This window comes from Rutidosis leptorrhynchoides, chromosome 3, assembly GCF_046630445.1.
Source record: "Rutidosis leptorrhynchoides isolate AG116_Rl617_1_P2 chromosome 3, CSIRO_AGI_Rlap_v1, whole genome shotgun sequence".
NCBI lineage: Eukaryota > Viridiplantae > Streptophyta > Magnoliopsida > Asterales > Asteraceae > Rutidosis > Rutidosis leptorrhynchoides.
The window spans coordinates 412301073-412373161 of record NC_092335.1 but is presented as its reverse complement, the minus strand read 5'-3'; the positions used below and the strand labels follow the sequence as shown (position 1 = coordinate 412373161).

Sequence of the window (72089 nt, the reverse complement as noted above, 5' to 3'; positions counted from 1 at the left end):
TTCTTTTCGCTGCGGATTTTGATTTTCCTTTACCAAATTGTAACTTATTATCTTCGCATCTGGATCCTTTTCTAACTCCGTCCATTCTTTCTCTGATTACTGATACTAATTCACTCGGTAGTATGTCATTATTTCTTTTAGTGATCAAAGCGTGTAGCATTAGACCATGGTTTAATTCACAGGCAGTCTTCATTTTGTAAAAACCTAAAAAAAATAAAAATTCAGAATGGGGGGAGAAGACTAGTTCTTTAGGGTCTGCTAGGGAAAGACCATACGTGTTCCATTTTCGAGAACTACACGAAAACAGACAATCTAACTCTAACAGAAATACATATTATCTTTTAAAGACTTGATTCTCCCCACACTTAGTTAGCTGTGGTGTCGAAATTGTGATTAACTTCGTTGTCGACTTCCATCGGACCATGTATGTAATGTTTAACTCTGTGACCATTAACTTTAAATTCAATCCCATTTGAATTTATTAATTCTATCGTTCCGTATGGGAAAACTCTTTTGACTATGAATGGTCCAGACCATCTTGATTTCAATTTTCCAGGAAATAGCTTGAATCGTGAATTGAAAAGAAGAACTCTGTCTCCTTCTTTGAATTCTTTTGAACTTCTGATTCTTTTATCATGCCATTTCTTCGTTCTTTCTTTATAGATTAACGAATTTTCGTATGCTTCATGTCTTAATTCTTCTAATTCGTTTAGTTGACTTAATCGTAGACGTCCGGCTTCATGTAAATCAAGATTACATGTCTTCAAAGCCCAAAATGCTTTGTGTTCAATTTCTACTGGAAGATGACATGCTTTTCCATACACAAGTCTAAAAGGTGTGGTCCCAATTGGAGTTTTGTAGGCTGTTCTAAAAGCCCAGAGTGCATCCTCCAATTTAATGGACCATTCCTTTGGATTTGATCCTACGGTTTTCTCTAGAATACGTTTTAAAGCTCGGTTGGTATTTTCAACTTGTCCACTTGTTTGTGGATGATATGCGGTAGAGATTTTATGAGTTACTCCATATCTTTTAAGAACTTTCTCAAGTTGATTATTACAAAAATGAGTACCCCGATCACTTATTAAAGCTTTCGGTGTTCCAAACCTTGCAAAAAGACGTTTTAAAAAGTTTACTACAACTCGTGCATCGTTAGTTGGGAGAGCTTGTGCTTCCGCCCATTTAGATACATAATCAATGGCTACGAGTATATATAGATTATTATGAGATTTTGGAAATGGACCCATAAAGTCAATACCCCAAATGTCAAATACTTCACATACTTGGATGACATTTTGTGGCATTTCATCACGTTGACTTATTTTTCCGGCCCTTTGACATGCATCACAGGATTTGCAAAGAAGGTGTGAGTCTTTGTAAATTGTAGGCCAATAGAATCCAGCTTCATAAACTTTTCTTGCTGTTAGTTGAGGCCCATAATGCCCTCCTGTTGGTCCTGTGTGACAATGGTTTAAAATTTTACTAGCTTCATCTCCAAATACACATCGGCGTATTATTCCATCGGGACAACTTTTAAACAGATGTGGATCTTCCCAGAAATAGTGTTTTATATCACTGAAGAATTTCTTTCGTCTTTGGTACGATAATCCTTTTTCAAGGAATCCACAAACTAAGTAGTTTGCATAGTCTGCAAACCATGGGATTTCTTTATAATCTATCTTCAATAGATATTCATCAGGAAAGTTGTCTTGTATGGCCGATTCATTCAGAACTTCTAATTCGGGATTTTCAAGACGAGAAAGATGATCAGCGGCGAGATTTTCTGCTCCTTTTTTATCTCGGATTTCAATATCAAACTCTTGTAAGAGTAAGATCCAACGGATTAATCTTGGTTTAGCATCTTGTTTTGAAAATAGGTATCTAAGAGCAGAATGGTCGGTATAGACCACCGTTTTTGCTAGAACGAGATATGATCGAAATTTGTCAAAAGCAAAGACAATAGCAAGGAGTTCTTTTTCAGTAGTTGTATAGTTCGTTTGTGCTCCTTGTAATGTCTTACTAGCATAATATATAGGTTGAAATCGTTTTTCAATCCTTTGTCCTAAAACGGCTCCCATTGCAAAATCACTTGCATCGCACATTAGTTCAAATGGTAGATTCCAATTTGGTGTTATCATGATTGGTGCATTAGTGAGTTTTTCTTTAAGAATATTAAAAGATTTGATACACTCATCTGAAAAGATGAATGGAGCATCCTTTTCTAGGAGTTTATTCATAGGAGTGGCAATTTTAGAAAAATCTTTTATGAAACGTCGGTAAAAACCGGCATGCCCTAGAAAACTCCTAACTCCTCTAACATTTGTGGGATGTGGAAGTTTAGCAATTACATCTACTTTAGCTCTATCCACTTCAATTCCTTCTTTTGAAATTTTATGTCCAAGAACGATGCCTTCTTTAACCATGAAATGGCATTTCTCCCAATTAAGTACTAGATTTGATTTTTCGCATCTAATTAGCATTCGTTCCAGATTAACTAGACATGATTTAAATGTATCACCGAAGACTGAAAAGTCATCCATGAATACTTCCATGCATTCTTCTATCATGTCATGAAAAATCGCCATCATACACCTTTGAAAGGTTGCAGGGGCGTTGCAAAGTCCAAATGGCATGCGTTTGTAAGCAAAAGTACCATAAGGGCACGTGAATGTGGTTTTCTCTTGATCTTCGGGTGCTATTGGAATTTGAAAATATCCGGAAAATCCATCTAGAAAACAATAGTAACTATTTCCGGCTAATCTTTCCAACATTTGATCTATGAAAGGTAAGGGAAAGTGATCTTTTCTGGTGGCGTCATTTAATTTTCTATAATCAATACATACACGCCATCCTGTTACAGTCCTAGTAGGAATAAGCTCATTTTTCTCATTTGTAATAACAGTCATGCCACCCTTCTTAGGCACGCATTGAACTGGGCTTACCCATGGACTATCAGAGATTGGATAAATTAAACCTGCATCTAGCAGCTTAATAATTTCTTTCTTAACTACATCTTGCATATTAGGATTTAGTCTTCGTTGGCGTTGCACATACGTTTTATGACCTTCTTCCATAAGGATTTTATGTGTGCAATACGAAGGACTTATTCCTTTAATATCATGAATCTTCCATGCAATGGCTGGTTTATGAGCTTTCAACACAGAAATGAGCTGTGATTTCTCATTTTCAGTAAGAGAAGACGATATTATTACAGGTAATTCAGATTCACCATGTAAATAAGCGTATTCCAAATGGTTTGGAAGTGGCTTTAACTCTAATTTCGGAGGTTCTTCTATCGATGATTTATATCGATATCTGTCTTCTTCTTTTAGCATTTGAATTTCTTCTGTTGTTGGTTCATATCCATTAGCTATAAGTGTAGCTAACATTTCAGCTTCATCAATTGGTTCATTACTTTCTCCTAAAGAACATTCTCCTGTTCCTTGCAATTCTGGAAATTCTTCTAACAATTCTGCATGTGCATCTATAGTTTGAATATAATAACATGTATCATCTGCAGATTGTGGTTGTTGCATTGCTCTATCAACTGAAAAGGTAACACTCTCATCCTCTATACTTAGGGTCAGTTTCTTACCGAACACGTCTATCATTGCTTTAGCCGTGTTTAAGAATGGTCTTCCTAATATGAGAGGAACTTGAGAATCTTCTTCCATGTCTAAAACAACAAAATCTACTGGGAATACTAAAGTACCAACTTTAACTAGCATGTTCTCCATTATCCCTCTAGGATATTTTATTGATCTATCGGCTAGTTGTATGCTTATTCTGGTTGGTTTCAATTCTCCAAGGTCTAGTTTAGCGTATAGTGAATACGGCATTAGATTTATACTAGCACCTAAATCTGCTAATGCTTCTATTGAACTAAGACTACCCAGAAAACATGGAATTGTGAAACTTCCTGGATCAGATAGTTTTTCTGGTATCTTATTCAACAGCACTGCTGAACAATTAGCATTCATAGTAACAGCCGAGAGTTCTTCCATTTTCTTTCTATTCGTGATCAGATCTTTCAAGAATTTAGCATATCTTGGCATTCCTGAAATCACATCAATGAAAGGAAGATATACATTTATCTGTTTAAACATATCCAAAAATTTGGATTGCTCGGCTTCAAGTTTTTCTTTCTTCATTTTACTCGGATAAGGAAGAGGTGGTTGGTATGGTTTAACATAAGGTTTATCCTTAACTGTGTTATCTTCATTAACCTTTTCAACTACCGGTTCTTTTTCCTTATCAGGTTGTGGTTCTTGTGGAGTAGGAATAGTTTCATCAGAAGTTACAGGTATTTCAGGTGGTTTAAGTGTTGTACCACTTCTTGTGGTAATAGCTTTAGCTGTTTCATTCCGGGGGTTAGCATTTGTATCACTAGGTAGACTTCCCGGTTTTCTTTCACCTATTAACCTTGCTAGGTTACTTACTTCTTGTTCCAGATTTTGAATAGAAGCTTGTTGATTTCTAAATGCTTGAGCATTTTGTTCATTGGTTTGTTTTTGAGATGTGAAAAACTGCGTTTGAGTTTCAACTAGCTTCGTCATCATTTCTTCTAAATTCGGCTTTTTATCATCGGTTTGTTGTGGTGGTTTGTTTTGAAAATTCGGTCTTTGCTGATTATAAGTATTATTGGATACTTGTTGATTGCTAGGACCTTGTTGGTTGTTGTATGGAATATTTCGGTTATAATTCTGGTTTTGATTGTAAATCGGTCTTGGCGGTTGATAATTATTCTGATAATTATTTCCAGGCCTTTGGTTTATGTATGAAATATTCTCTCTTTGTTCCATTGTTAATTCAATACTGAGACAATCTTTTGTCAAATGTGGTCCTCCACACTGCTCACAACTAATTCGTATAGCATGAATATCCTTAGTCATCTTTTCCATTCGTCTCTCGAAAGCATCTATCTTTGCGGAAATGGAATCTAAGTCATGGCTAGAATTAGCTCTAGCTGCTTTAGATGATCTAATGATATCTTTTTCTTGGTGCCACTCATGTGAGTGGGAAGCAGTATTATCAATAATTTTGTAAGCATCGGTTTCGGTTTTCTTCATAATAGAACCACCAGCTGCTATATCTATGTCTTTTCTTGTAGTGATGTCGCATCCTTGGTAGAATATTTGTACTATTTGACAGGTGTCTAAACCATGTTGCGGACATCCTCGTAATAACTTTCCATATCTTGTCCACGCCTCATATAGAGTTTCATTTGGCTTCTGTGTGAACGTAACAATTTCTGCTTGAAGTCTTACGGCTTTAGATGCAGGAAAGAATTGTTTAAGAAATTTATCAATTAAAACGTCCCATGTATCAATCGCCCCTTCAGGTAACGATTCCAACCAATCTTTGGCTTCTCCCTTTAAAGTCCAGGGAAATAACATGAGATATATCTGTTCATCCTCCACTTCTCGTATTTTAAATAGTGTGCAGATCCTATTAAAGGTACGTAGATGTTCATTTGGATCTTCCTTCGGCGCACCACTAAATTGGCATTGATTAGTCACCATGTGTAGAATTTGTCCTTTGATTTCATAATCTGGCGCATTAATGTCTGGATGAGTAATTGCGTGACCTTGGCCAGTGCGTTTAGCTCTCATTCGGTCTTCCATACTTAAAGGTTCCAGATTCTCCATAATTGAATTTGTTGAATCAGTATCACTAGATGATTCTGATTTAATAGTTCGTTCCTCAACAATCTCTGTTTGAATGATTGGTGGTTCCGGAGGAAAGTTTAATGGTTCAGGATCTATGAACCGTTCCTGAATATTTTCTGGATTCTCAATTGTGAGGTTTGTTTCAAAAACTGGATTATCGGAAATTTGAACTGAAGTACTTGGTCGACTGGATGACGATTCTAAAGAAAAATCAACGGCGGTTATATTTGTTAAACGATGTCTTGATCGAGTTACAGGTGGTGAACGTACAAAAGGTGGTGAATGTCTTGCTCGGTGCATTCACTGAATATCCTATTAGTTTTTAAAAGGAAAGAAAAATTATAATAAGTTATCCAATCAATAGACTTTTCTGATTTTGCCCACGTTTCGAATAGCCAAAAGATGCAGCAGAGGGGCAGGATTCGTTTGGTCTCAATATAATTGAGGACTGTTTGGCTCCAATAACCCGGTCTACGTACAAATCCAACTATTACTACGAACCAGAAAATTTTGATGTCTATCAATTTAACCACTTAAAATAAATTTTCGTAATTTTAAGAAATTTAGATAAGAAGTAGAAAAAAAAATTCTAAGTCCTAAAACTAGAATAGCGAGAATTAAGAAAGACAAAGAGTTCGTCGCAAAAGGTCGAAAAAGAAAAAAAAATATGGTTGAAAAATAAAAGGTGACGGAAAAATAAAAGAAACTTATAAAAACTTAAAAATACTTAACTAATTTAACCTTATTACTATAACTAACTTAAAATTATAATCGCAAATTGAAATTACTAATTGGAATGATAATTGATACATAGTAAAAGGTCTCTAAAAATATTAAAGCTTACAGGAAAAACTAAATCCCAAATGGAAATAACTTAAAAAGAAACTAAAACTAAAAAGGCGTCGCAAAATTCTAAAGCACCTAAATCTTAGTCTAAAGAAAAAGCACTTAAGGAATACTACGGCAAAGCCTAAAAATATAGGAGTAAAAATAACTATAGCTAAAACTAAGTTTAAAATTAAATATGAGCTAAAAAATACAAATATTACGCTACAACGATTAAAAAGGTACAAAATATAAAAATATACAAAAAGTTGTAAAAAGTACAATTTTTATAAAAATATTATTTTTATATTATTTATTTAATAAAAACTACTAATTTTACAATTTTAATAAAACTAATTAAACAAAATACATAAATATAAAGTAAAAAGTAAAAATAAAACTAAAATTAATAATAATAATAATAATTAAGTTAAATAATAATAATAATAATTAAAACCCCGTAATTAATGCAACTTTAGGGTTTTGTCCGTGTGTCAGAAGATCTCCGCGAGTCGCGGCTAATAAAGAGGAAAACCCCGCGAGTCGCGGGGTTCAGGAATTCAGTTGACAGGTTTTACTTTTTACGCGTTTTTCTTTAATTTTTTTTTTTTTATTTTCTTTTTTCTGTTTTTAGTTTAAATAAACGATTTTTAATAAAATTTATATTTTTATAAATTAAAATAAAGATAAAGAAACTTATAAAACTTAAATATTTAACAAAATCCTAAAAATACTTATATTTTTGTTTTTCTTTTTATATTTTTGAATAATTAAAACGTAATTTTTACAAAAACGACTTTTAATAAAAGTAGATAAAAATCCTTTTTTTTTTTTTTTTATATTAGCGTTGCGCTTCAGGTTTTTAAGATGATTCCCCGGCAGCGGCGCCAAAAATACTTGATGTCGAACGAGGTGTATATAAAATAGCTTATATTTTACGCAGAAAATACTATTAAATACGATACAATTTTACACAAGATATTTATTTATTTATAGAATGGATATACTTAAACCTTGCTACAACACTTATAGGCAGTGTACCTAATCGTACAGTAGTGTAGTTTTTAGTAAGTCCGGTTCGTTCCACAGGGAAATCTTTAAACAAAGCTCAACGCTATATTAGTTTACTTTTATAAAAATACAAATATATATATAAGTGATATTATTATTATAAAGGGGGGTTTTTACCGTTTAATGACCGGTTTGTCGATTTTAAAACTTTAGTCGCAGTTAAAACCTAATGTAAAATATAAAATAAATACAAGACTTTAAATTAAAGCGTAAAGTAAATAACGATAATGAAATTGCGAATAATAAAAATGCGATAAAATTAAATTGCGATAATTAAAAGTACGATAATTAAAAGTGCGATTAAATAAAATAACAATAAATAAAAGTGCGATAATTAGAAGTGCAATTAAATATAAAATAAAGGAAATTAAATATAAAATAAAAGAATTATGCTTATTTAAACTTCCGTAATCATGATGTTTGACGTGTTGATTTTAGTTTTATGCCCATGGGTTAATTGTCCTTTGTCCTGGATTATTCAATATGTCCGTCTGGTTTTTGTCCATAACAGTCCATCAGTCATAAATATAAATTGCAAGTGTCCTTGTCAAATTATTATTATACCCGAAGATAAATATTCCAACTAATTGGGGATTCGAATTGTAACAAGGTTTTAATACTTTGTTTAATGAATACACCAGGTTATCGACTGCGTGTAAACCAAGGTTTTACTACTTTGTTAACAATTACACCAATTACCCTTGAATGTAATTTCACCCCTGTTTTAATTATTCTAGTGGCTATTAATCCATTCCCGTGTCCGGTTAAATGAACGATTATTCGTACATATAAATACCCCGCCCATCGTGTCCGATCGAGTGTATATGGTAATTTATAGGGACGCCCAATTGTAAATCTTTATATTAACATTAACAAACTTTCATTTAGTTTAACAAATATAAAGCCCATTAATAGCCCATAGTCTAGTTTCTACAAGTGTCGTTCTTTTGTCCAAACCCCAATTATGGTACAAAGCCCAATTACCCAATTTTAGTAATTAGCCCAACATCATGATTACTTCGTTTTAAACAAGCATAATAATAACTTAGCTACGAGACATTAATATAAAAAGGTTGAACATAACTTACAATGATTAAAAATAGCGTAGCGTTACACGGACAGAATTTCGACTTACACCCTTACAACATTCGCTAACATACCCTTATTATTAGAATTATAATTAAAATTAAAATATAAATTATAAATATAAATATATATTACTCGTATATATTGAGAGAGATTGAGAAAAAAGATGATAAATTCGATCAGAATTCGGTTGGCTTTATAGCCAGAAGTGAAATTTGGGGCTCCGCGACTCGCGGCAAAATGGCCTTAAAACTCCGCGAGTCGCGGAGAGGTATTTTCATTTCACACCCTTGGAGTTTCTGGCTGCCGACGGTTTTAATAATATATATATATAATATATATATATAATTAATATAATTAATTATATATTATATTATATTTATATACATAGTTAACTTGTAATTTTTAGTCCGTTGCGTCGAGCGTTAAGAGTTGACTCTAGTCCCGGTTCCGGTTTTTCGAACGTCCTCGCGTACAATTTAATATCTTGTACTTTGCGTTTTGAATCTTGTACTCTTGTGATTTCGAGACGTTTCTTATCAATAATTGGAACCTTTTTGATTGTCTTTTGTTCTTTTGAGCTTTTTGGTCGTTTGCGTCTTCAAATCGTCGAATCTGTCTTTTGTCTTCACCTTTTATTATTTAAACGAATATCACTTGTAAATAGAACAATTGCAACTAAAAGCTTGTCTTTCTTGAGGAATAATGCTATGAAATATATGTTCGTTTTTAGCATTATCAGTAATTATATTTATTTATTTTAGTAATTATGATATAAAATTTGATCATTAATTATTAAATAAAAATTACACCAACTGTCCCTCTTGATTCTGGGTAAAATATAAAAAGTGTTAAAACTTAACAAATAGTTCATAAATACATTTTTTAATAAGCCTAAAATTTATATTACTCATTTTCAGATCACCGTTTATTTTAAAATCACCTAAATTTGAACTTAACTTATTTAAATAACCATCGAATGATAAACGAGTGCTTCTATCGTTTACTAAATAAATTCGGAACTATATAAATATACATTCAATATACCTTACATATATATATAGATCTATTTTAATATCATATATTATTTTATTTACATAATTAATTAACTCATATAATATTTTAATTTATAATAATTAATATATATATATATATATATATATATATATACATATACACATAATGGTTCGTGAATCGTCGGAAATAGTCGAATGGTAATTGATTACATGAACACAGTTCAAAGTTTTTGAAACATCAACATTACATACTTTGCTTATCGTGTCGGAAACATTAAATCATATAAAGATTAAGTTTAAATTTGGTCGGAAATTTCCGGGTCGTCACATTGTTGACAATTCCAACACACCACGTTCTTGCTCCTTGACGGACTTCTTGACCTAGCTCTTCCCCGACTAACACTTGGAACCGAACCCGAACTTCCATTCGAATCTTTCCTACGAAGACCTTCGCTAAGAATCAAATCCCGAATTCCTTCAAAAGTTAACTTAGTAGTTCCGGTTGAACCACTAACCGCCGTAACCGTACCGGCCCAACTCTCGGGCAATGAAGATAGCAAAAACAACGCCTCAAGCTCATCATCGAATTTAATATTCACCGATTTCAACCGTGTTAAAATCGAATTAAATTCGTTAACATGATCCGCCGCCGAGGAACCCTCCATCATCCTAGCATTCACCAATTGCCGAATCAAGAAAACTTTATTCAAAGCGGATAGCTTTTCATACATGTTAGATAAAGCCGCAAGCAATCCCGTCGTTGTGGTTTCACCCACGATGTTGTAAGCAACGTTCTTGGCCAAAGAAAGTCGAACAACTCCTAGGGCTTGCCTATCCAACAATTCCCACTCGCCTTGAGTTATCTCTTCCGGTTTAACACCATTCAACGGTTGTTAAAGCTTCTTTTGATAGAGCACATCTTCAATTTGTATCTTCCAAAAGCTAAAATCATTCCCATCAAACTTGTCAATCTTCACATCACTCTTTTCCGCCATTGTTCCCGTAAAACCTAACCGAAGCTCTGATACCACTTGTTAGGAATGAAGCACGTGAGCCCTAACAAGACTTGATAACCCTAGGTTATTAAACCCACTTACAATAAACGAAAATAGTTGATGTATACGAAGAAACTAGCAAAAACGATAAAGACAAGAGAATTTAACGAGGTACTCGACCACCAAAGAGAGTTCTTTTATTGATAATTTTCGTGGATACATGTATGTGTTACAATAAGATGCTTAAATAGGCAAAACTAAACAAAGAAATAGCTTTGGGAACAAGAAAACTCGATTTTGAAAACTTCCTCGCAGACGAAGCCGCGCCGCGCCATCTGAGGCCGCGTCGCGCCTCAAAGGCTAATCTCCGGACAGTCGTTTTCCAAAACCGATGCTCTGTTTCGTGCACTAGGTCGCGTCGCGCCTTCCAAGGCCACGGCGCGCCTCTCCTGTTCTTCCGAATCCTTTTGTTTAACTCGCTTCGCACTCCAACACTGATACTACCTCCTTCATGTACCAATGTAATGTTTAACTTGGCAAAATTATTATTCAATATATACAGAGTCTCATCCAATAATGTAAATAACGTATGCTTTTATGACACCTATTATCACTAATTCAATATTACTTCTAATATTGTTTTGGTTTCTAAACAATTTAACAAATACAAAACTATATAAAATCTTATTACTAGGCAATTCGATATCTAATTTGTCCCTTAAAAAACCACACGAATTCGCGGGTCTTAAACAAGTTTTCATTGTAACATACAATAATTACGGTCATTTTTCACAACAATTGCTACATCATAATAAGTAGCGTTTTATAAGTAGTTCACATCGCTTCGAAGTCATTTTTAAGAATAACTACATTCGTCTTCTACAACAATTGCTACATCGTAATATCCTAAACTCAAACGTTAACATCACATTACACGGATTTAATTTAGTGGACACTTTACTTAAAAACTTGCATTATTTCTCTCTATTAAAAGAAAGAATTTATAAACAATAACGGTATGCAAATGATAATGCATGTACTACAATTGTAATACCGAATGGCTTTTGGTCTAGCGGTATCGAGAGTCCTTCTGACCTTGATGTCATGAGTTCGAGTTCTATTTAGAACATTATTCGTGTAAATTATATAGGGTGTTTAGACGGTAATTTTTTTTTTCAATTGTTCTCCCTCATTTCAATTGTTCTCCACCTACACTCCGTTTTCTCTATCATCAAAAATATCTTCATTTTCTCTATCATCAAAAATATCTTCAGAACGGTATCTCATTGCGCGATTTTGTATATGGTGAATTTGGTCCCCGCGATGGTAGCCTAGTGGTAGCATACCGCGGTGGTCATGGATTCAATCCCTGTCACATGTTCCTTTAATGATGGGTTACACGATTTTCCTCTCACATGTTAGTCGTGGGACCGGTCGGTGTGGGTCTCCAGAGGGTCGGTTTACCTTTTTTTTTATATGGTGAATTTGTATATTTATGGAATCATTTATTAAACCTATAAAATACCCGTTGTTAATAATTAAGTCAACAAAGAAAAAGAATCCAATTTGCCGGTTAGATCCGAGAACCTCACAGATCCACCGTCCACATTTTAATCATGAAATCTCAGCCATCCATAACACTCCAGTACCCCACACTTGTAATTCTCCGTATGTTGTGTATGACATGGCATTTAACTGCTTTTCAAATCCGTGTTTCAAGTCCGAGAATAAATCACAAAAATAAAGTTTTCCCCCTTTTATATCGGCTCGTAAATAAATAATTGAACTCAGTTCCTCTACATAAACCCCAATTTAGCCCTAATTTCTGTAAGTTTTCCGTAATTTTACTTCTTTAAGTGATTGTTACTGCAACTGTACATAATTCATGCTTTAATTAACTACATATGAATCTCGTAATAGTAATTAGGTTTTTGTGTTTTATGTGATAAGAAAGTCAACGAATTTTTAGTCTGAAGTGTAAAAAATTTCTCTTTTGTACGTTATAAGTGTATATGTAGGTCTTGCTAATGTTTGCTGCTGATATATGACTTGTGTGTAATTCCAGCTCAAGTGAATGCGAATATATTTTACGCAAGGTTTTGTTGTTCTTGTTGTTGCTTCTGCTGGTTGTGTTGTGTAATGTCAATGAATTAGCTAAAAGTTATATGTTAATTGAAATTTGTACAATTTGTAATCTTGTTACCTATTGAGTATTGACTTATTATATCTTTTTACTTAATTGTTTGCAACTAAATGTTTAGCTATGGGGGAGGAAGATACAACAACTGATGTTGCGGAAACGGTGAACACCGCGACTGACTCTGCTGATAAAGTGGTTAAAGATGTGAGTGAGAAAAAAGAGGAGGTTAAAAAGATGGAAGAAGATGAGGTTGAAAAGGACAAGAATGCTGATGTAAGCGAGGATGCAAAAGAAGAAGAGGAGGAGGTAAAGGATATAAAGGAAGGAGATGAAGAGAAAATGAATGAAGAACCTAAGACTGAAGAACATAAGACAGAGGAACCTAAGACGGAAGAACCTAAGACGGAAGAACCTAAGACAGAGGAACCTAAGACAGAAGAACCTACAACTGAGGCGATGGAAGTGGATGAACAGGAAGAGATTGAAGAGGAAAAGGTTTCAAAATCCCAGTCAAGAAAGAAGAGTGGTGGAGAAAAACCCTACAGCAAGACAAAGGCATCTGGAGAGAAAAAAGGGAATGAGAAAAAGGAAAAGGGACCCACAACTCCTGTGGGTCCTACAATTGAGCGACCTGTAAGGGAGCGGAAATCTGTAGAACGGTTGGTTGCCGTCATCGAACAAGATACTGCCAAGGAATTTCATATCGCGAAGGTTAATGAATTTTAAATTTATATTTCATGACCTTGCTTGTCGTTTATGCCTTAAATCTTCCTATTTTGACTGGTATTTATTTATTGTTATTATTATTATATGAAATGCAGGGGTGTGGTACTGAACTGAAAGATATTCCAAATGGTAACGTCTTAAGTTTTTCTTTTCTATGTTTGTTTCATTCTTGCACTAGATTAGATGTCCGTTATTTGGCATAATATTTATATTGATTTTGAATGGCATAGTTCGATCGGAGATATATACTTCTTATAGCTTAATCTGAATGTAGATTATTTGGTAGACACAAATCGCTTAATGAATTTGAAATTTAACGTGAATTTCGGCATCACAATTCACTTGATCGTGAAATTATATAACTCACACCAGCTATATTTTGTATCTTAGGGTGTGTTTGTTTGCCTCTTAATGGAATGGTTCAGCGTTGAATGCTGAACCATTCAGCATTCAGCGTGTTTGTTTCTGACCTCTGAATGATATATGGTGCTGAATGGTTCAGAATTCAGTGCTGAACCATTCAGAGCTGAAATGTTCTCTTAACCATTAAGAGCCTAAATTTTCTGTAATATTTTCCTCAAATCATATTCCGAACACTTAACCAACAAGTATATTGAATTTTTTTATTCATGTTACACGTTAATAAGTTAATTATACTCGGTTAATATCGTTCATTCCAAATGATTATCAAACAGCTCTTTTTCATTCAGAACAAACATTATTCAGAGGCTTTGAATCATTCAGATTCAGAACCATTCAGCGCTTGTAGTAACCCGAACTAATCCTCCCGGACGGAGTCTTCAACAGTTGGTTCCATTGCGATGATCGACTCCAAGTAAGATCCTTAATATGAGCTATTGCACAGCGGAAGACTTAATTTGTACCTGAGAATAACATCTTTAAAAGGTCAACATAAAGTTGGTGAGATATATAGGTTTGATGCTAGCAGCGTTATAACTATGGACCACAAGATTTCATATTCATAAACATAATACACTCGCAAGTGTATGAAAAGCATTCCAAGCAGTGGGCACTCGGTAACTAGCCTTAACAAGAGTGTGTACCCCTGAGTTATAATAATATGTGCACCGAATCAAGTGCGTTCCGTTAACCTCGAAGTACTAAACACCCGTTCTTCTAGTTTAGTAGTGACTAGAACAACATCTGGGTGGGGGTGTAAAACCCGATAGATCTATCTTTAGGATTCGCGCCTACCAGTTCATAAACCAATAGTTAAAGTTACCAAGCTAGGGGATTTTTGATTCAAACCCATGTAGAACGTAATTTTTAGTCACTTGTGTCCATAACGTAAATCATTTATAAAAATAGCGCATGTATTCTCAGCCCAAAAATATTTAAAGTTTAAAAGGGAACTATATACTCACCATACTGTATTTTGTAGTAAAAATACATATAACACCATTTAACACGTATAAAGTTGGCCTCGGATTCACGAACCTATATCATTTATATAAATATTAACACATATAATGATAATCGAACAAGTTTATATATAACTTTATTATATCATTTTTATATTAGTAACCTATATGTTTCATGTATTTATTTTATATATTTTAAAAATATAAATTTTGTTATGTTATATGTATTAAATATATTTATTTATATATATAAATATATATATCATTTGTTTGCTAGTTATTATAATATTACTAAAATGATATTTGTAGTGATAATAGTAATAACGAAAATAATATTAGTTATAAATAGATTAATAATACTAATATTTATAAAATGATACTTGTTTTACTATTAATGAAAATGATAATAACTTTTATTAAATTTATAAGGATAATAATAATAATAAACCTAATCATAATTATAGTAATAGTACACATGCTAGTAGTCATAATAAAATTTAAGGATACTTGTAATAACAACACTTATTAATAATAATAATAATAGAGAAAAAAAATATAGTTATACCCTTTAATAAGCTCTCTAAAAAGAATTGGCCACAACGAGACTCGAACCCGCAACCTCCCGCTCGCCTGATACCACACTAATCCACTGAACTATTTCGGTTTTTCTATTATTTTACGGATCCACTATTTATTTATCCCATAAATCCGACCTCCACAGAAAAAGATGTCGACCCAAAATTTACAACCCAGTTCTCGGCCCACAGTTTATCTAAGCCCAACTAATAGTTAGTGGCCCAAAGGAAACTCAATATAAACAAACCCTTAGGTTATCTGGCGTTCGAATGTTATCGGGCAGAAACACATGGTACGCATTCATCATTAATATAATAGCATCGACATTATCAGTACAATCTCCCACATACCGAACCCCACTAGTTTACTTTATCGATTAATAAATCCCAAAAGATCCCTCAATAGTCCGATACTGAAAATAAAAATAATTGATCCAAGTTGCAGTATTTTATAAATTAAAAAGAAAAAGGTTCGGTGCTTCTTCTTGTTCCCTGGTCTTCGACAGCCATACCCACCAAAAAGAGAAAAAAAATTTGCAGGTTACCAATCATAATCTCTCTATCGTTCTCTTTAAATGTATTCATCATACATCATTCGTTACTCTTCTGTTATCACCGCCGTTCCCGTCCCATTATCATCATAGATGTGGGTGATGTTTGGTGGTTTTGGATTGGGACTCGATTGCATCAGAAAAAGAAAACAACGCAACTGCTGTTCTTGGTTTTATTTTGATTTAATCCAGTTAGTTTAATGGCTGTAAATGATATTTGTGAGTTGTATTTGATATTGTAAAGTCTTATGTATCTAATAACAGCTGGAAAGAATTTTCTTATAGCAAAACAGAATTCGAGAATTTATAAATCAAAAAGAGAAAAGGGGAAAAAAATAGTTGAAAGCGATACAGGTTTTGTATTTCGATTGGTTTTAACTCGTAATATCCCAGACCGAAAATCACAAGGAGCACAGTTTAAAACAGATCCTGATAGTGATGCGATTAATTTTGTATTTAACCTATTATACAATTAATTTATGATAAAAACATATTAGTAAATATAATACCAATACTAATGATAAAAATTAAAATTATAATAATGATAATATTAAAAATGATAATAATAATCACTAATACCCATAATAATTATATTAATAATAATAATAATTAATAATGATACTAATAATAATCAATGATAATAATATAATATTATTAGTGTTAATAATAATAAGATATATTATTTTCTAATAATAATAATGATTATAATCGTAAAAAAAAATACTAATACAAATAGTAATAGAATTAATTATATCATTAATAATAACAATATCAAATAACACAGTGTAATAGAAATTATTAATAATAAAGAAAATGAACATTTTAAATTTACAGATAAGTCTAATAATCTTTAATAATAACGACAAGCATAATGATAGTAATAATATTATCAATGATACCCATATTAATGCTAATTAGAATAGTATTAATGTTATTAGTAATAATCATAAGTTTTACATATCAAATTTTATATCTATATGTTATATATAATATTATTATTATTATTGATTCTCCTATCAATATTTAATTTAATAAAAGTAATAACATTAATAGTATGTTAACTTGCAGTTATAATTAACACTACATATGATATGAGTAATGATTATAATATTAATAATAATAATAACAGTATAATAAAATAATTGTATAAATTTTCATAACTATTTATATTTAAATATATATATATATTTATTTACAAATAGTCGTTCGTGAATCGTCGGGAACAGTCGAAAGGTCAATTAATTATCCAAATATAGATTTCAAACTTTCTAGACTCAACATTAAAAGTTTTGCTTATCGTGACGGAAACATGTAGAGATTAGAGTTTAAATTTGGTCGGAAATTTCCGGGTCGTTACAGTACCCACCCGTTAAAGAAATTTCGTCCCCGAAATTTGGTAGAGGTTGTCATAAATAACAGTAGAGATGTTTTCATGACGAATATGAGGTAATAGCGGAGTTTTATCATTATGGATATATATAGATAAAACATTTCGATCATGTGAAGCGTACGAGCGAAGCTATCACAAAAGAGTGAAATGAGTAAATATGATATCGTTTTAACTGATGACATGATTAGAATTGATTTCTGGAATTTATGGAATTAAAGAAAATCTTACGTAATAAGATTGGGTTCTTCGGCGATTTAGAAAACAGGATCTCCTTTGATTTAATGCGGTAATTTGTTTCGATTTCTTTGTCGGATATTTCACTATAAAACTACTCCCTTCGTTTTCCTTCTTCCCGTCCTTGAGCCAAGCGAGCAATGGTCCGAAATTTGAAGGTGTGGAATTCAGAATAAACATAGCTAATGCTCTCAGAAAGGAATGGTAATGGCATGATTTTGATTTGTCAAATTACCAGAATATCTTGGAAAAGATATAACTATCAAGATGATATGTTCCTAATATGTTTGGAGATTGGATAGAATGTAAGAGCCGTGTAACCTGGCATATGATGATGGTACTGTGAATCATCACATTCCATTAGAAACTTAACATGACTTACTGTAATATAATGAAGTTGATCAAGTTTCATTATATTATACTAAATCATGCATCAGTTCCCAACACTGCTTCAAAACATTCATATTTTAAACTTGAAGATTTCAGAATTTAGAAACTAACACAGTTTCTTTTATGTTGTAACGCAGATATTACGGGGAGATAGATGATTGCAGATAGGAATAGTTGTGAAAATATCTTTAGAAATATGGAGAATATGTATAGCGGAAAATATGAAGATATCTTATAATATCTAAGATAAGATGATGATGAATAATATTATCTGAAAAAGTTTAGAATAAGGAGTAGGGTTCATACTGACGGTTTCAACAGACACTGAATCATTTGCATTATTTGAAGGCAGGTTCATTCCTTGTATTTGTTCTTTGTTTCCTTCACGGTTAGCTCAATCCATTTTTCAGCACTAAATTTTCTATCGAGCGTTCCTAACATTCCCTTCTTTATCATCAAACTTTTGGCCATTTAGGCCATCTTAAATTTTACTGTTTCCTCTGCATTTAATGCAGTCATATCTGAATCGTCGATTATCAATCCGAGGTGTTTTTGGGCGAATTGTGTTTTTAGATGATTAAATGCTGATGATAAAATGGCGGAGTATGAAAGGTTTCCCGGTAACGATGAGGAAAACCAATCGTATATATCAAAGTTATAATAAGACTTTTTCGAATGAAAGGTCGAAGTTGTTCTGCTGAAGCTGTGACAAAATTGGCTACTTTGAAAAGGAATCGTAAGGTTGTTTTTGCTAATAAATGCTAAAGAATTAGTCGCGGTACGTGTTAAACTATGACTTTGGGTTCAAGAGTTTTTCATGTGTATAGATCTTTTCTTCTGTAGATGAAGTGCGGTCGGTTCAACTTCTCGATTGAGGTATTTTCAAGAATCCTGATAGGTTTGTACGCGGATTGTAAACGTTGAGATACAAATGAGGTTTAAGATAGAATCAAGTGGCAAACTTGAAGATTAGTTTAGTTTCATATGTTATAATCAATATTTTAATTCATTTTACTTGTCCATAGTTAGCAGTCTATCAGTCCAATTGTCCAATGGTCCAATAGTTCAACCGTTCAATGTATTCATATATAATTTAATATATATAATTAATACGTATCGTGACCCGTGTACCGGTCTCAGTGTCGATCACAACTCAAAGTATATATATATTTTGGAATCAACCTCAACCCTGTATAGCCAACTCCAACATTCACATATAGAGTGTCTATGGTTGTTCCGAAATATATATATAGATGGGTCGATATGATAGGTCGAAACCTTGTGTACGTGTCCCGTTATTTAAAGTGCGTAAAATAAAGTGCATAAAAGTAAATAACAGAAATTAAATGACGATAAATAAAATTGCGAGAATGTAAATTGCAATAAATAAAATGTAATACGGAATTAATAGTTAGCTGGGAACAGTTAGCTAGGAACAGTTAGCGTGGAATCTTAACAATATTTCAATTAATTAGCGCATTTGTTTCTAACAAATTTTTATCATATCCAATGTTTTCTTCATTATGCCACTTGTTGGATTCTGATAGATAAAAATTCAAATATGAAATTTGAATAAAAATGGTTATTCTGTGGTGAACGGATACGTATATCGGTAGTTGTAAGTAGGATAGTAAATGATCGTTGAATCAGATTCGAAGAATGTACAGTGTAACTTATTAATGTGAATTCTAAATATTCCTCGGGTACTACCCACCCGTTAAAATATTTTCATCATTAACAGTTTGTACAAAAGAATTTTTAATTACAATATTTATGAAAATATACTTGTATATATATTTTCATCGGATATAATCATGGATTTAATGAGTCAATAAGATATTAAACTCATCTGATTTATCGTTAATACTGGATTACATGATCTCTAAAACATTAGAGATTACATAATTGCCATGTCGAACAAAGGTAAACGAGGTAGAACAATACGTAGAACGAAATTAATCGATGTAGGACGATATGTAGAACGAAGATCATACTCGAAATACAGATGGTAATATTGAGGCGTGTGATGTTGATATTCGAGGTACAAATTGTGATGTTGAGAGTTACGGCGCGGTTATGGTTTAGGGATGATAAGGGTACTGTCGACGTCGATGATGGTGGTACTGATTATGCTGCTGGTGCTGCTGCTGGTGTTCGTAACCTTCGCACCATATTCTCCAAAGCCGTCACGCGAGCGCGAAGTTCGTTAACTTCTGCTAGTACACCGGGATGATTGGTGGTTGGAGTGAGCGAATGAACAAGATCTGAAATATGGGATAGTATATAATCGTTACGAGATACTCTAGAAATGAGAGAGAAAATGGTTTCTCGAACAGGTTCGCCGGTAAGTGCTTCAGGTTCATCGCCAAGAGGACAATTTGGTGGATGGAAGGGATCACCCTCTTCATGTCTCCAGTGACTTAGTATATTACGAACCCACCCCCAATTCATCCAGAATAGATGATGGGAGATTGGTTGATCCATTCCGGTGATGCTGCCTTCGGAGCTTGAATGAAAATCCATATCGGCATAGCCGTCATAATCTGAGGAATTCGAACTAGATGCGGAATCCATCTTGTATAATCGGAAAAATGAATTTTTAGTATGAAATAGATTATAGAAGTTAGATTTGATATTCTTCTATACATACTTTACATATGTATATATAATACCAAAATCCCGTAAATTACGGAGAATCTTTGAAAAGATGTCAACTAAAGTCCAATGTAACAGATATGCTAAGATATGAATTTTGTCTATACACTATCGATGCACTAGATGCAGTAAGACGTGTCTAGACTTATGAATAATAAGCAGGCAATTCCCTAAGGATAATAAGCAAATAATTTACGACTAGAAATGATAAGCAAAACTTTTTGACAGGTAGACACGGTCAAAGTCCAGACTCACTAATGTATCCTAACAGCTACTAGTTAGACACACTAATGCAAGGCCTGGTTCGCTAAGACCAACGCTCTGATACCAACTGTAGTAACCCGAACTAATCCTCCCGGACGGAGTCTTCAACAGTTGGTTCCATTGCGATGATCGACTCCAAGTAAGATCCTTAATATGAGCTATTGCACAGCGGAAGACTTAATTTGTACCTGAGAATAACATCTTTAAAAGGTCAACATAAAGTTGGTGAGATATATAGGTTTGATGCTAGCAGCGTTATAACTATGGACCACAAGATTTCATATTCATAAACATAATACACTCGCAAGTGTATGAAAAGCATTCCAAGCAGTGGGCACTCGGTAACTAGCCTTAACAAGAGTGTGTACCCCTGAGTTATAATAATATGTGCACCGAATCAAGTGCGTTCCGTTAACCTCGAAGTACTAAACACCCGTTCTTCTAGTTTAGTAGTGACTAGAACAACATCTGGGTGGGGGTGTAAAACCCGATAGATCTATCTTTAGGATTCGCGCCTACCAGTTCATAAACCAATAGTTAAAGTTACCAAGCTAGGGGATTTTTGATTCAAACCCATGTAGAACGTAATTTTTAGTCACTTGTGTCCATAACGTAAATCATTTATAAAAATAGCGCATGTATTCTCAGCCCAAAAATATTTAAAGTTTAAAAGGGAACTATATACTCACCATACTGTATTTTGTAGTAAAAATACATATAACACCATTTAACACGTATAAAGTTGGCCTCGGATTCACGAACCTATATCATTTATATAAATATTAACACATATAATGATAATCGAACAAGTTTATATATAACTTTATTATATCATTTTTATATTAGTAACCTATATGTTTCATGTATTTATTTTATATATTTTAAAAATATAAATTTTGTTATGTTATATGTATTAAATATATTTATTTATATATATAAATATATATATCATTTGTTTGCTAGTTATTATAATATTACTAAAATGATATTTGTAGTGATAATAGTAATAACGAAAATAATATTAGTTATAAATAGATTAATAATACTAATATTTATAAAATGATACTTGTTTTACTATTAATGAAAATGATAATAACTTTTATTAAATTTATAAGGATAATAATAATAATAAACCTAATCATAATTATAGTAATAGTACACATGCTAGTAGTCATAATAAAATTTAAGGATACTTGTAATAACAACACTTATTAATAATAATAATAATAGAGAAAAAAAATATAGTTATACCCTTTAATAAGCTCTCTAAAAAGAATTGGCCACAACGAGACTCGAACCCGCAACCTCCCGCTCGCCTGATACCACACTAATCCACTGAACTATTTCGGTTTTTCTATTATTTTACGGATCCACTATTTATTTATCCCATAAATCCGACCTCCACAGAAAAAGATGTCGACCCAAAATTTACAACCCAGTTCTCGGCCCACAGTTTATCTAAGCCCAACTAATAGTTAGTGGCCCAAAGGAAACTCAATATAAACAAACCCTTAGGTTATCTGGCGTTCGAATGTTATCGGGCAGAAACACATGGTACGCATTCATCATTAATATAATAGCATCGACATTATCAGTACAATCTCCCACATACCGAACCCCACTAGTTTACTTTATCGATTAATAAATCCCAAAAGATCCCTCAATAGTCCGATACTGAAAATAAAAATAATTGATCCAAGTTGCAGTATTTTATAAATTAAAAAGAAAAAGGTTCGGTGCTTCTTCTTGTTCCCTGGTCTTCGACAGCCATACCCACCAAAAAGAGAAAAAAAATTTGCAGGTTACCAATCATAATCTCTCTATCGTTCTCTTTAAATGTATTCATCATACATCATTCGTTACTCTTCTGTTATCACCGCCGTTCCCGTCCCATTATCATCATAGATGTGGGTGATGTTTGGTGGTTTTGGATTGGGACTCGATTGCATCAGAAAAAGAAAACAACGCAACTGCTGTTCTTGGTTTTATTTTGATTTAATCCAGTTAGTTTAATGGCTGTAAATGATATTTGTGAGTTGTATTTGATATTGTAAAGTCTTATGTATCTAATAACAGCTGGAAAGAATTTTCTTATAGCAAAACAGAATTCGAGAATTTATAAATCAAAAAGAGAAAAGGGGAAAAAAATAGTTGAAAGCGATACAGGTTTTGTATTTCGATTGGTTTTAACTCGTAATATCCCAGACCGAAAATCACAAGGAGCACAGTTTAAAACAGATCCTGATAGTGATGCGATTAATTTTGTATTTAACCTATTATACAATTAATTTATGATAAAAACATATTAGTAAATATAATACCAATACTAATGATAAAAATTAAAATTATAATAATGATAATATTAAAAATGATAATAATAATCACTAATACCCATAATAATTATATTAATAATAATAATAATTAATAATGATACTAATAATAATCAATGATAATAATATAATATTATTAGTGTTAATAATAATAAGATATATTATTTTCTAATAATGATAATGATTATAATCGTAAAAAAAATACTAATACAAATAGTAATAGAATTAATTATATCATTAATAATAACAATATCAAATAACACAGTGTAATAGAAATTATTAATAATAAAGAAAATGAACATTTTAAATTTACAGATAAGTCTAATAATCTTTAATAATAACGACAAGCATAATGATAGTAATAATATTATCAATGATACCCATATTAATGCTAATTAGAATAGTATTAATGTTATTAGTAATAATCATAAGTTTTACATATCAAATTTTATATCTATATGTTATATATAATATTATTATTATTATTGATTCTCCTATCAATATTTAATTTAATAAAAGTAATAACATTAATAGTATGTTAACTTGCAGTTATAATTAACACTACATATGATATGAGTAATGATTATAATATTAATAATAATAATAACAGTATAATAAAATAATTGTATAAATTTTCATAACTATTTATATTTAAATATATATATATATTTATTTACAAATAGTCGTTCGTGAATCGTCGGGAACAGTCGAAAGGTCAATTAATTATCCAAATATAGATTTCAAACTTTCTAGACTCAACATTAAAAGTTTTGCTTATCGTGACGGAAACATATAGAGATTAGAGTTTAAATTTGGTCGGAAATTTCCGGGTCGTTACAGCGCTGAATCATTCAGTTTTATTAAACGCACCCTTAGTCTTAATTTATACTATATAGATACACGAATCGGTCAATGAAGTTAGATATGGACATGATTTAGTCATTTGTTAGGGCGTTACATATGAGTTATAATACTATGTGTAGTGAGGTTAATTGAAACATTGGTTGTGTTTTTGGAGATCAAACTAAATATGTCTGTATTCCATGTACTCAAACATGTATTACGTATCTCTGTATATACTTAGTATCTAATATGTTTCTACATCTGTAATTGTGTTTATTTTGGATGCTTTCCAAATTTGTTTTTGGCATGCTTGAACTGTTTACACTTTAGTAATTCATACTAGGAATTTGTAGCTTAATTGTTTTCACATGCTTCATTTATTTCGTCTTTGTTAAAGGGAATTTTGGACTCGTGATTAATGGTCATATAAGTTGCTTAAACGTTTTTATTCAGTCAAAAGTTTCATTTTCTTTTTCGGGTCTGAGCGAGTAGACAAGATAAAAGGAGAAACTATCTGATTCAACATGCAATAAGGCAAACTTTGAAAGGCTAAATTTAATTACCTGAGCACATATCCCCGTTCCCTTCCTTTCGCAGTTGCCTAAATTTTATAATCTGTTGCTTATTTTTACAGTTGCATACAAGTTGTCAAAGAGGAAGCTAAATGATGAAACTCTCAAACTGCTCCATACCATATTATATGGAAGGAGAGGAAAGGTAATTGAACTTTTAACCCATGAATGTATATGGTATATGGATCAATGAGTTCTTTTAAGTTCTCATGAAAAAATATTTGTTTATGCTTAAAGTTCTCATGACAAAGTAGATAACTCTTATGAAGTCAAAATATATTATAACTGCCTAAGATTAGTGGTGAGAATTATTCAAACAAATAGTAGTTGATAATATTTATACAAACTCCATTTTTGGGCCATTTGATTCATATCTATAGTAAACTACAGTATATAATGTAGGAACTAGTAATATTCGAAGTCAAGTAATCTTCTAAGCCTCATATTGCCAATTTTAGAAGATTTTTAAATGTATAAGTATTTATGGTAAGACATTATAGTTCTCTAATTTAGAATCTGAGGTTGCATATGGATATAAAACTGCTAATACAGAAATATTCTGTTATTGACTTGTTCAAACAGACATGAAGTATTTGTTTCATAAGTATTATTTCCATTAACATAGGGTGATGTATTCAAAATGCAGGCTTTTCAAATCAAGAGTAACATCTTGCGTTTTTCTGGCTTTGTCTGGCCTGAAAATGAGGTAAAGTACAGTTTAACTATAAAAGAATGTGTATAGCACTTTGACTTTGACCGACTAAGACCCGACTCAATCTGACTCAGCCCGATTTTTTTAGGGCTGGTCCCCAAACCGATGCATTGACTGACTCAACCGACTTTTACAACAGTGGTTCAGATATATTAACATGTATATAGCACTGTAGCTCTCTGTAATACAATAATATGCTTACGTGTATTGTGTATGGATAAAAATGATGTTATTATAAAATGAGTTTTCGACTAATAGGTTACTTATTAACACAGCAGGAGAAGCAAAAATTGAAAGTGAGAGAAAAACTTGACAAGTGTAACAAAGACAAGCTCACAGAGTTCTGCGACCTGTTTGACTTACAAGTCACCAGATCTACCAGCAAAAAGGTTCGTTTGCCTTTTGTATGGTTCTTGTATATGGTTGATGTGTTTAGCTATTATAAAGTTCAATAGTTTTTTTTTTTTTTAAAAGAATAATACTTTTGAGGTAATTCACACTAGAGGTAGAACCTTTTTTAACGTATACGCTTTCATGGCTTATTTGTCACTTTTAGTTTGTTAATGCTTGATGTCTGTAATAAAATATAGTATTGTTTTTGGCAATATCTATGATAATTTGATATCTTTTATTTTTTTAACATTGATGATTTCTTATTGAGTACATTCCTTTAATTTACGATGTTGTGTATTTATTGCAAATAGGAAGACATTGTGGTGAAGCTTATAGATTTTATGTTGACTCCTCATGCCACAACTAGCGAGTTGCTTTCAGAGAAAGACCAGGTTTGCATTTCCAATTCAGTCATGATCTTTATATTTCTCGATTTTAACACTTACCACTTATATATTATGTTATATACAGTCAAGCAAAAAGCGTAAGAGCGCAAGCAAGAAAAGCACATCCACATCTGTGACTACACCTTCAAAAAGCTCATCTAAGGTACTTATTCTTGGTTTATAATATCAGGCTACTAAAGTTTATAAACGGTATCAAATAGAAATTATAGTAAAGTAACGAACGAGATTAAACTGGGTCTTAATATGGTAATTATATCATAGTTTTTCAATCTAAAGGCTTTCATTTGGTTTTTTACGGTTTCTTTTTACAGAAGAAGAAAAGTAAAAGTACTTCTGAAGATGATAACAAGAAGATTGCACCTAAAACAGACGAGTCAGAAGAAGAACAAGAAGAAGAGGATGAAGAAGAAGAAAAAGAAAGTGAAGAACATGAAAATGTTAACGGTGCAACAGACAAATCTGAGGATGAAAAATCCGAGGATACTGCAAGTGAAGAACGTGTGTCTGAACCTGAACTTGAAGAAGAAAACAGCAAGAAGCGCAAAAGAGTTTCAGATAAATCATCTTCGAAAAAGGAATCGGCTGCGAAACCTAAAGCCAAGAAAGTTGCTACTCCTAAAAAGACTAGCTCACCTCAAAAAAAGGCGCCAAACAAATCTTCTACTAGTGGTTCAAAAGTTAAAGGACAAAGTGAATCGGGTCCAAAGACGTTCGCAAGGAAGAAAAAAATAGATGCAATTGAAGAGAAGCCTGTAACTCCAAAAGAAAAAAGTGGTAAGATTCTATTTCCTTTTTACCAAATAATTGGAGGTTGTAAATTGGGTGGGTCGGGTAGATCATATAATGGGTTTGGGTCAAGATTGGATTTTTTTTGTACAGCTTGGACAGATGGTGCCAGGCCTTTCCAAACACTGTCCTGTTCTTTCCTTTTTGAATCTTACATCTTTTATGGTTTAAAATACAATAATCTATCTATGTTATGAATACAATAATCTTATGTTTGAATTTAGAGAACTTTTAGGCATTTTATATTCACGTTGATTGATTTTTTTACCAGTTCCCATTATATGTCTGAAAATAAAATCAACTTTATCCATTTTATCTACTTATGATAAGAGCATACCCAGATACACACATTTGTGACCAAATGAGTTGAGATTCCACCTCTAAAATCGTAGTAATAATACTTTCTTTCTCTATTTGAGGGTTTTTTTTTTCTTCTCAATCCTGCATTTCTTACAAAGGAAAAAAGGCTGTGAAAGCGAAAGAGAAAACTAAAGCGGAAAAGCAAAAGTTAAGTGATGATGAGCTCAAGGATGCTATAAGTGAGATCCTTAAGGAAGTAGACTTCAATACGGTCAGAATCTGTTACCATTTATATTTTGTTGTTGCAACTAAAAATGATTCGTCACATTAATATTTTTAATGTCATCTAATGACTGTTCAGTCTCCAAATTTGTTAGTGCAATCTATAACAATTAATTTCCTTTCCTCTGTTTTTAATGTGGTGTAAACTCATTTCGACACTTGATAACTTTCTATGTTTTGCAGGCAACTTTTACTGATATTCTCAAGCAACTCGGTAAGCATCCTGTATTGCCCATTAGTTATTATTAGTAGGTGTCAGTCTTGACCTGTTTACAAAGTTAGGGTTGACCTAAAGTTAGGGTGGATTCAGGCAATGTTTTTTATTTTTTACATGTAAAGTTAAATTTTAAAAAATGGTGAATAAGATGTTCAAACAGGTCAAACCGTCAAGCCGGTTGTAATCTTCATGCATTAAAATTTCTAAATCATCTTATTAAGAAAAGCTTGCTTTACTATTGACAAACTGATTTTATTTTTTGAAGGTTTAGGGTAGAATGTGTTTCAGGTCAACCCTACCCCGAAATTACTCAGTTTGTTGCTACCAAAGTCTCCCATTTTGCCACCCATAGTCATTGGTATATTTAGTTTGACAACATTCTTCTTGTGTAACCTTTTTTCAGCTAAGCGATTCGATACAGATCTGACACCAAGAAAGGCATCCATAAAACTTATGATCCAGGAAGAGCTTACTAAACTTGCTGATGAAGCAGATGATGATGAGGAATAAGAGGAACCCGAGAAAAGTGGAAAACAAGCATCTGGAGTGAAAGCATGAGCATCGCACAAACTATATATCTTTTCATTTCGTTAACTTATTGTTTTGTTGTTGGTTCGAGTGTAAGCATGTAACATAAGATTAGCTATTGCTTTTAGGTATCTAGTCTAGATGTAGAGTAAGAGTAGATGTGCAGTGGTAATGACTGCTTGTTAATTTGTTATGCTACATACATGACATGCGAGGCGAGGGTATAAATTATAGGGAAAATTGTATATTTTGAATAATCTGACCCATTCTTGATATCTATATTTAGACTCACAGTCACATGCATGGGTGTTTTTTTTTATTAAATGGCACTAAGATATATATTTGAAAAAAGAAGGAATTGAGTTTTGTTGTTGTCATCTTGCTAGAAGATAAACTAGTAGGTTTTAACAAGCTAAGAATTTCAACGAGTGACACTTCTGTCTATATATTTTGAATCACGAAAAAATAAAAAGTTAATTACACTGATGTCCCTGTGATTTTGGTTAAATTTCCCTAACTTTTAAAAATTATATGCTTCGTCCCTGTGGTTTTAAGTCCAAACGGTGGTAGTCCTTGTGGTCTTGGTTAAATTACGTCGCTAGTCCCTAACTCTTGAAAATTATATGCTTCGTCCCTGTGGTTTTAAGTTCAAACGGCGACGGTCCCTGTGGTCTATAATTTTTAAGAGTTAGAGACTAGCGATGTAATTAACCAAGACCACAGGGACCATCAGTGTAATTAACTCAAATAAAAATTACGAATAAAATATTGTTTTTTCATCGGCTTGTCACTGAAAATTATGCTGTTAATCCCGTTGTTCCTATGCTTCCATAGCACCTGCTGACCCGCATACTAGCTGCAAATATAACATATAATCTGCTCTTGGTACCTTCGTAAGGCTTCATTTGCATCCCAATCGTCCAAACTCAACCACTCAGAAACCGAACCAACAGTCGGTAAACAAATATCAACCCACACTCCCACTTTAGCCCACACAGCCCGAGCCAGGTTGCAATCAACGAAATAATGGTTGCTCGATTCGATCCCAACTTAAAGGACAAATTCTATCATTTATTTTAAAAACTCGAATCGAAAGGTTTATTCCAAACGGGAGCCGGTCAATCGACAACCTCCACACGAACATGTCTACATTTCGGGAAATGACATTCTATCACCTCGTAGCCGGAGACATTGAGGGCAACAGAGCATTATCTATATATGATCTCGCTTTTACTGAAAAGAGACCATCAATTACCAGGTGTTGTGCCACGTCCATTGATCCGGAGTTTGGTTCAGGGACTGATCTCGAAACTCTTACTCAACCAACAAAGAAGTTAAGCGTTTTTCATTTCTTGTACCAACTTGTACACCTTTTCCAGCTCCACTCCCACAAGTTATTTGACCAGCGGTCAGCACTTTACAATATGTGTTTGTTTGTCTCATCAAGCCAAACGCTTATTTTTTTTATCCATTGTTGTAGTGATATGATCAGTTGATCACCAACAAAGGCTTATTTTGAATTTTTAATTCAATATAGTATTTGTTTGTATATGCGAATATGACATTCTTTCCCATTTCAATTTTCAGTAGACATATTAAGCGAAACTGTAGAAGACCGATATAAGCAACAAACAAAACCATGGTTCAACTTTTAATGACAAAATCAATGATTGTTAAAGTCATTTCATAAATTCATACATTTCACGTCATACTGTACATTTATCTAAACGCCTACCATTTCACTGAATTTTTACAACAGCACAATCACATATCATCTTAAACAAGATCATGAACACAAAACATTTTAAGCCTAGACCAAGAAGCACAATCAGTGAAATTCCAACGTCGGTATCTATTGATTCAAGTGGTTAGTACATCCTAATAATTATTCTCTACCAACGAGCCACAGCCGGCAACATAAACACATATATACAACATACATGTACCAGAAAAAGAAGAAAATAAAAGAAAAATATACATAAAAAACAACTAAAGAAAATGGGAGGTTAATCCTCCAAACATGGTGCAAAAATCCTAATACATCATCTCACATTCAAACACAGTAATAGTAAAGTCTATGTTAATGAGCACAGAAACATCAGCCACAACATGGTTTCGAGTACATAATGATTCCAAACAAACTCTAATAATAACTAAGATGAAACAACCATCCACTTGTAAATCAGCAAGCTCAAATCATCATCGTGTAAATCCGTAGCCCAAGCCCCACAACTCATTGCATCTCAAGAACAAACACTCAACTCTGAACAGCTGCAGTTTCCTATCAAACCTACAAATGCAGAAAGGCATGTGAAGAGCACCCAAAAAAAAAAAAAAAAAAAAAAATTGGTTCACGCAGGTCGTAATTGCATAATTACAAGCAGAAAGTTTGTTCCATCTAACTTCTTGTTTACATGCTACAAAATCTTCAAAATGTAAAACTATAATTGAAGTAATGTGTGTTCATTTCCTCCCATGTATTATCATTTTCTATGTGTTAAGCAAAAGTACTTGTACAACCATAAAGAAAATGCCACTTACAAAAATTTAGGAATTTTTTATACAAAATGATGCAAAAAAAGATATTAAGATTTACATTCGATACTCTTTTCTCTCTCTTAATTATCCTATTAACATCATTCCAAAGAACCCATCCAAAAAAACTAAAACAAATGGCTTCTTACTAGAGGTATTTTAAAGATTTGATGACGAACGGGTCCTAATTAGATAGCCCCATCACAAGTCAAATATGTCAATAGACGTAATTAAACTTGTTTCTCATCAATTGGACAGAAGGATTGTACAAAACAGCCAGAGAAATCATATACAACGTAACTATTGGTGGTGGGGATTGGAATATTCAAAAAACTACAAATAACAGGGTATGTAATAACTAATAATATAAAAAATAGTTGCAGGCTCAAACCAATGTGTGGAAGATGGCGCAAAGCATTTACCAAGTGAAAGTAAAATAAAGAGTAAAGTATAAACCCATCATCAAGTTCATTTTACTAGCAGTAAAAAAGTCAGATTTTTATCATACCTTCTTAGAGAAGGCGAGTTTTATCAACTTGATAAGAATAACCATCAGTAACTTTCAAAGAGAGACAGCCCGAGTGCAACAAAACCATAACTATATAAGGCTCGAGTTTCGCGATTTCTCGATGCGAATTCTCGATGTCATTCTGCAGTAACACGCCGCCTTTTCCCATAATCAGCATCCCTAGATTTAGACCTATTATGATGATCATCCTCATAAGACACTCTCGATTTTCCATGTGTTCGAGACGATCGACCCCCCCGGTCCCACTCATCATCATATCCCGGTTCAACCTCCCTATGCCTATGATGATCACCATACTTATCCCGTTCATCCTTATAACGATCCCGTCCACGCTCCCTATCACGAGAACGTTCACGTTCCCGATCATGGTCCCTAGAACGTTCACGGTCCCTTTCTCGATCCCTATCCTCACGATGCCTTCTTTCGGCCCACTCGTTTTCATGAACAACAACATCTTTTTCTCTTAACATGTCTTTTTCATACCCTTGTTCTCTATCATCTTTACCTCTTCTATCTGATGTACCCGACCAATCCCGTTCTTTTTCTTTGTTTGCATTCGGCCAGTTTCCACGTTCGTGACTACCTTCCCCGTATTGTTGATCCGACACAGCTTCTTCGTTATAGCTAGACTCGCCTACTCGACCACCTTGTTCATCACCGGCCCACCCGCCCATATTCGGGTCCGACCACATACCCATATTGGGTCCATCCACACCACCCGTTGGCATCATACCCATCCCGTTCATTGGCATAGCCCGCCCAAAAAACGCTGGGTTAACATGAGGTGCTAACCCAGGTAATCCTACATTACCAACAGGTGGGAATGAAGGCATCATACCTGAAAACGGAGGGGTGGGACCACCTGGAAATCCTCCATAATTACCCATTCGACCCATACCCATAGGTCCTCCAAAAGAAGGATCAAAGCCCTGACCCATCATCGGTTGAGGATGCATCATAGGTGGTGGTCCAAACCCATTTCCACCGTTCCCCATCATACCACGCCCACCCATTCCACCACGGCCCCCTATTCCGCCACGTCCACCGGGCCCACGCCCACCCATCCCTTGCCCATTTCCTCTACCCCAATTCCCCCTTCCAAACCCTCTATTATTGTTATCACCACCACCTTGATAGTTCCCACCACCACCTTGATAGTTTCCACCGCCACCTTGAAAGTTCCCGCCGCCACCTTGAAAGTTCCCGCCCGTTTTAGCAGGCACATCTCCCGGGCCTCTCTTAGGTTGACCTGCAGCATTAGACTGTGACATCTGCTGGCTCCTATTCACTTGCGCTTCTCCCATTCGTTTAACACTAAAAGGTGATGCATATGCAACAACACAAGGCCTACCATTGAACACATGCCCATTCATTCCCTCCTTACAAGCTGTAGCAGCAGACGGATCATAAAACTCGACTTGACAATACCCTTTCGATTTCCCACTAGCTTTCTCATCAAAAAACTTCACCTCCTTCACATGTCCATACTTACAAAGCTCTGATTCCAGCTCAGCATCAGTCGTCCACCAATGCAAATCACCCACAAAAAGAATCGTCCCACCACCTCCTCCACCACCACCACCCGCATAACTACCACCGCCGTTCCCATAAGCATTACCTCCAGAACCATTAAAATTCCCACCACCTTGCCTAACAAAACCATCACCACCCGTAGTCTCAACACTGTGAATCTCCTGTTTTACAGTCCCTGGGACGTTCCGTACACCATCATTATCAACCGTCTGTGTTTCTTCTTCCTCTAATTTAACCGAGCCCTGCGCTAATTCAACTTTAAGTCCACCAGACCCTCTGCCTACCCCTTCAGTTCCTCTAAACACATCACTGGAATTAGCATCATTAGTCTCAAACTTCTTCTCACCACCACTATCATCCACAGGTTGTGGATGCCTCACCGGTGGCTCAGGGACAGGCTCAACTTTCTTCTCACTTTGTTCCTCATTTTTGAACCCTAAATCATCATTCTTTTTTAAAGACTGAAGAAAACCGTCACCGACATTAACATCATTATACAGATCTTCGTAATCATCATCGTCTTCACCTAAAAACCCCTCATCGACAACGGCGGAGATTGCTTCGTTCCGATGGAATTGCTCGTTTGCATCTCCACCGCCGCCGTTGGCGTCGTTTTGATCCATATTTCTCAAATTCCTAATTTCTAGGGTTTCTTTTGTTCTTCTAACTTAAAACGAAATTATCATAAATGAGAATAAGATAAGATGATTCGAGATGATAAATTTGAAGATAAAGAGTGTGAGAAGTTACCAGAAATTTGAAGAAAGATGCCACATGATTGATACGAGAGAAATGTGATTCTAATTTGAGTTTGACGGTAAAACCCTAGAATATTTTAATTTCTAAAATAAAGCCATTTTGCGGAAGAGATTTATTACGCCTGAAATATTACCCGTCTCGTTTAAAATTTAAATTTAAAAATAAATTAAATAAATTACCGAATTAATTTTTTTTTTCTCGAAAAACAAGGCATTGATAGTAAGGACCCGACCTATCAAAAGGATGAATCGAGCTAAACATCGTATAGTTTTTAATTTGAGTACATGGCCCCTAAATATTCTAAACGTATCGTTTTTTAAGTTTTTGAATGAGACCGGTGGAATTACGGGTTTGTAAAAGAAAACTAGAAAAATGAGCCCGCGCGATGACGCGGGGCCTTTGGGTTGCGTATTTATAGTTAACGGAGGGTGTTATAGGTGTGTATATGTATTGAATATAGTCCGAGGCATTGAACGTTTTTTTTTTAGTGTCCGTTTCGCGTATAGTTAGTCCCGTTGTGTTCGTAGGATTTTTTTGAGTTGAACGGTGGGCTCGGAAAAATTTAACCCGCATCGAGCGAAAAGATAGGGCCCGTTAAAAATTCGGGTGGAGTTAGTTTTTTTTATTTTAATAAAATTGTGTATTTACACTTTTTACCCCCAAGAAAAAGTAAGTTTGAGGGGTCCTTGTGTAAATTGAGGCAAAGATGAGGGACCGGATGTAGTGTGAACGCAAACGTAAAACTACATTACAAATACATTGAAACTACAGGAATTTGGGTGGCTATTAGTATATGTAGGTAATTATTGTATGATACGTTATAGCTGAACGAATGTTATTTTTATAGTTTAAAAATAGAGAAAATTGGGCCGTTGGTCCCTGTGGTTTACATGAAATGGGGTGTTTGGTCCCTGAACTTTATTTTCGGGGTTCTTGTGGTTTACAAAATGAGGACGGGTGGTCCCTGTTAGTAACAGCCGTTAAAAAATTCGTTAAATCATGACATGTGCAACACACGTGAGGGGTATTTCTGTCTTTTGTCTATTTTCTGTACCAGTTCATTTTTCCCCACTTCATCTCCTCCCCCCCTCTACCTATTTACTTCCTTAAACCCCCTATCTCTCATCTTCTTTCCCAATCATTTTCTTTCAAAACCCATTTGTTTCAACATACCCGGTTTCTATATCACCTCCTTCTTCCTTTATGACAAATCTGTACAATCTTTTCTATTTTAATTCAAAATCCTAACTAAAATCAAAACCAAATCTATATCCACAAAATCCATGAAAACTACCAAAATCAAATCTATCTAAAAAAACCCAACTATCAAGATTAAAACTCTAGTATGTTAAATCGACAACACAAACATCAACAAAATAATATCCGGTTGTGATTGTTTCGACGGTGACGGCGTTGGAAATGATACTTCTGGCATTGTTCAGATCTATTGTTCGAGATTTGAAGCCACCATCGTTCAGGTGAAACCATCATTCAGCCGACAATTAAAACATCGAGATTTGAAGCATCGTCGGAGCAAATCGAAGTTAAAGGCTTCGTCGGAGAAAATTGGAGATGAAGGTATCGCCGGAGTTCGGGGTCATTCATGTTTAAGTGATTGAAATTGGATGAAAATTATTATTCTGCGGTGAACGAATACGTATATCGGTGGTTGTAAGTAGGATAGTAAATGACTGTTGAATCAGATTCGAAGAATGTACAATGTAACTTATTAATGTGAAATCTAAATATTCTTCAGGTATTACCTACCCGTTAAAATATTTTCACCATTAACAGTTTGTACGAAAGAATTTTTAATTACAATCTTTATGAAAAAAATATATATATATACCTATATATTTTCTTCGGATGTAATCATGGATTTAATGAGTCAATATGATATTAAACTCATTTGATTTACCGTTAGAACAAGAATATATAATCTCTAAAACATTAGAGATTACATAATCGCTATGTCGAATGAAAATAAATGATGTAGAACGTCATGTAGAACGATGATTATACTCGAGGTACAGAATGAGATGTCGAGGCTGGTGACGCGGATGTTGTTGTTGGTGGTACTAGTGCTGTTGGTGCTGAGGCTGGTGATGTTACTGGTGTTGGTGATACTGCAGGTGCTTGCAAATTGTGTACCGTGCTCTCTAAAGTTAACACTCGAGCTCCGAGTTCTTTAACTTCTTCTACTAACCCTGGTTGGTTATCGGTGTGAGGTAAAGGTCGGATATCTTCTCTAGTTCCATTAATAGTAGTCTCAAGAAGAAAAATTCTTGCAAAAAGGGTATAAACGGTGTTGCGAACGGGTTCGCCGGTTAGCAGGTCAAGTACTCCAAGGTTAGGTGGTAGATTTGGTTCATGATATGGAGTACCTTCTTCCCTTCTCCATAGGGTGAGTATGTCGTGAACCCACCCCCATTTTCTCCAGTAATCACGGTAGTTGATTGGTTGGTGTGCTCCTGTCACGCTGTCTTCGGAGTCAGAGGAACTTGGTCGATTCGTAGAGGCCATCTTAAGCGATCACAGAAAAGATTTTTGGTATGAAGAGTTTAGTGACAGAAATTGATAGTTAGATGGTATTCTCAATGCATAATGTGCATAGATATATATAGTACCAGGATCCCTTAAATTACGGAGAAATTTACGAGAGATATCAGGCAAGGTCTACAGTAACAGATATGCTAAGATATGAATTTTGTCTGTACACTTATTCATGCAATCAATGCAGTAAAAGGTGTCTAGACTAAGAATAATGAGCAGGTAATTTCCTAAAGATGATAAGCAGATGATTTCCGACAAAAATGATAAGCAAAACTTTTGACATGCAGACACGGTCGAAGTCCAGACTCACTAATGCATCCTAACGACTATCAGTTAGACACACTAATGCAGACCTGGTTCGCTAAGACCACCGCTCTGATAACAACTGAAAGGACTCGTTCATATACATTATAAACGATTCACAATAGTTGATTACATCGCGAGGTATTTGACCTCTATATGATATATTTTACAAACATTGCATTCGTTTTTAAAAGACAAACTTTCTTTACAACGAAAATTGACGGTATGTACACCATTTCATAATACATCCAACTATAATTGACTTAATAATAATCTTGATGAACTCAATGACTTGAATGCAACGTCTTTCAAAATATGTCATGAATGACTCCAAGTAATATCCTTAAAATGAGCTAATGCACAGCGGAAGATTTCTTTAATACCTGAGAATAAACATGCTTTAAAGTGTCAACCAAAAGGTTGGTGAGTTCATTGGTTTATCATAACAATCATTTCAATATATTAATAGACCACAAGATTTCCGTTTATAAATATATGTACACTCGCAAGTGTATAAAAGTATTCTATAAGTTGTAGGCACCCGGTAACAAGCCTTAACGTTCATGTTTTACCCTCTGAAGTACACCAGATCAGGTGTGTTTAAAATAACCTCGAAGTACTAAAGCATCCCATAGTCAGGATGGGGTTTGTCAGGCCCAATAGATCTATCTTTAGGATTCGCGCCTACCGTACATAGACAAGTAGTTTAATGTTACCAAGCTAAGGGTATATTTCTGGTTTAAACCCACATAGAATTAGTTTTAGTACTTGTGCCTATTTCGTAAAACATTTATAAAACAGCGCATGTATTCTCAGCCCAAAAATATATATAAAAAGGGAGTAATGAAACTCACAATACTGTATTTTGTAGTAAAAATACATATGACGTCATTGTACAAGTGCAATGTTGGCCTTGGATTCACGAACGTATCAATATTGAGATTCAATATTGCAGGAAAAGTACGTAGACGCAACGGAGATGATAAACACTAGTTTGACTCACGAGCAATACTCCCGAACCATACTCATAACCTCCATAGCTTTAACCCATAATTTCCTTAGCTCTATCCCGCTCGAAAAACAATTTCGAAATCACTCGGACAGCACTCCGTCGTAATATTTTATGTATACTGATAATATCTTGAAATAATACGGAGTACATATATATATGTAAATCGATTGAGAGAGTTTAGAGAAAATATTTTCAAGTTTCTATCAAATAATGAAACCTATTGAATTCTATTTATAATAGATTTTTGAATTATTAAAGTGAATTATTAAAGTATGAATTATTAAAGTGAATTATTAAAGTATGAATTATTAAAGTGAATTATTAAAGTATGAATTATTAAAGTGAATTATTAAAGTATGAATTATTAAAGTTAAGGTAAAGTAAAAATAAAGTAAAGGTAAAGTTTAAGTATAGTAAAAGTATAAAACTATGTACGTATAATACGCGTATAAATATATATAATATTAATTTAAATCGTTATATATATTTAATAAAATAAAATATAAATATCGTTATCTTTATCATACTGGTTAAGTAATGAGTTGTTAAAAGTGGTTCTAGATATTTATAAAAGTTATATACGTTTTAATAATAAAGTTCTTTTTAAACTGAAAACGTTTTTGTACGTTTGAAACTAAATCAAATAAATATGATAATTTTGTTTTCCAAAACTAAATATATTTAAGAAGCATTTTGTTTAAAGGTTAAAATAATGGAAATCGTTATATCATAAAACGTTTTAGAAAAGTAAAATCATATATTTTCATAATAGGTTTCAAGTTTTTAAATTACAGTCTGTTGGTGAAGCATGCGATAAAGTTCAAAGGTTAAATAAACGTATGAAATAATCTTAATGAAAAATGTCGAGTTACTTAACTTGTCGATATCCAACATCTAAGTTATTTACACTCCACGTTCTTACTTATAAATCACTTTACCATTTTCCGAATGTCGTCAAAAAGAATAGATTTCTTAAATCACAGTGGACCTTATAACATAGACCCGTAATCATATCACAATGTATCTGATAAATCAATCATTTAATATTATCTTCTAATTCCATCGATAAACATATTGAAACAAATACGTTCATGTAAAGTATTATACGTTTAATACTTTATTAATATTTTTAAGTTATAATATATATATATATACATATATATACATATTTATTTATATATAACGGTTCGTGAATCGTCGGAATTTGGTCGAGGTTATAATGAATGTATGAACACAATTTAAAATTCTTGAGATTTAACTTAACAAACTTTGCTTATCGTGTCGGAATAATATAAAGATAAAGTTTAAATTAGGTCAGAAATTTCCGGATCGTCACAGTTTCTACCCGTTAAAGAAATTTCGTCCCGAAATTTGAGTAAGGTCGTCATGGTTAACCATAAAACTGTTTTCATGACGAATATGAGTTGATAAATAGAGTTTCATCATTACTGAGTAATGTAGATAAAACGATTCGATTATGTGAAGCGTACGAGGGTAGCTGTCACAACAGTTTGAGATAGAAATTTAACTTTTGACGTAGTCACGGTGGATTTCTGGAATTCAAGGGATTTAAAGAAATCTTTAAAATTTGAATAAAAATTGATTCTTCGGAGATTAAGGAATATGATCTTCTTTGGTTAAATGCGATAATCTGTTTTTATTGCTCTGTCGGATATTTCATTATAAATCCACCCTCTTTATTTCCTTTATATTTTGGAGTTCCATCCTTTTGTTTTCTCTTCTCGACTTTAAGTCAGCGAATAATGGTTCAGAATTTGTAAGTATGGAGTTTCGAATGAACATGACTAATGTTCTAAGGAAGAAATTGTAATAGCACGATCTTGATTGGTTAAATTACCAGAATTCAAGAGAAAAGACAGAATTATCAAGAAGTTATGTTCTTGATATGTTTAGAGATTAGATAGAATGTAAGAGTCGCGTAACATGGCACATGATGACGTTATGGTCTGTGAATCATCATGTTTCATTAGAAACTCGGCATGACTTACTGTAATATAATCACGTTGATCAAGTGTCATTATATTATACTAACTCATGCTTCAGTTCCCAACACTACTTCGAAAACATTCATACTTCAAACTTAAAGATTTCAGATTTTAGAAACTAAACAGTTTCCTTTATGATATAACACTGATATCGCGAAGAGATAAATGATTTCGGACAAGAATACTTATGAAAATATCCTCAGAAATATCGAAGATATTTATGATGATATTTTTGGAATTTCTAAGATCGAAGGTTGATGAAGAAAGATTTTCCGCAAGATTTTAACATGACTTCGAAGCAGGATATTCTCTAAAGATTTCATCGGATCCAGAATTACCTGGATTCTTTGAATATAGGGTTTGGTCCTTGTATTTGTCCTTGGTCTCCTTCATGGTTAGCTCAATCTGTTTTTCAGTACCAAATTTTCTATCGAGCGTTCCCAACATTCCATTCTTTATTATCAAACTTTTGGCCGTTTAGACCCTCTACGATTTTGCTGTTTCCTCTGCATTTAATGCTACCATATCTGGGTCATCGGTTATCAATCCGAGGTGGTTTCAAGAGAATTGTGTTATTAGATGATTAAACGTTGATGGTAATATGGTGGAATATAAAAGGTTCCCCGGTAACAATAAAGAGCACGCATATATATCAAAATTATGATATGGTTGTTTCGAATGAAAATTCGAAGTTGATTTGCTGGAGCTGTGACAAAATTTGCTACTTTGAAAAGGAATTGCAAAGTGATTTTCGGTAATAACAACGCCCAGGGAGCTAGCACAGATACGTGTTAAACGTTTACTCAGGTTCCGAGTGTTTTCAGGTGCATAACTATATGCATCGATCTTTTCTTCCGTAGATGAAGTGCGGTTGGTTTATCCTCTCGATTGAGGTATTTTCAAGAATCATGAAAGATTTGAATGCAGATTGTAATCTTCAAGATACAAATGAAGTTTAGGATGAAATCAAGTGGCAAACTTGAAGAATTGTTTAGTTTCATATGTTATAATCAATTTTTTTAATTCATTTTAATTGTCCAATGTTATTAGTCCACAGTCGATAGTCCACAATTAACAGTTCAATAATTCATATATAGTTTAATATATAATATTCGAATTAATTAATACGTATCGTGACCCGTATACATGTCTCAGACTTGATCACAACTCAAAGTATATATATTATTGTAGAATCAACCTCAACCCTGTATAGCTAACTCCAGCATTACTGCATATAGAGTGTCTATGGTTATTCCAAATAATATATATATATATATATATATATATATATATATATATATATATATATATATATATATATATATATATATATATATGCGTCGATATGATATGTCAAAACCTTGTATACGTGTCTCGATATTTAAAGTGCGTAAAAATAAATTGCAAGAATATAAATTGCGATAAATAAATTGCGATAAATAAAATGTAATCAGTTAGCTAGGAACAGTTAGCTAGGAACAGTTAGCGTGGATTCTTAACAAAATTTCTCATAGTTAATTTGTTTGTTTCTAACAAATTATATTTTGTCCAATGTTTTCTTCATTATGCCACTTGTTGGATTCTGATAGGTCAAAATCCAAATATAAAATTGGATGAAAATTATTATTCTGCGGTGAACGAATACGTATATCGGTGGTTGTAAGTAGGATAGTAAATGACTGTTGAATCAGATTCGAAGAATGTACAATGTAACTTATTAATGTGAAATCTAAATATTCTTCAGGTATTACCTACCCGTTAAAATATTTTCACCATTAACAGTTTGTACGAAAGAATTTTTAATTACAATCTTTATGGAAAAAAAATATATATATACCTATATATTTTCTTCGGATGTAATCATGGATTTAATGAGTCAATATGATATTAAACTCATTTGATTTACCGTTAGAACAAGAATATATAATCTCTAAAACATTAGAGATTACATAATCGCTATGTCGAATGAAAATAAATGATGTAGAACGTCATGTAGAACGATGATTATACTCGAGGTACAGAATGAGATGTCGAGGCTGGTGACGCGGATGTTGTTGTTGGTGGTACTAGTGCTGTTGGTGCTGAGGCTGGTGATGTTACTGGTGTTGGTGATACTGCAGGTGCTTGCAAATTGTGTACCGTGCTCTCTAAAGTTAACACTCGAGCTCCGAGTTCTTTAACTTCTTCTACTAACCCTGGTTGGTTATCGGTGTGAGGTAAAGGTCGAATATCTTCTCTAGTTCCATTAATAGTAGTCTCAAGACGAAAAATTCTTGCAAAAAGGGTATAAACGGTGTTGCGAACGGGTTCGCCGGTTAGCAGGTCAAGTACTCCAAGGTTAGGTGGTAGATTTGGTTCATGATATGGAGTACCTACTTCCCTTCTCCATAGGGTGAGTATGTCGTGAACCCACCTCCATTTTCTCCAGTAATCACGGTAGTTGATTGGTTGGTGTGCTCCTGTCACGCTGTCTTCGGAGTCAGAGGAACTTGGTCGATTCGTAGAGGCCATCTTAAGCGATCACAGAAAAGATTTTTTGTATGAAGAGTTTAGTGACAGAAATTGATAGTTAGATGGTATTCTCAATGCATAATGTGCATAGATATATATAGTACCAGGATCCCTTAAATTACGGAGAAATTTACGAGAGATATCAGGCAAGGTCTACAGTAACAGATATGCTAAGATATGAATTTTGTCTGTACACTTATTCATGCAATCAATGCAGTAAAAGGTGTCTAGACTAAGAATAATGAGCAGGTAATTTCCTAAAGATGATAAGCAGATGATTCCGACAAAAATGATAAGCGAAACTTTTGACATGCAGACACGGTCGAAGTCCAGACTCACTAATGCATCCTAACGACTATCAGTTAGACACACTAATGCAGACCTGGTTCGCTAAGACCACCGCTCTGATAACAACTGAAAGGACTCGTTCATATACATTATAAACGATTCACAATAGTTGATTACATCGCGAGGTATTTGACCTCTATATGATACATTTTACAAACATTGCATTCGTTTTTAAAAGACAAACTTTCTTTACAACGAAAATTGACGGTATGTACACCATTTCATAATACATCCAACTATAATTGACTTAATAATAATCTTGATGAACTCAATGACTTGAATGCAACGTCTTTCAAAATATGTCATGAATGACTCCAAGTAATATCCTTAAAATGAGCTAATGCACAGCGGAAGATTTCTTTAATACCTGAGAATAAACATGCTTTAAAGTGTCAACCAAAAGGTTGGTGAGTTCATAGGTTTATCATAACAATCATTTCAATATATTAATAGACCACAAGATTTCCGTTTATAAATATATGTACACTCGCAAGTGTATAAAAGTATTCTATAAGTTGTAGGCACCCGGTAACAAGCCTTAACGTTCATGTTTTACCCTCTGAAGTACACCAGATCAGGTGTGTTTAAAATAACCTCGAAGTACTAAAGCATCCCATAGTCAGGATGGGGTTTGTCAGGCCCAATAGATCTATCTTTAGGATTCGCGCCTACCGTACATAGACAAGTAGTTTAATGTTACCAAGCTAAGGGTATATTTCTGGTTTAAACCCACATAGAATTAGTTTTAGTACTTGTGCCTATTTCGTAAAACATTTATAAAACAGCGCATGTATTCTCAGCCCAAAAATATATATAAAAAGGGAGTAATGAAACTCACAATACTGTATTTTGTAGTAAAAATACATATGACGTCATTGTACAAGTGCAATGTTGGCCTTGGATTCACGAACGTATCAATATTGAGATTCAATATTGCAGGAAAAGTACGTAGACGCAACGGAGATGATAAACACTAGTTTGACTCACGAGCAATACTCCCGAACCATACTCATAACCTCCATAGCTTTAACCCATAATTTCCTTAGCTCTATCCCGCTCGAAAAACAATTTCGAAATCACTCGGACAGCACTCCGTCGTAATATTTTATGTATACTGATAATATCTTGAAATAATACGGAGTACATATATATATGTAAATCGATTGAGAGAGTTTAGAGAAAATATTTTTAAGTTTCTATCAAATAATGAAACCTATTGAATTCTATTTATAATAGATTTTTGAATTATTAAAGTGAATTATTAAAGTATGAATTATTAAAGTGAATTATTAAAGTATGAATTATTAAAGTGAATTATTAAAGTATGAATTATTAAAGTGAATTATTAAAGTATGAATTATTAAAGTGAATTATTAAAGTATGAATTATTAAAGTTAAGGTAAAGTAAAAATAAAGTAAAGGTAAAGTTTAAGTATAGTAAAAGTATAAAACTATGTACGTATAATACGCGTATAAATATATATAATATTAATTTAAATTGTTATATATATTTAATAAAATAAAATATAAATATCGTTATCTTTATCATACTGGTTAAGTAATGAGTTGTTAAAAGTGGTTCTAGATATTTATAAAAGTTATATACGTTTTAATAATAAAGTTCTTTTTAAACTGAAAACGTTTTTGTACGTTTGAAACTAAATCAAATAAATATGATAATTTTGTTTTCCAAAACTAAATATATTTAAGAAGCATTTTGTTTAAAGGTTAAAATAATGGAAATCGTTATATCATAAAACGTTTTAGAAAAGTAAAATCATATATTTTCATAATAGGTTTCAAGTTTTTAAATTACAGTCTGTTGGTGAAGCATGCGATAAAGTTCAAAGGTTAAATAAACGTATGAAATAATCTTAATGAAAAATGTCGAGTTACTTAACTTGTCGATATCCAACATCTAAGTTATTTACACTCCACGTTCTTACTTATAAATCACTTTACCATTTTCCGAATGTCGTCAAAAAGAATAGATTTCTTAAATCACAGTGGACCTTATAACATAGACCCGTAATCATATCACAATGTATCTGATAAATCAATCATTTGATATTATCTTCTAATTCCATCGATAAACATATTGAAACAAATACGTTCATGTAAAGTATTATACGTTTAATACTTTATTAATATTTTTAAGTTATAATATATATATATATACATATATATACATATTTATTTATATATAACGGTTCGTGAATCGTCGGAATTTGGTCGAGGTTATAATGAATGTATGAACACAATTTAAAATTCTTGAGATTTAACTTAACAAACTTTGCTTATCGTGTCGGAATAATATAAAGATAAAGTTTAAATTAGGTCAGAAATTTCCGGATCGTCACAGAACCATTCCATTAAGAGGTAAACAAACGCACCCTACTCTCAATTCTTTAGGTCGATTGTAATGCATTTACCTTCAACAACATTTTCCTTTTGATAGTATTCCAAATCTCCACAATACAAAATAAAACCACTCACATCTAATAAACAAACTTAGACTGTGAAATTAGTATTAGAATGAATTTAATAGTTCGCAAGTATCTCAATATATAGTTCATAAATCTAATGAAATCCTTGCTCAATAATCAACTATACATAACATTTATCACTTTCTTTGCTTTACAAATTACAAACTCAAATAAACTTTTTTTATTAAATAGAATAACATACCATTCAAAAATTGGTTTAACTCTCCACCATTATAGTTGACATAAGAACTTCCATTGTCAACCTATTGGCCTACCCGCTCATTTTGTCACCTATAAATAAATTTTGAAAATGTACCTGCACGAAGACACCATTGCAGTAAATATCACCAACACAACGATCATAACGATCTTCATTAAAGATCAAAACTCTTAACGATTTCCCTGCAACTAATTTACTTAACTCCTCCGTTGCTTCTTTCCCTTAAGGCATTGCGCTTTCTGGTGCATCGAATTCCCCTATTTCATTTATATATAAAAAAAATAATTACTCATACCATACATACACAATACTCCATTGCTTATGAAGTAATTTGATAATGAAGTGCATCTACCTTAGTATAGTTCTTGTGGGCCCGTGGTTTAGCCCGTTCTGCTACTGCGACTTGTACGTCATGTGGAATACATGCTGCCTCTCAATGATTTAACGTACTAACATAAACAATTACCGTATCTCCATCTGCTACAACTTTTTCATCCACCCCTGCTTATTGTTTAACCATACATTTTGCATCACATTTATTAGAAAGTGAAATTAAAACTATAAATTGAGGATTAAGAGTAATAGTTTATAGCTTCTTACTGGGAGCGTGTTTAGTAAAAGTTTTAGTCCACGTGGAACTTGTGGAGCTTGACTCGTAGTGACTTCAACAGGTGATTGAGCAACATTGGATCGAGGAAAACGAAAACCGTAAAATGATAACAGACCCTACACAAAGATTACATAAAATATACTATATTCATAGTTAATATCTTAACTATATCTGCATAAGCTTTTATGAAGACAATGATCCAAACAAATTTTTCTAAATGGATCATTTCAAAACCCATTCAACCCCTTTTATCATCCAGTCAAGTTTCTAGCTTTTTTTTTTGTCAACAATAAACTACAACTCAAATTGAACTATATTTATATAAATTTTGTCTAAAATATACAAACAGAGTTCAAAAGTACTTCGACATCGGCCTTTTTGTGTCTCTTCAAGGTGTTAACAATGAATGTGGAAATTTTTTCAGGTGATCTTGGTGGTGGTTTTTGTTGAAATGTTGAATGGTTGGTGGGTATATGTGGTCAAATACCACATGTTTATTGAGGATACACTATTCAAATGAAGACTTCTGCATTTTTTAGACTTACCAACCCTTTATTCATTTACTATAAATAGAGGCAGTAGATAGCTTATTAATTCATCCCAAATTCAAGAGTGTATCTTGTATACTAAAAGTCTAATAGAGAGTTTGTGAGTGTTAGTCTCCTAATTACAAGAGATATAAAGATTAGTACTTATCCTTGTAATTAGAAAGAAGTGTAATTCCTATTATTCTTATTAGTGAAGCATTTCTTTTCTTGCCTGTGGTTTTTACCCTATTGGGGTTTTCCACGTTAAATCTCGGTGTCTCTTTACTGTCGTTATTTCAATTATTACTAGCGGTTTGCTATAATTCAGTGTCACTTTTCTTAACAAGTTGTATCAGAGCTAAGGTCTAATATCTTGTGTGTATTAATCTACTTATCGTATGCTCTGTGGTTGCCACAGGAGTGGATCGTCCACATCAGAAAATAAGTAAGATTATTTTCACTCGGTAAAAGTCCTTGGGTGTTATTTCAAGAAAAATAGTATTGTCGAAAAGAAGATTGTAATTATAGCAATGTCTACGAAATTTGAAATTGAAAAGTTCAACGGGAGTAACTTCTCATTATGGAAACTAAAGATGAAAGCTATCATGAGAAAGGATAAGTGTTTGGCTGCCATCAGTGGACGTTCCGCCGAAGTCACTGATGAAAAATGGGAAGAGTTAGACGGCCAGGCTATCGCAAATCTTCATCAGGCACTAGCAGATGATGTTTTGTCTAGCATAGAAGAAAAGAAGACGGCAAAAGAGATTTGGGATCACCTCGTAAAATTGTACGAGACCAAATCACTCCATAACAAGATATTCCTTAAGAGGAAACTTTATGCTCTACGCATGAATGAATCTACTTCAGTTAATGAGCACATTAATTCTTTGAATACTCTATTTTCTCAACTCGCTTCATTAAGTTGCAATATAGAGCCAAAAGAACGTGCTGAACTTTTACTTCAGAGTCTACCTGACTCGTATGATCAACTCATTATTAACTTAACCAATAATGTTCTCTCGGAGTATCTAGTCTATGATGAAGTTGCGGCTGCTATTCTAGAAGAAGAAAATTGGCACAATAACAAGGAGGACAAACAGGCTGGTTCACGATAAGTGGAGGCCTTGGTAGTATCAGGAGGGAGATCAACGGAACGTGGCCCAAGTGGGAGTCACAATCATGGTAAACCGAAGTCTAAAAAGAAGAAGACCTATACATGCTACAATTATGGCAAGAAAGGTCACCTGAAGAAGGATTGTCGAAGTTTAAATAACTCAAATCCTCAAGGAAATATTGCAAGCACTTCAGATGATGGGACTACTTTGGTTAGTGAGGCAGTGGTAGCAAATGAAGGCAGAAAGACATTTGTTAATGTCTGGTTATTTGACTCGGGAGCTACTTTTCACATGACCCCTAGAAGAGAATGGTTCAAAAAATATGAACGTATCTTAGGAGGATCTGTATACAGTTGTAATGATCATGAACTAAAGATCATTGGAATTGGAGATATCATTATGAAGATGCACGATGGTACAGTTCGTACTATTCAAGGTGTATGACACGTGGAGGGTTTAAAGAAGAACTTATTGTCTTTAGGACAATTGGATGATCTTGGTTGTAAGATGGTGATACATGAGAATATCATGATAATCAAGAAAGGCGCGGTTGTACTTATGAAAGGAGAAAAGGTGGGTGCTAATTTATACATTCTGAAAGGCGAGACGGTACAGGAATCGGAAGCATCTGTTGCTTCGAATAGTTCAAGTGATAAAGTTGCTATGACATGGCATCAAAAGCTTGGACACATGTCTGAACAAGGTATAAAGATTCTTGTGGAAAGAAATCTTATTCCTGGTCTTACAAAGGTATCACTACCTTTTTGTGAGCATTGTGTAATCAGTAAGCAGCATCGTCTGAAGTTTAACACATCAAATTCTAGAAGTAAATTGGTTCTAGAATTGGTTCACTCTGATGTGTGGGAAGCACCAGTTCAATCCCTAGGAGGAGCAAAGTATTTTGTATCATTTATTGATGATTACACTGTGATGACCCAAAAATTTTCGATCAAATTTAAACTTGATCTTTATATAATTCCGACACGATAAGCAAAGTCTGTAATGTGGAAGTCTCAAAAACTTGGAAACTATGTTCATGTATTCAATTGACCCTCGACTATCTCCGACGATTCATGAACAATTATTTGTAAATAGATATGTATATATAAATATATGTATATATATGCTAATTTGAAAAAAACATTATTAATACATATTATACAAGTAATGTAATATGGAATTTAATATATATATATATATATATACAAAACATTTTTGAATATAATTAACACTTTATCATATTAAATAAATATTAAATATTACTCTACTATTTGGTGATTGGTCATCGAGTATTGAATCCAGTAAATGTTTTTCTATATATTTTTTTTAGTAAACTTGATAATTGAAGTGAAAGAAAATATAATATACTGGGTAGTAAGGAGTGTCGGTTATGTAAAACAACCGGGCAAAGTCAAGAATGATAATAGAACGTTTATATATATATATATATATATATATATATATATATATATATATATATATATATATATATATATATATATATATACAAGTCGTGATTGATTGTGTTATATATATATATATTTGTTTTTGTTCGACACACGGGACACCAGGATTGTAGTTGCATTATTTTGTGTTTAACTCTCCACACACATACATGCATCAAATCCATATATTATTCATCTACTATTCGTTCACCTTTATTTGATCACCATTCCACTCAAATACAACTTTTGTTGACTAACCACTTCATTTCACATTTAAAATTGCACAAATAATCATCTCTTTAATGCATTATTTACGCATGAGGCAATTATGTGAATATACATATATATTTTCTGTCAAAACACAAGAAAGATAACAATTATTTTTCTTACTACCTACACTCTTCGTAAACTATTGTTTCTGGTTCCAAACGAAATTCCATATAACCATACATACACAAACCCACCTCAAGAACCCTTGTTGCTACTGCCATTACCTACTGTTTTTTTTAAACAGGAAAGACGATGATGTCCTACCACCTGTTTTCCAGTCGAGAAACACCACCTTGCACGTTATCTCTCTTTCTTCATCTCCCTGCATAGGATAACCATCATTCAAAACCTATTGTTACTTGCTACGGTTTCAATTAAACACCACCACTTTTGTTATCTTCATCAAACCCAATGATCAATCATCACCATCATAAATTCATCGCCACTACCATACCCTTGTATCTATTTTTTCTCTTGTTGATTGATAGTGCTCCAAATGAACATATATTTAGTAGCAATATCCTCCTAATATGTAAATTATTTAGTTGTAATTGTCCTATTTTAAGTTGTAATCGTTTATATTAAATAAGTGCGAAGACAAAAGGCGAAAACGACGATTTGAAGACGCAAATGACCAAAAAGCTCAAATGTACAAGATACAATCCAAGTGGTTCAAATTATTGATGAAGAACGTCTAAAAAAGATAAGAGTACAAGTTACAAAACGCAAAGTACAAGATATTAAATTGTACGCAAGGACGTTCGAAAATCCGGAACCAGGACATGAGTCAACTATTAACGCCCGACGCAACGGACTAAAAATTACAAGTCTACTATGCACAAGAATATAATATAATATATAAATAATTATATTAATTATTTATATTTTATATTTATATATATAAAACGTCGGCAAAGAAGATCCAAAGGGGTGTGAGCTGTATTCCATATCCCCGCGACTCGCGGAGTTCTCAGGCACAAAGTGCCGCGACTCGCGGAGCACATAAATTTCAGAATCCCTATAAAAGGTCGCGAATTCTGCCGAGTTTTATAACATAATAATAATAATACTCCATAAGATAATAAATAAATATATATATATATATAGTATAGATTAGTGTTATATTAGATTAGTTCGGGTTATGTAAAGGTTATTTTACGGGTTTTTGAAGTCGAAATTCTGTCCGTGTAACACTACGCGATAAATACTCAATGTAAGTTATGTTCTCCTTTTTAAATTAATGTCTCGCAACTAAGTTATTATTATGCTTATTTAAAACGAAGTAATCATGATGTTGGGCTAATTACTAAAATTGGGTAATTGGGTTTTGTACCATAATTGGGGTTTGGACAAAAGAACGACACTTGTGGAAATTAGACTATGAGCTATTAATGGGCTTTATATTTGTTTAACTAAATGATAGTTTGTTAATGTTAATATAAAGATTTACAATTGGGCGTCCCTATAAATTACCATATACACTCGATCGGACACGATGGGCGGGGTATTTATATGTACGAATAATCGTTCATTTAACCGGATACGGGAATGGATTAATAGCCACTAGAATAATTAAAACAGGGGTGAAATTATGTACAAAGGACACTTGGTATAATTGATAACAAAATATTAAAACCTTGGGTTACACTCAGTCGACATCCTGGTGTAATTATTAAACAAAGTATTAAAATCTTGTTACAGTTTAAATCCCCAATTAGTTGGAATATTTAACTTCGGGTATAAGGATAATTTGACGAGGGCACTCGCATTTTATATTTATGACCGATGGACTGTTATGGACAAAAACCAGACGGACATATTAAATAATCCAGGACAAAGGACAATTAACCCATGGGCATAAAACTAAAATCAACACGTCAACCATCATGGTTACGGAAGTTTAAATAAGCATAATATCTTTTATTTCATTTTTTTCTCGTACTTTTATTTATTGTCATTTTAATTATTGTTATTTATTTTATTGTTATTTAAATATCATCATTTACTATACGCTTCGCTTAAAATATAAATCGACAAACCGGTCATTAAACGGTAAACCCCCTTTTATATATTATTATATATAATTATATATATTTTGTACAAATATAGTTGTTTAAAAATATAGTGTGCAATAAGCCCGCTCCCTGTGGAACGAACCGGACTTACTAAAAACTATACTACTCTACGATTAGGTACACTGCCTATAGTGTTGTAGCAAGGTTTAGGTATATCCATTTTGTAAATAAATAATTAAAACTTGTGTAATTTGTAACGTATTTCGTAGTAAAATATAGTACTATCACGTACCCCTCCGCTACCACATCAAGTTTTTGGCGCCGCTGCCGGGGACTCGGCAAAACTCTATATTTTTAATTCATTTTTGTATAAATATATATTATTTTTAGAAAAACAATATAAAATTTAAAAAAAAAAAAAAAACGTCGAATTTCAAACTGTACCAGAGTTGAATTCTGGAACCCCGCGACTCGCGGGGTTTGCAGCTTCGGGAACCGCGACTCGCGGAGCCGTCTGACACGAACCTGGTCCAGCAATTAATACGATTTAGGTTTTAATTATTTATTATTATTATTATTAAACCTAATTAGGTTTTATATATAATATTATTTAGTTTAAGTTTTTAATTAATTTGTAATATTAAGTTTTAATTAGTTTTATTTATATATAAAAATTAATACTATTATAAAAAAATAATATTTTTATAAAAATTGTATTTTTTACAACTTTTTGTATATTTTTATATTTTGTCCCTTTTTATTTGTTTTTAGCGTAATATTTGTATGTTTTTCGCTCGTATTTAGTTTTAAGACATAGTTTTTGCCGTAGCTTATTTTTATTTCTAGATTTTTAGGCTTTGCCGTAAAATCCCTTAAGTGCTTTTTCTTTAGACTAAGATTTAGGTGCTTTAGAATTTTGCGACGCCATTTTTCGCTTTAGTTTTAAATAGATTTTAGTGCCTTTAATTAATTGCCGTTTTCTGAATAAAATTGCATTTACCTTTAGACCTTTAGGCGCAACTTTTTAGATATAATTTTTAGACTTTTAAGTTACGACGCGCTATTTTCTTATTTTTATTTTTCGACGCGCATTCTTTTTCTTCCTTATTTCTCGACGCTTTAGTTTTTAGGACTTAGAAATTTTCTCTATTTCTTATCTAATATCTCAAACAGAAAGAAAAATTATTTAAGTGGTTAAATTAATGGACGTTGACAATTTTCTGCTTCGTAGTAATAGTTGGATTTGTTAGTGGCTGAGTTGTGAGCTTCCGATTTAAAGGGTTCTGGCTCCCTGCTGCATCTTTTGGCTATTCGAAACGTGGGCAAAAGCAGAAAAGTCTATTAATTGGACAACTTATATAAGTTTTTCTATTTTTATAACTAATAGGATAATTAGTAAATGCACCACATTGTAGCTAAAATTTGGTCATTGCAATAAAATGGAAAATTTTAAAAACAAGGCTATGGAAACTCTTTTTGATATCCAAAATCAATTAAATCAATACTCTCAAACGGATGTTGATGACAATTCGTTCGGTCAATCTTGGATCACGAATGACGAAACAATAACTGGTTGTGAAATCTGTGGAGATTATCACTCAACATGGGAATGTTATTATTATGTTCTTATAGAAAATTACGCACCCACGGAACCTGAATGGAATGATTATGAAGAATACAATTCAAATTGGGATTATTCCCAAGAATATATCCAAACTCAACAACCAGTAGACGAGGAAAATTACGTGTCTGAAAATTTATTAGACAATATGAAAATCAAACTCAAAGAACTCAATGCTCAAAATGAACAAATGAGAGAGTTTGTAAACCGGCAAGCTGAAACTCTATCAGACTACACACCTGTTGATCTGAGGAGTATTGTGCAAGAAAATCTCATATCATCAAATTTTGATGAATTCGAGAGCTCCGAAATCACCAATTATCCCGATGATACTTTTTATTCAGTTTTACCAATTTCACAACATATCGACACATTAGCCTCTACCGACAAAATCATCGATCCATCAATGGATAAAAAAGAAGTAAGGGTAACAAATTGGTACTCTTGAGAATACGATAACGTTGAAAATTTTACCCCCAAGGCCAAACCGAACTTCACCATTCCACAACCTTCCAACCCAATATTCTCAATAGACGAGTCATCCACCGGAAATGAACTACGAGCTGTAATAGATAATGACACCTCGAATTTCACCCAATTGGGTAATAGAGGTGAAAACTTTGACGTCGAGAATAAAAGGAAGGAAACGTTAGAAATTGTCCACCCTATAATATGTATGTCGGTGTATATCGATCCATTTGACCAAGAACCAGAAAAGAGACATATCCATTTACTAAAAGCTACACTTAAAAAAGAATTAAGTAGTGACAATCGGGCGAGTCTAAACTTTAAACCCATTGATATATTATACACCACCCGAGATGTAAATAACTGGCTCACTACTCTAATTCGTGGAACTTATTCTACCGACTTCACATGTCGTCAGCTAAGTGTGGGGAAGTTTAACCCCACTTAATATTAAATTAGGGGTTCGGGTTAGTGCATAACTCGTTAACAAAAATGCATGATAAGTTAGGATAAAAGACGTTTTTTTCAAATATTAGTAAACAGTTCAGAAAAGCAACCGTTTTTGAAGAAAAACATGTGTGATAAAACAAGAAGGAATGAACGATGAGGTGCACCATCTATCATCCTGCAATTTTATGGTATCTTTAACTACTTTCTACACTAATCACCCTCATGAATTTATAATTAGAGTCTGATTTCATGCAAATGAGGGCATTGCATGATCTTAAGTGTGGGAAAGGTTATAAATTCTCTCGGATCTATTCTTGGCTTATTTTCTAAATTTTGTGAAAATTTAAAAAAAAAAAAAAAAAAAAAAAAATTTCAACTAAATGAATTCAAAATCATGTTTATACATATTTATGAACGGTGAAAACTAGGTGTTAATACCGAAATTATCGTTACCTCGGAAAGGACATAAATTGAGAAACACCCTTAAACGATTGAATTCATTTAAAATGGAATAAAGGAGAATAAAAAGGCAAAGAAAAAAACTAAGTGTGGGGAGAATGTACCAAGTTATTCAATTAAAAACTATATATCACATGTTTCTGTAAAGTTTATTGCAAGTGCTTTTGTTTTGGACTAAATTAACTGTTTTACCCGATTTACTGTAATGAAAGATGGATCTACACGATGAATCAATTCCATCATTTAAAGGAAGTAAAGTCTTCCGAAAAAGAAACGCGCTTCTTGATTTAGGTCAAGAAGTTGTCGTTCAGACCAGCTGTAGGTTGACGAAAAATCTAGAAAAGTCAACACTAAAATCAGCAGGAAATCCACGGACCTCAGCATAAAACAGGGTCGCCAGGTGGTCAGATTTATCCTAACCATGAGAAGGATTTATCTCGTACAATGGGGGGCACCGTGCAAATTAGCTTGATAAGACTAATGAATCAGATCCCCAGAAAGGATAATCTCCTTAAAGATTAAAAATCAGCTCTTAAGCCTGATATTACTCAATCCTTGAGATTGACCTTAAAGATTGAGAATTACAAACTCATGGAATTCAATGATATCTAAACTCGAGCTTGAACGAGAAAATATTTTGATCAAATTATAAACCGATTTGTTTTCTGAAAACCCATTTTCAATGCGTTCATTACCATTGAACGTAAAATCCTAGGAATTCACCTGGAATTCATTAGGTCACCTGAACCAAATCGGGTGTCAACCGTAAGAACGGTGGTTGCATAGCATGGTCGAAGACAGGACCTTGTGCCAGACCGAAAAATTATAAGGGTAAGCTTTACTATTGCTCCTACAAAGGATAGTAATTGCGTCCAACACGTTATAGACCATAATTAAAAGCATGTCAGGGGACATTGCCTTAACAGTTGCTTGTTCAACGCTTTCCTTTACAACCGGACGGTAGTTTACCGAAAGGTAATATACGGAGCAAGTAAACTGGACGTGTTGCTTTCCTAATACAAGGTTAGTAAGTGGGTGACACAAAACCATAAGTTTTGAGCTAAAATTTTCAAATCTGAAACCCACAAAACCCACAAAAATATTTTGCAAACACCGGTGAAGGGTTATTCCGGAAAACTTATCTAGGGTAAAAGCTAGATTGAATTTTCAAAAGATCAAATGTTTTCATAAAGATCCAATTTTCTTAAGGATCTACATTTTCATAGTCATGTGGGACTGTAAACCGCCTTTCAAATGTGCACTTTGCTTTGGAAACCGAAAGTAAATCGGCTATTTGATTGCAAGTGTCGTTGACCTAAACCCGAGGCAACTGTGGATGACACACCCACCTTTAACCATGGTTCTATCGTTACTATCATTGTTTATACCACCATATCAAAATCACTAATGTACAAAGTGTGATGAATAAAAAAGTAATTCATGTATGTTTTTATTTCAAGTTCTGTATTGCTTGAGGACAAGCAACGTTCAAGTGTGGGGATATTTGATAGTGCTCCAAATGAACATATATTTAGTAGCAATATCCTCCTAATATGTAAATTATTTAGTTGTAATTGTCCTATTTTAAGTTGTAATCGTTTATATTAAATAAGTGCGAAGACAAAAGGCGAAAACGACGATTTGAAGACGCAAATGACCAAAAAGCTCAAATGTACAAGATACAATCCAAGTGGTTCAAATTATTGATGAAGAACGTCTAAAAAAGATAAGAGTACAAGTTACAAAACGCAAAGTACAAGATATTAAATTGTACGCAAGGACGTTCGAAAATCCGGAACCAGGACATGAGTCAACTATTAATGCCCGACGCAACGGACTAAAAATTACAAGTCTACTATGCACAAGAATATAATATAATATATAAATAATTATATTAATTATTTATATTTTATATTTATATATATAAAACGTCGGCAAAGAAGATCCAAAGGGGTGTGAGCTGTATTCCATATCCCCGCGACTCGCGGAGTTCTCAGGCACAAAGTGCCGCGACTCGCGGAGCACAGAAATTTCAGAATCCCTATAAAAGGTCGCGAATTCTGCCGAGTTTTATAACATAATAATAATAATACTCCATAAGATAATAAATAAAAATATATATATATATAGTATAGATTAGTGTTATATTAGATTAGTTCGGGTTATGTAAAGGTTATTTTACGGGTTTTTGAAGTCGAAATTCTGTCCGTGTAACACTACGCGATAAATACTCAATGTAAGTTATGTTCTCCTTTTTAAATTAATGTCTCGTAACTAAGTTATTATTATGCTTATTTAAAACGAAGTAATCATGATGTTGGGCTAATTACTAAAATTGGGTAATTGGGTTTTGTACCATAATTGGGGTTTGGACAAAAGAACGACACTTGTGGAAATTAGACTATGAGCTATTAATGAGCTTTATATTTGTTTAACTAAATGATAGTTTGTTAATGTTAATATAAAGATTTACAATTGGGCGTCCCTATAAATTACCATATACACTCGATCGGACACGATGGGCGGGGTATTTATATGTACGAATAATCGTTCATTTAACCGGACACGGGAATAGATTAATAGCCACTAGAATAATTAAAACAGGGGTGAAATTATGTACAAAGGACACTTGGTATAATTGATAACAAAATATTAAAACCTTGGGTTACACTCAGTCGACATCCTGGTGTAATTATTAAACAAAGTATTAAAATCTTGTTACAGTTTAAATCCCCAATTAGTTGGAATATTTAACTTCGGGTATAAGGATAATTTGACGAGGGCACTCGCATTTTATATTTATGACCGATGGACTGTTATGGACAAAAACCAGACTGACATATTAAATAATCCAGGACAAAGGACAATTAACCCATGGGCATAAAACTAAAATCAACACGTCAACCATCATGGTTACGGAAGTTTAAATAAGCATAATATATTTTATTTCATTTTTTTCTCGTACTTTTATTTATTGTCATTTTAATTATTGTTATTTATTTTATTGTTATTTAAATATCATCATTTACTATACGCTTCACTTAAAATATAAATCGACAAACCGGTCATTAAACGGTAAACCCCCTTTTATATATTATTATATATAATTATATATATTTTGTATAAATATAGTTGTTTAAAAATATAGTGTGCAATAAGCCCGCTCCCTGTGGAACGAACCGGACTTACTAAAAACTATACTACTCTACGATTAGGTACACTGCCTATAGTGTTGTAGCAAGGTTTAGGTATATCCATTTTGTAAATAAATAATTAAAACTTGTGTAATTTATAACGTATTTCGTAGTAAAATATAGTACTATCACGTACCCCTCCGCTACCACATCATTGATTAATAAGCAAACTAAATCTACAAGGAGGACCTGCAAACATATTAATTACGGGTTCGTTTCTATTTATTGTTTTATTTAAAAACCATCATCAATTATTATCTAATGCTATAACTTTTCCACTGTAAACAATCGAAATCAATCACCATGACATCACCTTGATCATTCCCTTGTAACCACGAGCAACCACCACCATCACCATTCAACCACCATTGTAGCTGCTATTGCAGTCTGTAAACAACCATCATAACCATCCAAGAACACCCACAAAATCATTGTTGTCACTGCTGCTTCCTGTCTCAAGCCGACACAAAAACATACTTCCATTCCACTATATCAAAACTCAAATTCAAAATAAAACAAGAAAAACATACCTAATTGCAGCTGCAAATTCGAATTTCTAAAATCTCCTTGTTCAACGCTACATTTAAACAAGATCCACCACAATCATGCTTCTATCAAAGTATTTACTGCTACTGTTTTCCTCTTGTTTCTTCTTCAACCGGGACACCATCATCATCACTAGCATCACCTTAAACCGACACCAACACCACTATAATTCCATCAAACCTGTTATAATGTATTCAGTGATTTTTTGTTTCTGTTTCAGTCGTAAACCATAAAGGAACACCATCGACACCCATCAACACCCCACATACAAATCAATTTTGATGATGGCATCATAAAACTGAAAACCTTTTAGCTGATACGGTTTAAATAAAAATAAATAAATAAATAAATAAATAAATAAAAGAAATGAAAATACATATAAAACCTGTAACTTCTTCGACTGCACTGTTGCTGCTTTCTATCTTTGATTTAGATCAAACCCACTCAAGAAAAACCCTCAAAACTATTAATGTTACTTCTGTTAGCCGATTGTGATGTGGTAACCATGATGATTGATGATGAATCGATGAATTACGAATTTTCACTTGATTGATTATTGATTAATGAATCGAAGTGATGAAGATAAAACATGAAATAACCGATGATTGATGATTAGGGTTACGGTTTGGGGAGGATTGTTAAAGATAATATCGATGAATGATTTTCGATGGGATCCAGCTGAATAATTCGGTCGATTTATTTTAGTGATTAACTGGGCCGGAATTGAGTTTCACACTTATTAAATGTTGGGTTTAAATAAAGGATTGGGTCGTTATTTAGTAGTTGGGCCGAAATCCTTGTTGGACTGGAGTAAACGAGTTAAATAATTAGAAGGACCTAAGTCAAACAGAAAAACAGTCGGGGACGGATGGTTAAGGGTGTTAATGGGGGAGCGAGAGGTTGTGAGTTCGAGCCCGGGCTGAGGCAGTTTATTTCTTTTTGGAACATATTCTATTGAGATAGTATTTTTCATTGATATTATTATTATTATTATTATTATCATTATTATCAATATTATTATCTAATTGTCATTATCATTATTATTATTACTATTAGTATTATGGTTATTATAAATATTATTATCAATATATTATCAATATTATTGTACAAGTATTATTAATATTATTATTAGTATTATTAAAATTATTATTTTTATCGTTAAAACTACTATTATTATTATTAGAGCTATTATTATTTTTATCATTATTATTATTTTTATGAGAATTACAATTATTTTTATAAAATTACTATATTTAACATTAACATTATTATATTTAACATTATTATTATTATTGATATATCAAATGAAGATTTTATACATAAAAATATATATTTTATTTTTATAAAACCTAATTATATTAATACTTTTGTAATAATGTTAATTATCTATATAAAGATAAATATATCTAATTAAGTTATTAATAAAATACATGATATAAAATAACAATTAAAATCACTAATAATATATATATATATATATATATATATATATATATATATATATATATATATATATATATATATATATATATATATATATATATATATATATATATATATATATATATATATATATATATATATATTCGATTGCCATTACATGTATTAATATACATGATTGAATAATAGGTTTGTGAATCCGAGGCCAACCCTACACTTGTCAATGTCGTCATATGTATTTTTACTACAAAATACAGTATGGTGAGTTTCATTTGCTCCCCTTTTACTCTTTACATTTTTGGGGCTGAGAATACATGCAAATGCTTTATTAACTGTTTTACAATATTTATATGCGTGAGTTTCATTTGCTCCCCTTTTACTCTTTACATTTTTGGGGCTGAGAATACATGCAAATGCTTTATTAACTGTTTTACAATATTTATATGCGTGAGTTTCATTTGCTCCCCTTTTACTCTTTACATTTTTGGGGCTGAGAATACATGCAAATGCTTTATTAACTGTTTTACAATATTTATATGAGTGAGTTTCATTTACTCCCCTTTTACTCTTTACATTTTTGGGGCTGAGAATACATGCAAATGCTTTATTAACTGTTTTACAATATTTATATGCGTGAGTTTCATTTGCTCCCCTTTTACTCTTTACATTTTTGGGGCTGAGAATACATGCAAATGCTTTATTAACTGTTTTACAATATTTATATGCGTGAGTTTCATTTGCCTTTTTACCCTTTATATTTTTGGGCTGAGAATACATGCGCAATTTTTATAAAAGTTTTACGAAATAGACACAAGTAATCGAAACTACATTATATGGTTGAATTATCGAAATCGAATATGCCCCTTTTTATTAAGTCCGGTAATCTAAGAATTAGGGAACAGACACCCTAATTGACGCGAATCCTAAAGATAGATCTATCGGGCCCAACAAGCCCCATCCAAAGTACCGGATGCTTTAGTACTTCGAAATTTATATCATGTCCGAAGGAGGATCCCGGAATGATGAGGATATTCTATATACATCTTGTTAAGGTCGGTTACCAGGTGTTCAATCCATATGAATGATATTTTTGTCTCTATGTATGGGACGTATGTTTATGAGAAATGGAAATATGAAATCTTGTGGTCTATTAAAATTATGAAATGATTATTTATGTTAAACTAATGAACTCACCAACCTTTTGGTTGACACTTGAAAGCATGTTTATTCTCAGGTATGAAAGAAATCTTCCGCTGTGCATTTGCTCATATTAGAGAAATTACTTGGAGTCATTCATGACATATTTTAAAAGACGTTGCATTCGAGTCGTGGCGTTCATCAAGATTATTATTAAGTCAATTATAGTTAGATATTTTATGAAATGATATGCATGTCATCAACTGTAGATGTAATGAAAGTTTGTCTTTTAAAAACGAATGCAATGTTTGTAAAATGTATCATATAGAGGTCAAGTACCTCGTAATGTAATCAACTATTGTGAATCGTTTGTAATCGATATGGACTTCGTCCAGATGGATTAGGATGGGTCCTTTCATACACTAGGAGATGTTGGGTGTACCCAATCAAGAGAAAGGCGGATGTGTTTGAAGTTTTCAAAGTTTACAAGGCGCGGGTTGAACTTGAATCTGGTAAAAAGATCAAGTGTTTGAGGACAGATAATGGAGGAGAATACACTGGTGATGAATTTGATAAGTTTTGCAAACAAGAAGGTATCAAAAGGCAGTTCACAACAGCATACACTCCTCAACAAAACAGAGTGGCAGAGCGGATGAACAGAACCTTGTTAGATAGAACAAGGGCGATGTTGGCAACTGCAAGCTTGGGAAAATCATTCTGGGCAGAAGCAGTAAGTACTGCCTGTTACGTGATAAATCGATCACCATCAACTGCAATTGAGTTGAAATCACCGATGGAAATGTGGACTGAAAAACCAGTTAATTATTCTGACCTTCATGTATTTGGAAGTCCTGTGTACGCACAATTCTCAAGAAACGACAAAGTTGGATCCAAAGTCCAGAAAGTATTTGTTCTTGGGGTATGCTGATGGAGTTAAGGGGTATCGCTTGTGGGACCCCACTGCCCACAAAGTAGTCATCAGTAGAGATGTTGTCTTTACAGAAGACAAAGATCTTGAAGATGTTAGCACTTCAAAAGAAACTATACCGATACAGGTGGGTAATGAATTTCATAAAGATTCTTCTGAAGCAGTACCAGAGCACGATGAAAATCAAGTAGTCATTGATGAAGCTCCAGCGACTCGTATTTCTAATTGGTAAAGGAAACGTCCAGAGTGGCACTCAGATTATATTATGGAAAGCAATGTTGCATATTGTCTTCTAACAGAGGAAGGAGAGCCAACAACTCTTCGCGAGGCACTAAATCATTCAGATGCATCTCAGTGGATGACAACCATGCAGGAAGAAATTGAAGCTCTTCATAAAAATAAAACATGGGAACTTGTGCCATTGCCGAAAGGTAGAAAACCTATTGGAAATAAATGGGTGTATAAGATCAAGCGAAATGGCGATGATCAAGTGGAGCGGTATCGTGCAAGACTGGTGGTTAAAGGATATGCTCAAAAAGAAGGTACGGACTTTAATGAAATATTTTCTCCTGTGGTTCGACTTACAACAAATCGAGTAGTTATAGCGATGTGTGCTACATTTGATTTGCATCTAGAGCAGCTAGATGTGAAAACTGCATTTCTTCATGGAAATCTTGAAGAAGAAATTTATATGCTTCAACCAGAAGGTTTTGAACTATAAGGAAAAAAGAACTTGGTTTGCAGGTTAAAGAAATCTCTGTATGGTCTCAAACAGGCACCGATATGTTGGTACAAGAGATTTGATTCTTTCATAATGAGCCTTGAATATAACAGACTTTATGCAGACCCTTGTGCATATTTCAAGAGGTTTGGGGACAATGATTTTGTTATTTTGCTGTTATATGTAGACGACATGTTGGTTGCAGGCCCCAACAAAGATCGTATTAATAAGCTGAAGGCTCAATTGGCTAGGGAGTTTGAAAGGCTTGGGTGCCGCAAACAAGATTTTAGGGATGCAAATTCACCAAGACAGAGATAATAGGAAGATTTGGCTTTCTCAAAAGAATTATTTGAAGAAAGTCTTGCAGCGCTTCAATATGCAAGATAGTAAGCCAATCTCAACCCCACTTCCTACTAATCTCAAGTTATCCTCCGTTATGTGTCCTAGCAGTGAATACGAGAGGAAGGAGATGTCTCGAATACCGTATGCATCAGCAGTGGGAAGTTTATTATTCGCAATGATATGTACAAGACCAGACATTGCACATGCAGTGGGAGTAGTTAGTTGGTACATGGCGAATCCTGGTAAAGAGCATTGGAATGCGGTAAACAGGATCCTTAAATACATCAAGGGAACCTTAGATGTTGCATTATGTTATGGGGAACCAATAGTCAAAGGGTATGTTGATTCAGATTATGCAGGTGATATTGATAAAAGTAAATCTACCACTGCATATTTTTTCACACTTTGTGGTGGAATAGTAAGCTGGGTTTCAAAACTGCAGTCAGTTGTGGCGACGTCAACAACAGAGGCAGAATATGTAGCAGCTACTCAAGCTACTAAAGAGGCAGTATGGTTGAAGATGTTGTTGGAGGAACTCGGACACAAACAAAAGAATATCACTCTATTTTGTGACAACCAGAGTGCCTTGCATCTTGCAAGGAATCCGGCATTTCATTCAAAGACAAAGCATATACGATTTCAGTATCACTTTGTTCGTGAGAAAGTGGAAGAAGGAACCGTGGATGTGCAGAAAATTCATACTAATGACAATGTAGCCAATTTTCTAACAAAGTCAATCAATCGTGACAAGTTTATTTGGTACCGTTCCTCATGCGGCCTAGCAGAGACGTAAGCAACATCATTGGTAAGGAAGGATTATCGTGTGAAGATTTATTGGGCTTCAATCAAATCTTCAAGTGGGAGATTGTTGAAATGTTGAATGGTTAGTGGGTATATGTGGTCAAATACCACATGTTTATTGAGGATACACTATTCAAATGAAGACTTCTGCATTTTTTAGACTTACCAACCCTTTATTCATTTACTATAAATAGAGGCAGTAGATAGCTTATTAATTCATCCCAAATTCAAGAGTGTATCTTGCATACTAAAAGTCTAATAGAGAGTTTGTGAGTGTTAGTCTCCTAATTACAAGAGATATAAAGATTAGTACTTATCCTTGTAATTAGAGAGAAGTGTAATTCCTATTATTCTTATTAGTGAAGCGTATCTTTCCTTGCCCGTGGTTTTTACCCTATTGGGGTTTTCCACGTTAAATCTCGGTGTCTCTTTACTGTCGTTATTTCAATTATTACTAGCGGTTTGCTATAATTCGGTGTCACTTTTCTTAACAGTTTTGATTGTCCAATGCCTCAAAAAGCTTGCTATACCTTCAATTCATCAATTATATGTAATGTTACAAACCAACCAAACAACACAGAATTACAAATATACTCTTCCATAGTCAATAGCTAGAGTTTTGAACAAAAGTTAAATTACCAGTTTGACTGAGCTTTCTTGGATGAAACCACATGCTTACTCAAACCTTCAGGAACCTACAATTTAAAAGCTTTGTTAGATTCAATCAGAGATATTTACATCACACAAATCTAATAACATAATCTGAAAACATGATGTCAAAGAAAACATTCAAATGAAGAGAATGAGAACAATCCATTAAGTACATTGAAGGAATCTGTAAAAAGGTCATACACTCATGCTTAGTAAAATGACGGTATAAATTGAAGGAATATATACTCACCTTGTATATGCATAAATCAAAAACCAAAACAATACAATTTCAAAACCTTCATCCTTCATGGTTATACTCACGCTGTAGTTGGAATTGATTTTGATGGAAGATATGGTGGTGCTTGTACACATTACATCTAGACATTTAATTAAACACCTAGTGTGTATCATATCATCTTCACCACTTTAAAAATTCTCATGTGAAATAAAAATAACATATTGTAACATATTACAACTTTATTTATACCATTATGAAATCAATTAACTAAAAGTCTTCTGTACAAATCAAAAGAACTTACGTTGAAATACCAACCTTCTTTTTAGAGAGAATTGGAAGGAATGAAACAACCCTAAAAAGGCATATGAAAAAGGAAGCTGGATCGATGAATCTGAAATGGAGCAGTGGTTTTAAATTAGGGTTTGTGTCAAATGCACAGGTTTAAAGGGGCACGCAGTTGAAAGATGGAAAGATCTGCTTAATTATACACGCAGTTGCGGTGGTGATGCCTGTTCTTGAACTCGAAGATGGTGGTGGCTCCTAGATGGAAGCAGTGGTAGTTTAGGCAATGATGATGATGGCCTGACGGTTTTTTTCTAAGGTTTTGATGGATGAATGAAGATGACGATGAAAGTTATTTTGTATTTCAATTAGATGAAGAAGAGGATTATGTACTTTTGATGGAGATGAAAAAATATATGAAAATAAGATTTACACTCTAATTTGAAAAGAAGAGGCGCGCAAAATAATCGTGACATAATTTTTTTGAAAGATAGAAAAAAGGCTGACAATTTTTTGAACGGCATCATGCGCATGATATTTATTATTATTATTATTATTATTATTATTATTATTATTATTATTATTATTATTTGTTTTTGTTTTTTATTTTTTTTATTTGTATTATATTTGTAATTACTAATATTATTAAAAGCTCTAAAAAATAATTCAAAAAGAAAAACTTTTATGACATCATCTAGGAGGCCTCTCCTTTTTTTCTTTTTCTTTTTTTTTTTTGAATTTTTTTTTTACAAAGGAAAAGTCATGTTTATGACATCATGTAGTTGGAGATTTAAGAGCATTGTAAGATTATTGTTTTTTTTTTCAAAAAAACAAATAATAAAAATATTTCAAATATATAGAAAATAAGGCTCAAAGTATATATAAACATAATGAAGGCATGTGCCGTGAACAAACTACAACGAGTGTTTAATAATTAAATCCTAATCAAGAATACATATAGGTCCACTCCAATGTTGTGTAAATTGTAACACCCGTGTTACATCCGTCCCACATCGGTTGGAGAGGGGAACGAAGCATGCCTTATAAGGGTGTGGAGACCTTTCCTAGCATGACGCGTTTTGGGACCACAAGCGCAGCAGATCCCATGAGAACTCTGCAGTTAAGCGTGCTCATGCGAGAGCACTACCAGGATGGGTGACCTCCTGGGAAAGCGCTCGTCGTGTGTGGTTGCCAAGAAAAATCCGTGCGCCTACGGGCAAAGCGGACAATATCATGCTACGGGGAACGTGTTACCTGGGATGTTACAGATGGTATCAGAGCTAGGTCCAGACCAAACGTGCACAGCGAGGACGCTGTGTCCCATTAGGGGGGAGGATTGTAACACCCGTGTTACATCCGTCCCACATCGGTTGGAGAGGGGAACGAAGCATGCCTTATAAGGGTGTGGAGACCTTTCCTAGCATGACGCGTTTTGGGACCACAAGCGCAGCAGATCCCATGAGAACTCTGCAGTTAAGCGTGCTCATGCGAGAGCACTACCAGGATGGGTGACCTCCTGGGAAAGTGCTCGTCGTGTGTGGTTGCCAAGAAAAATCGGTACGCCTACGGGCAAAGCGGACAATATCATGCTACGGGGAACGTGTTACCTGGGATGTTACATAAATGTAGTGACATGATCCCAAGTCGAACACTTAACCGATTCTAACTGTCAGGGTCGGTTCTGAGGTTAATGGTGCCCCGAGCGAAATAAGAAAGTAGGCCTTATTACAGAGTCGATCCTAAGAATTTGAACGTCCAGTGCATGATGGTTGAAAATATGCCCCTTGTTAAAAATTTAAATAACACAACATAATATTTTTAGGTGTTTAAACCATAGTCAAACTAGACGACTCATACCATCACTGATTTTATTAAATGAATACAATAAAATACAATTTGTAGGAATAAATACAATACATTTTACTTATATTTGGACGTTAACTTTGATATATTTGTTGAGTTACATATGGAATATGAATATGAGTTCACTAGCATTGCTATTATCTTTCTTTGTTAAGCATAAGATATACTCCCGATGTCTCATTCCAATAGTCCACTTTCATTTTTCAAAGTCTTTTGTATTAAACTTTGACTCAAAATATTTATGTTTGTGTTATATATTATTCGATGAAATTTATATGAATGAATTAATATTTAAATGTGTTTTCATTAGTATAATTTTTATCAAATAATATATAACACAAATAAAGTTATTTTAGGTCAAAGGTGAGCAAAAAAGACCTTAAAAGTCAAAACTGTACTATTGGAATGAGACAGAGAGAGTATATGATAAAAAAGGTTAAAAGTTTTTCCTGTTCGGGCTACCCGGAAGAACGAGTTACCCGACCTCATACTTTGATGTACGTAACCCAACATGATTGCTCTCTAGTTGTTTCTAACTCATCCGATACCACCACTAAATATTCGTCCTAGATAGAATTATATATAAATTATTTAAAACTAATTTTTATTGTAACGACCCGTCCAAATCCATATGGACGAATACATCAATATTTGGTCCCATTGCGAGGTACTGACCTCTATATGATACGTTTTACAAACATTGCATTCTTTTAAAAGACAAACTTTCATTTCAACTAAAGTTTACAAATATGCATACCAATGATATTATCATGTTTCCCAAATATAATTGACTAATATGTCATTTATCTATTAACAATCTTCTTGAACTCGAATGACTTGAAGGCAACGTCGTTTAAAATATGCCATGAATGACTCCAAGTAATATCTTTAAAATGAGTAAATGCACAGCGGAAGATTTCTTTCATACCTGTGAATAAACATGCTTAAAAGTGTCAACCAAAGGTTGGTGAGTTCATTAGTTTATCACAAATAATCATTTCATAATTTTAATAGACCACAAGATTTTCGTTTTTCTGTGACACAGGCATTTCGCAATCTGATCACTATAAAATCCATTCATATGATGAACACCTAGTAACCGATATTAATAAGATGCATATAGAATATCCCCATCATTCCGGGACTCTCATCGGATATGATAAATCGAAGTACTAAAGCATTCGTAACCCGGATGGGGCTTGTTGGGCCCAATAGATCTATCTTTAGGATTCGCGTCAATTAGGGGCCATTTCCCTAATTCTTAGGCTACCAAGCTAAAAGGGGGCGATATTCGGTCTAATAATCCAACCATAGAATGTAGTTTTGAGTACTTGTGTCTATTTCGTCAAACATTTATAAAAGCAACGCATGTATTCTCAGTCCCAAAAATATATATTGCAAAAGCATTTAAAAAGGGAGCAAATAAAACTCACGATACGATATTTGTAGTAAAATATGCATACGACGGAACTGAACAATGCAGGGTTGACCTCAAATTCACGAACCTATATCATTTATATATATTAATACATATAATGGTAATCGAACAAATTTATATATTCTTATTAATTATTATTTTAGTAAATTATATGTTTCATTAATAACTTAATTAACTATATTTATTTTATATACTTTAGATAAATAGTTAGTAAATATTATAAAATATTAATATAGTTATGTTATTAAATATATTTTTATATAACTAATATTTATTTGGTAAAATAATATCAATAATAATAAGTAAAAAGTTGTTTTTGATAATAATATTAATAATACTAATACTAATACTAATAATAATAATAATAGTATTAATAATATTAATGTTTAAAAAATTAATAATAATGCTAATAATAATAAAAATATTGATAATTCTAATAATAATAGTAATGATAGTTTTTAATGATAATAATATGATAATAAAAATAATAATTTTAATAAAAATACTTTTTTTAATAATAATAATTTTAAAAATGATAATTTTAATGATAATACTAATAATAATATTAATAATAATAATAGCCTACTTTTTTGATTCATTTCCATTTCCAAATATAATTAACCCGTTTTAACTTTGTTTCTATTTTCTTCTACCATCATCATCGTCATTTATCATTTTCATTATCAACCTCACACATCTTCCTTCCAGTAAACCGTTTAAAAGAAAACTGTTTCGATTCATCATTCATCATATTCACCCTATCATCATTATCACATCCTAATTGTCATCATTTTCATTATGAAATCAACCTCATGATACAAAGTGGATTAAATATTGGAGCCCAATTTCCTATATCCCAAACCCACTAAATAAATAAGCCCAAAAGAGAATAGAAAACTCGGTCCAAGAAAAGATTATCTAGTCCATATATTGAATAAGTTTTCTTGTCGGTTGGGAAAAAAACGAAAGGAAGGAATAAAGAAAATGAGTGCACGTGTAACCACTTTTTCATTGTTTTCATCTTTTATTAATCATCATCATCGTTACACTTTCGTTTAGCAGGAGACAAGAGCTAGCAGCAAATTAGTAGCAGGTAGCAGTTTTTTAAGTTGTGTTTTGGGTGTCGATAAAACAGCAACGATTAACAAATTGTTGCAGGTTTCATGGGTTTTGTTGGGTGGTGATAGTGGTGGTTGTATGGTGGTTCGGAGGTGGTGTTCTTGGTCTTCAAATAACCTCAACAGTAATAGGAAAATGGTAGTAGAACTCAATGATGGTGGTTTTGATCGGGCACAATTAGTAGAGAGAGAGGGAGAGAGAGATGTAGTGATTGTCGATGGTGGTGATATGGGTGTGGTTGGGATGATACAGCAAAATGAAAAATAAAAATAAAGGTGATGGTTATGGGTTGCAAAAACAAATGAATGGTGTTCGTGTTCGAATGGGTTTGTTCATGGTGGTGGTTGATCACAAATAGATAAACAGAAGCATTAAGCAATGGTTTGGCATGGTGGTGCACTGTAGGTGGTGGTGGTCGACGGTAGAGTGAGTGGTGATAAGGTGGTTGTTCAACGAATCCAAACAGACGAGTCTCATTAACCTTTTAAAGGGTGACGGTTGTGGTAGATTTTGAGGGTGTTGATGGTGACGGATGGAAGATGAAGGTGGTTTGGTTAGGGTCAATGGTTAACAGTGATGGTCGATGGTTATCATTTAAAACAGAAACATGGCGAAGGTGAAGTGGGTTTGTGATTGTGTAGGTGTGTGTCTGAGTATGCATATATAGATGTATATATATTATTACATATGTATAGAGAATAGATGGGTTGATATATTTAAGTGGAAAGATGGAACAATTTAATAAAGGTGATGAGTTGAATGTTGTACAGTAACGAAACAGATGCATAAACAAATCATTAGCATAATAGAGTTAAAAGGATACAGTAATACACTTTAATAATATTGAGTTGATTCAATTAACGAAATCAATTGAGATCCGAAATATATATTTAATAATATTAATAATATAATTTAAAATATAAACGTGTGAATATATTAGCCGTCATCTTTTACGAACTGAATTTCGTACTCCGTTGTTAATTAGTGACGAATAAAAGTCATCAGAAAAATCTCAAATTTTTACAGTAATTAACTTTATTTATTTCAATCATTATGATATAAAAATCGATCATTAATTCTTTAAAATTATTAAATAAAAATTAAATCACTATCCGCGCTCGATCCTAGATAAAATATATAAAAAAAATTAAAATTTAACAAATTGCTCCTAAATGCATATTTAATAAGCCTATAAATTATATAACTTATTTTTGGATCACCGTTTATTTTAAAATCATATAAGTTCGTATTAAACTTGTTTAATATCGATCGAAAGATTAAATGAGTATTACAATTATTTAATATTTATTTTTAATATACTTTATTTATATATAGATATGTTTTAAATAATAATTATTATAATATCCTATTTTTATTTTATTTTACATAATTAAATTTTTAATAGAAATACATATAATATTTCAAATTATATTTTCAATTACCATTTATATGTATATATATATATACACACACATATCTATTTACAATTAATTGTTCGTGAATCGTCGAAACTGGTCGAGGTTAAATGAATATATGAAACAATTCAAAATGTTTGAGACTCAACCTAACAGACTTTGTTTTTCGTGTCAAAAATATTAAATCGTATCGAGAGTTTATTTAAAATTAGTCGAAATTTTTCGGGTCATCATAGTACCTACCCGTTAAAGAAATTTCATCCCGAAATTTGTTCGAGGTTGTTATGGCTAACAATAAGAATGTTTTCATGACGAATATGAGTTGAAAAATTAGAGTTTTATCACCGTTGAACAATACGGATAAAATAATGCGATTAATCGAGGCGTATGAGAGAAGCTATCACAAAAGAGTGAAATGAAAGAAATTAAAGATTCGTCTTAACTTTTGAAGTAGTCACGGTTGATTTTCAGAATTCAAGGAATTTAAAGAAAATCTTTGAAATCCGTAAAAGATCTGATTAAAGAAATTTTGATTAAATGCGATAACCTGCCTTGATTTCTTTGTCTGATATTTCCACTATAAATTATTCTCTTCCGTTCCATTATTTTCACCACTCCTATACTTTCTTCCTCATTTCATACTTTCAAAAGATTGTGAAAATGCTTAATCCAGTTCTGATCCTTGATATTTTCCTAAATATCGCATCCGTCATTCTTCTTTTTCATCTTCCACCAGAGTAATCTATTTACTTCTACTATTACCTTGGGGTTATAGTGTTTTTCATTCTCCCGTGTCTTTACATTGCTATACGCATTGATATACACGGTTTGTAATTTCTGTGTTGTTGTAGGGCTGTATATTTTCCCTTATATTTCGGAGTTCCATGCTTTTTTTTCTCCTCCCAACTTCAAGTCAAGCGAATAATGGTCCAGAATTCGTAGGTATGAAGTTTCGATCGATCAAAATGTTCTAAGCAGGAAGGAACGTAATAGCACGATTTGATTTGTTAAATTACCTGAATCATAGAAGATAGAACTATCAAGAATATATTTTCTTGATATGTTCGGAGGTTAAGTAGAATGAAAGAGTTATGTAACATGGCACATGATGAGGGTATGATCTGTGTACCATCATCACGTTCCATTAGAAATTCAACATGACTTACTGTAATATAACCATGTTGGTCAGGCGTCATTATATTATACTAACTCATGTTTTCCATTCCCAACACTTCTCCAGGAATCATTCATAATTTAAACTCAAATTTTTACAGAATGATAGAAACTAAGACAGTTTCTTTTATGATGTAACATTGATAGCACGAGGAGATAGAGAATTTCGGACAAAGATATTTATGAAGGTATCTTCAGAAATATCGAAGATATTTATAACAAAAGATACGATGATATCTTAGAATTTCTAAGCTTGAAAGATGATGAAGAAAATTTTTCCGCAAGATTTTAGATTACATAAGGAACAAGGTATTCGCTAAAGATTTCATCAGATATTGAATCATCTGGATTCGGTAAGTACATGTTTAGTTCTTGTGATTTGTCCATAACCTCCTTCATGGTTTATTCAATCCATTTTTCAGTTCCAATCTGAGCTCTTTCAACACACCATTCTTTAGTATCAAGCTTCTGGTCATTAAGACCATCTATAGCTTTTGCTTCTTTATCAGCATTCTCATATCTGAATCATTGGTTATTAATCCGAGTTGTTTTAAGAATTTTGAAGGGTTTGAATGCAGATTATAATTGTCAAAATACATATGATGTTTAAGATGAAATCAAGTGGAAAACTTGAAGAAATGTTTAACTGTAGAAGATGTAACTTATTAACGATATTTTAAATCAAAATGT

General features: G+C 33.0%; 2 protein-coding genes and 1 pseudogene across 3 annotated transcripts; 1 reads left to right on the top strand and 2 right to left on the bottom strand.

Annotated features, from left to right (window-relative positions):
• Window positions 1–12914: 12914 nt before the first annotated feature.
• Window positions 12915–28633, top strand: LOC139897778 (DEK domain-containing chromatin-associated protein 4-like). Of its 2 annotated transcripts, XM_071880474.1 has the most exons (11): window positions 12915–13510; window positions 13621–13654; window positions 24774–24856; window positions 25358–25417; window positions 25702–25812; window positions 26128–26208; window positions 26288–26365; window positions 26535–26997; window positions 27468–27580; window positions 27775–27805; window positions 28212–28633. In XM_071880474.1, the coding sequence occupies exons 1-11, from the start codon at window positions 12923–12925 to the stop codon at window positions 28316–28318; spliced, it is 1749 nt and encodes a 582-aa protein (XP_071736575.1). In that variant the 5' UTR covers window positions 12915–12922; the 3' UTR covers window positions 28319–28633. The 2 variants fall into 2 exon arrangements, 1 of the variants encoding a protein (XP_071736575.1); XR_011776789.1 differs by lacking the exon at window positions 28212–28633 and having other exon boundaries at window positions 27457–27580; window positions 27775–27811.
• A 1531-nt stretch (window positions 28634–30164) lies between these two features.
• On the bottom strand, window positions 30165–33737 carry LOC139897777 (uncharacterized). Its single transcript, XM_071880473.1, has 2 exons — window positions 31380–33737; window positions 30165–30626 (listed from the first exon to the last, which is right to left on the bottom strand). Exon 1 carries the CDS (start codon window positions 33554–33556, stop codon window positions 31517–31519), a length of 2040 nt encoding a protein of 679 aa, XP_071736574.1. The 5' UTR covers window positions 33557–33737; the 3' UTR covers window positions 30165–30626; window positions 31380–31516.
• An 11445-nt stretch (window positions 33738–45182) lies between these two features.
• Window positions 45183–64180, bottom strand: LOC139901401 (staphylococcal-like nuclease CAN1; annotated as a pseudogene).
• Window positions 64181–72089: the final 7909 nt, after the last annotated feature.

Bases quoted from the DNA above. Each gene is read 5' to 3' on its own strand.
- LOC139897778 (XM_071880474.1), top strand. From the start codon at position 12,923: ATGGGGGAGGAAGATACAACAACTGATGTTGCGGAAACGGTGAACACC. The intron at 26,209-26,287 runs GTTTGCATTTCC...TGTTATATACAG, and splicing joins TGCTTTCAGAGAAAGACCAG to TCAAGCAAAAAGCGTAAGAG. The intron at 27,581-27,774 runs GTCAGAATCTGT...TATGTTTTGCAG, and splicing joins AGGAAGTAGACTTCAATACG to GCAACTTTTACTGATATTCT.
- LOC139897777 (XM_071880473.1), bottom strand. From the start codon at position 33,556: ATGGATCAAAACGACGCCAACGGCGGCGGTGGAGATGCAAACGAGCAA.